The sequence below is a fragment of the Stegodyphus dumicola genome, chromosome 7 (genome assembly GCF_044657685.1).
Source record: "Stegodyphus dumicola isolate Sdum_Otavi_A_Nest chromosome 7, ASM4465768v1".
In the NCBI taxonomy this organism is placed as follows: Eukaryota; Metazoa; Arthropoda; class Arachnida; order Araneae; family Eresidae; genus Stegodyphus; species Stegodyphus dumicola.
The window spans coordinates 26,475,434-26,547,522 of NC_140774.1; the positions used below are offsets into that span (position 1 = coordinate 26,475,434).

The 72,089-nt window shown below is 34.7% G+C and overlaps 2 protein-coding genes across 3 annotated transcripts; both read right to left on the reverse strand.

Annotated features, from left to right (window-relative positions):
* Positions 1 to 2,913: 2,913 nt before the first annotated feature.
* Positions 2,914 to 5,192, reverse strand: LOC146996133 (heat shock cognate 71 kDa protein-like). The gene is made up of 2 exons (XM_085821367.1): positions 5,100 to 5,192; positions 2,914 to 3,663 (listed from the first exon to the last, which is right to left on the reverse strand). Exons 1-2 carry the CDS (start codon positions 5,190 to 5,192, stop codon positions 2,914 to 2,916), a joined length of 843 nt encoding a protein of 280 aa, XP_085677493.1.
* A 29,119-nt stretch (positions 5,193 to 34,311) lies between these two features.
* LOC118180535 (uncharacterized) lies at positions 34,312 to 53,706 on the reverse strand. Of its 2 annotated transcripts, none has more exons than XR_004756680.2 (2): positions 53,161 to 53,706; positions 34,312 to 34,661 (listed from the first exon to the last, which is right to left on the reverse strand). XR_004756680.2 is itself a non-coding variant. In XM_035349612.2 (2 exons), exon 1 carries the CDS (start codon positions 52,874 to 52,876, stop codon positions 51,485 to 51,487), a length of 1,392 nt encoding a protein of 463 aa, XP_035205503.1. In that variant the 5' UTR covers positions 52,877 to 53,676; the 3' UTR covers positions 34,312 to 34,661; positions 50,246 to 51,484. The 2 variants fall into 2 exon arrangements, 1 of the variants encoding a protein (XP_035205503.1); XM_035349612.2 differs by having other exon boundaries at positions 50,246 to 53,676.
* Between the last annotated feature and the right edge of the window lie 18,383 nt (positions 53,707 to 72,089).

Below are 72,089 nucleotides of genomic sequence, written 5' to 3' on the forward strand. Positions count from 1 at the left end.
GCCAGAGATCAGATCACATTTCTTGGCTATGAAATAAAAAATGGTAGAATAATTCCCGATAACCATAATATAGAAGTTATTAAGAAACTTAAAAAACCCCAGTAACACCAAAGAGTTACAAAGAGTTTTGGGAAGTGTGAATGTGTATCATAGATTCATTCCGAATTATGCAACTATTAGAGCTCCATTAAACAGACTCTTGAAAAAAGATGTCAAGTGGGAATGGGATGACTAATGTCAAAAAGCTTTTGACGAAATGAAAAGAATACTGATTTCCAAACCTGTTTTACAATTGTATGATTCCAGTAGGCCATGTCATATTTTTGTTGACGCTTCTCAAACTGCTGTTGGAGCTGTTTTGAAACAACCAGATGAAAATGATGTCCTTCACCCTGTATCATATCATTCCCGAACTTTAAGAAATTATGAGAAAAATTATACGATTACTGAGTTAGAATGTTTGGCCATCGTAGATGCCCTAGACAAATTCTATTACTATCTGCATGGACAAAAATTTGTTATACATACGGACCATGCGGCCCTCGTTTGGCTCAAAAATGTTAAAAATTTAAAAGGTAGACTCTTCCGTTGGTCACTCAAATGAATGTTCAATTATGAAGTAAAGTATCAGAAAGGCTCTACCAATATTGAAGCTGACATGCTTTCTAGACATCCTGTTTCACAGCACCTCCAACATTATGTACATTTACTTGATAGAAATGAAATAATCCAACAACAAAAAACTGATAATGTCTGCGGAAAAAAATTACCAAGAGATAAATGATATGATGGTAATTAAGAAAAAGAATTTTTATAAAATTGTAGTACCTAAATCTTTAAGATTAAAATTGTTGAATAAATCCCATGAAAATTTTGGTCACCCGGGAGTTCAAATTATGTTTAACTTAACCCCTCAATATTATTGGCCTCATATTAGCGAAGATATCGGAAATTTTGTTAAACATTATCATACTTGTCAACTTAATAAAAATTAAAAACAGAAAAAATTTGGTCTTATGCAAGACGTACCCCCAACCGACAAACCTTTCGATTGTCTCTCTATTGACACTGTGGGAGGATTTAATTATTATAATTCTACAAAAAAATATTTACATATAGTTATTGACCATGCAACAAGATATGTCTGGGCTTTTCCCTCGAAACGTGTAACTTCAGAAACCTATGCCAATTGTCTAAAACAAATATTTCAAATACAAGTCCCCCAAAAAATTCTGAGTGATAGGAATGCAGCCTTCACTTCCTCTAGATTCAAAAAATTTCCTTAAAAAGCATAATGTTAAACAACTTTTAACTTCATCTCACCATCCCCAGACAAATGGTAAAGTAGAAAGAGTAAATCAATCAATAGTAAGTCGACTAAAATGTAAAGTAAATTCTTCTTCTAAAAAAGTACCATGGACTAAAGTGCTAGAGCAAGTTGTTATCGAATATAACAACTCCCCTCATACGGTAACTAAGTTCACCCCAGCATACTTACTATTTGGTAACCTCCCTTTTGAATCTCCAATTGATCAAAATAAATACCCTTCCTTAAATGAAGCAAGGGCTTTAGCAAAGAAAAGAACTATCGAATACCACCGAAAGAATAAAACTAGATAAGACATCAGATTTGTAGAATCTAAATTTTAACCCGGAGATTTTGTCCTTTACGAGGAATTTGAATACCCAAATACTAGAGAATTGACTTCACCCTATTCAGGCCCTTATCGGATTATGAATAAATTATCTGAAGTTAATTATGAAATCGACAGGGAAAATTTTCACACGAAGAAACCAACTGAGATTGTACATGCGTCAAAATTAAGGTTCTATTATCCACCCGAGAACTTTAAATTACATCATGAATAAATCAAAATTTATAAATCAATAAACTATCCATAACCCTTCTTTTAGTTTTCATCCTGTTGTCCCCCTTAATAGTTGATTTATCTCTCAGTGTCTGAAAAGTTTGTCTGGCCTTTTCTTTTACTGGGCTCCTTCAAACATGAGTTTCAGGTTCAATACACTTTCCGTGTGGGAAACACTCAATTGAGGCTATACTACAAGTAGAGTACTATACCCTCACATTTCCTTGAGCTCATGTTTTCCTATGTTTGTGTTATAAATTGTAGCAACAGTTGAAAAAGTTAAATTTCAGTTGTTGAAATTTCTGAATTTCATTTTATGTTTCTGCAGCATCGTGTACAAAAAACTGGTATGGATGTTGGAAGTTAAATTTTGTTTTGTTATCATTAATAAGAGAAAAATAGAGTGACAAAATATGTTAAAAACCTAGCAAAATGTGTATTTTCAACAAGAGTATAAGAGCTCTAGTATCGTGACATAAAAACTCAAATGTTTTCAGTGCCAATGCTAATCCATAATTCTAGCGCTAATTAAATGATCCGGAGATCTCCAAAGACCAGTAAAAGAGTGAAGATGAGCCTGAATGACAACTCTAATGATTGTACGGACTCTAATGATTACACAAACTGTGAATGGCATGCCCTAAGATATAAACTTACAAATTCAGTTATATTACTATTTCCTATTGCCACGTAGCTAACCAGCAATATGTTATTAGTGCTTTATTTGTTCTGCACTTAGTTACTATATTATAATTTCATTAATCATTTATTATATTTTATATACTGTATTCATTATATTCAAATATTTTATGTCATATTTCATGTAAACATTTTGTGTGCCTTGAGATAAATCCAATCAGTTTTCCTACTAACTTAATTTCCTAATAACTAAATTTTCTGCTCTCACTATCTGGACTGACTTGGGTCGACGGCCGCGACTGCAAGCCTTTTCAGATGGGGGGATAATCTGTGATGATATTTTTAAATCAATCGATTAAATTAAATTCTATTAATATTGCTTAATAACGTGTTGGCGATTCTCTACCTAAATTGCATCGCTGTTCCTAAATTTTGGCGAAATCCTTTCTTTATCATTCGTAATAGTGATCTTGTTCTCTTTTCCAGTACTCTTATCTACAGCAGACACATTCAATATGCCATTGGCATCAATATCGAAGGTAACTTCAATCTGTGAGACACCTCTAGGTGCAGGAGGAATGCCAGTTAATTCAAACTTTCGAAGAAGATTATTGTCCTTGGTCATTACACGTTCACCCTCGTAAACTTGGATCAAGACACCTGGTTGATTATCAGAGTAATTTGTAAATGTTTGTGTCTGACGAGTTGGAATGGTTGTATTACGTTTGATGACAACAGTCATTACACCACCAGCAGTTTCAATTCCTAGAGACAGTGGGGTTACATCCAACAGCAACAGATCTTGCACTTGTTCAGATTTATCACCATTCAAAATTGCAGCTTGGACTGCAGCACCATATGCGACAGCTTCATCTGGATTAATACTTTTGTTAAGTTCTTTACCATTAAAGAAATCTTGCAGTAGCTTCTGAATTTTAGGAATACGAGTAGATCCACCTACCAGGACAATATCGTGGACTTGAGCTTTATCTAATTTTGCATCTCGCAAAGCCTTTTCAACAGGTTCCAATGTGCTTCTAAACAAATCAGCATTCAGTTCTTCAAAACGGGCTCTTGTTATGGTTGAATAGAAATCTACACCTTCAAAGAGAGAATCAATTTCGATGCTGGCTTGAGTACTTGAGGACAGGGTTCTCTTAGATATAGAAGACAGATAAATTTAAACACCTAAAACCAATATTAATTTGGAATCAAAGCAAGCCAATTCCTCAACAATATTAATAATCGGAACCTCGTGTAAGAGTTTTAACACAATTATAAAAAATAATCGAAATTAAAATAAGAATTAATAATTGAACAAACTCGAAAAGTAAAAATGCGAAAGGGAAAATATACAAATTGTTAATATGTAAGAATTAATCCCTTTTTAAAGAGCTCGGTTACCCAAAGAAAGTTTTCTCGGTTACATGAAATTCGAATTCATATTACAAGAATATATTAAATAAATAGTTCAGTATTTAAAATCATTCTCTGGGATTTGGATATACTTATGGATTACGAGGAAATGACGACGCCCTTATACTTATACTTATAGACTCCGCCCTAAGGGGGTCTGAAGTCTCGTAATTTTGCCTGAAAGGGCAATATTTTATGATTCATGCAGTGTCTCAAGAATAAGGCTTTGAATATTATAATGAATCATAAATAAATAATAATAAACGAAAGTCCTTAATACAAATAAGATGAAAAGATGAATGATTCAAATTTTATTGGAGAGCCAAAAGTGTTAATTTTACATTTAATTTTGAATAAAAGTCGAAACATTATAACGCGTTCGAAATTTTTTTTTGAAATAATAATAATAAATAAAATTGTAAGTAAAAATATAATCAAAAATTTTAAAGTAAGTAAATCAAGTTCAAAAATATAATAATAATAGTAATAAAATAAATAATATAAAAATTAATGGTAAGGAAAGTAAAATATTAAGAAGAAATAAATATAAAATGTAAAAAGTAACAATAAGAAAATACAAAAAACACAAAAGTAAATATTAATAAACAAATAAGTAAAAATAAATAGCATTAAAATTGAATATGATATAAAAATAGTAAAAAAATCCATTAATTGCAAAAATATACATAAAAAAGTTCTTAATCTTTAATTAAGGGCTTTAAGTTTGGCTAAAATGCACAGTTTAGTCGCATTCAAGCCGCATCCTTGGCTCCCCACTTAATGACTTTTTTATTAAATAAATATAATTCAGCTTATGAGCTCAATTTTTATCAGTCACAGGTCCGTCAAGGAGGTCCCCACTTAGTCACTCACTGGTCAATCAGCGTGCAATTTTTTAGCCAGCCACTGGTCAATCATCGAGATCGTCATGTAGTAAGTCTCTGGGGTGTCAATGAACAATTTTGGTCAGATTGATGTCATTTCGAACAAATTTATGACGAATATAAACTGAAAGTATGTCAACTTAGCTCAGATCTTGATAGGTTGCTTTAATTTGTTATGTTTATTTTTAATTTTCTTAGAGCAAAAATATTTGAGTAACGCTTTTCTTAGGTTTGAAAATGTGAAACGCCGGCTACGATGTGAGGAAGGAGGCTGAGTTTCCTCGTCATCAACGTAGATAACAGCGACAGTATCAACGACGATATCAATAAGGCGTTCTTGAAATTCTTGAATTGGTTTCACTTCTATTCTGTCTACATGATCCATTTTGCCTTTTATTTCTATTTCATTATTTGTGTTGATGAGATTACCGAAATCGATGTCCCCTTGTGCTCCAAGATCGTTATGCGATAGAAAGCATTCAGCATCCAATGGTTTAATAGAGGTATTCAAACTGAGTTCTTCCTGGTTAAAGGTGGTTGTAGCGGTATTCATGCCTGTTTGATTACCTGAGTTATAAGGTTTTGGAAAATCAAAATTCTTTTCTGTTTCTTGATGAAGGTAACTAAATTCATTTTCATCACTGAAAAGGTACACATCAGTGGGATTATTATCGAAATCATTTTGAAAAAGGTCGATGTAGTCAGTGGCACTATCAATATGCAAATTAAGATGGTTATTATCAAAAGCTACGTTAGAAACTTGGAGGAAATCGGTGTCATTGTCTATATCCACTTCAAAGGAATCGTCATTAAATTCATTAATATCAGCATGTGAATCAAGGAAATCTACATTATGTACCTTCTTTCCGGCATTAAGGTTGCGTTCATTACGGTTAATGGTGTTTTCATCATTACTTTTCCGAGTTTTCTCTTCTCTTCGAGGAAACAAGATGAAGGCAGTCGCAAAACAAATAAGTATGCCCAATAGGCTGTCGATAAACGGTGTTGGTATAAAAACGTAACACAGTAATGTCAACAAAAAGAAGCCCATTTTATAAATGGCCCCAATTCGATATTAGCAATAAAAATAATATATTTAAGCAAATAAGATCCACACGTAAGATTTTAGCACCACTAGATTTGATATCTCTAATGATTATGGTTTATAAGCATTGTTAAAAAAGTATTCATTAACTTTGTTGTAATTCAACAGAAGCTGAAAAACAATTATTGGTAACTTGATTGTTACAAATCTTATTAAAAGGATTCTTTGAATATGTAGCAATGAAAGATCTTCTGATATATAATTCATAATAAAAAGAAAGTTTCTTTGTGTGTCTTTCGTTCATGCTGCGTGTAAGCTAATAGACCCAGGGCTACGAATTTGGTACATAGGTGCATCTAGGCAAGAGCCAGTGTACCTCGAAGCGAGTATTTCAAAATTGGAATATGTTTTTTTATCGTATGTTTTTTCATGAAATCGCATCAAATCGATAATTCTCTCTCATTATATCAGCAATAATGCTATTGTATCACTATTGCCACTGTTTATTGTATCAGGACTGTTGCCATTCGGAAAGATTAAGGCGAAAATTAGCGTTTTAAGAGATTTTAATTAATATCTCTGATCTTTGCTATTTTTTTGGATAAAAGAGGAAGCGGAAAAGCGGACAAAAGAACGAACGCTAAACTACCGCTCCCATAAATATTCAAATAAATATTTTTGGGGGGTTTCTTGTGATACAAAACATAAACGTAATCCTCATATATATATAACCAAAGATTATTATTATTAAAACGAAAATTATGGGAAACATATATTTCAATTGAAAAAGTACTTTCAAAACTTGATGTTTTCCTGGTTTTATGAGTGCAAAGCGCAGAATATCATATTTACCGTAGACTCTCATGCAAATCGTTTCTTCTACCTTTGGTTAGGTGAAAATGAATTTAAATATAAACACAATATAAAATATATAAAAATGTTTTTAATTCTTTAATAGGCACCTATTTATGATAAAATCAACTGAATAGCATAAAATTAACTTATATTAGCGTTATATTCTTAGTGGGAAGGTATTCATGCCTAGGAAGGCCTTTAAATGATAAGCTCAACAATATGCTTCCATACAAAACCATCACAAGACACAACATCCTGACATCATACCAGGCTACGACAGTCATAACAAACATTCTGAACATGGTTAACCGAGTGAATAGAATATAACGTTTCAATTCTCTACATTCCTCAAAAATAAGATATAATAATTTGAGTCAACATGGAGTGTTCAGAACGCCTACATTACTAAGGGATTCAGCGAATGGATTTAAGTTCCCTCGTGCGATGGTCACTTTCTCGTCCAACAGATTATGACTAGAGAGTGGAAGGGAGAAAGGGACTTATATGTCATCTTCGGTGCACGAACAGAGCTAAATTATGCGCCTGCTTAAAGCTGTTAGGTGAATATCATTCTAACACTTACACACAAGCCTGAAAAAATTCATGAGACTTAAAATGGAAATCTTTATTATCTTTATACTACTTAGTGGGTCACAATCACAGAGTAAAGGGAAGTGGAAGTTTAATTAAACTTTTCTTTTGTCTCTCCTCTAAAATCTCAGAATATTATATTGGATATAAAAAGTCTCACATCGCTTTTCCTCCTACTGAAACCCTTTGATTCTTATTAATATAAATAATAATAATTGTTTTCCGTCACTACTTACCTGACATGAACCTACATGTAATTTAGGCACACGCACCCAAAAAATATCTGATTTCGATACCACACGACTTCCCTGTAAGGACTATTAATTTATAGACATTTCTGCTTCAATTGATTTGCCCCTGTGTCCTCGAATTTTAATTAGATATATATTTATATTTCAATTAATTCAGTTCTCACTTCGCGGCGTAGCAAAAATCAATGGAGATTCAAAACACCTTCATTGAAAACTGTAAAATATATAAAAATCTAAAACATTAAATGCAGTTAAAAACAACTTTTACAATTAAAATTAGAGTTTCTGCGTCCAAACAAGCAACTCAACCAACAGGTAGGCAGACCAAAATTTTTGGTGTACAGTTTTGAAAGTTAATGTTTAGTCTACCTTTGCAAAAAGACATGGAAGTTGGCGCACCAAATGATTTAATCAACAGTTCTAATAACAGTGTCTGGCCTCGTTACGCCTACTATCACTTTTACATTGCTCATAATTCGAGAGCTATCGCATACACGAAAGGTGTAAAATCCATAACCGAAATATAAGAACAACATAAATTGAACTTTTAAAGGGTTAAAAGGCAAAAATGCAAAATTTATTAATATATAAGAACAAAAATACAGAGCTAAACGAGCCGGTGTAAGAAGACAGGAATATATATATATATTTATACATGTTAAAGTGACCGATTGCAAGGAAAAAGCGAGGAGTACAACTAGATGTTATAGCACTCCCGTATACTAAAACATTCTACGGCTACTCATTCTCCAGTTATTCGAGATATGTATCTCACGAAACGAAAATACTTGAAAATACCGCTAATCTCTGTGCTGTATCTATTTTACAATCCGTTTTTATAAAAAAGTGCGCCATATATTTTATGTCCAGATACTATGCCAAAACAAGTCATTCCAATTGATTTAAAGCGGTAGAAATGAATACTTTTCTTAAAATCTGCTACCCTAAATTTTTCGCAACTATAGTTCTTCATTTAACTCGTACAGGGAACTAGAAGGTGACAGTTTTGTAATTTCAATTCGGCAGAGCCGATTAACGGAATTTAACTTGCATTTTTCATACCGGAAAAGCGCGTCTTAAGATGCATCTTATTAATCTGTAATGATATTTTTAAATCAATTGATTAAATTAAATTCTATTAATATTGCTTAATAACGTGTTGGCGATTCTCTACCTAAATTGCATCCCTGTTCCTAAATTTTGGCGAAATCCTTTTTTAGTATAAAATATATTAACCTGTTGGCGCCCGCCAAATCGCCAAACTCATAAATGTGTCATATTACATAAAGTCCTTAAGAACACTCCTGATGAGAAGATAGCGTCACCTCGTGATTTCAATTAATATCGCTGATTGGAGGAGCCTCGTGACGCACACATATGTATAAGTAGGGCTTCTGCTCAAGGTACGAGGAGAACGCTTGTGAGATGGATGCTAAAATAAACCTACCACTTTATATTCCAAAATTTGTCTCATTCCTGTTGCCCCGGCTGCACAAAACAAATAATGTATGAGAAATTACATTTCAGAAAGCCGGTAGGATACCACCTTCAAAGGGATTATCTAAAAAAGAAGATATCCCAAGGATTATACGGATAAAATGTTACGCACTTAAGATGAATTTGCCGCTGTGCGACTTCTATGTTTCTACATTTTTCTCTAGGCGTTCTTGCTTCAAGAGAATCATCCTTCTGGTATTCTGCAGATTATTTTACGTCCAGAGAAGCACCCTTCTGCCCCCTGTGATGCGTGATCTGTGTTTCCATCGAAAGTTCGTCGTTATTCAAATGTGCTCTTACCGTTGACCTACTTTTGAGGATGGAAATCTTTCCCTACGTCTACGGCGTTCTGTGTTGCTCTCGAGAGCTTTGTGCTTGTGTGGTGATTGATCGTGTTTTGCGAAAATCTAATTAAGAGTGCACAAAAATGTGTATTTTCGTGTCGATTTCATCACTCGTATTCTCGTCACAATAAGCCAAACAGAAGCAATTAGTAAAAAGATTGGCGATGCAAATGATATTATTACTATTGAATTATAATTACTGATTTAATAATAGTGTTTTTATTTTGAAAATTTTAAAAAGTATTATTTTGGTATAAATGTATTTTAAATTTGGTATTTAAAGGATGTATTTTGGTTTTAATATTGTTTTGGGAAAATTTCAAGAGTATTATTTTTGAGTTAGTTTTATTTATGAAAGTATTATTAGTTTTATTTATGAAAGTATTATTAAAAGAATAATGGCTAATGAAAACCTCTCTGATCCTGATGATTCATTAGGGGCAGCTAGCGCTGAACCTGAAACAAGCATAATTCCCTTTGACGCGCAGAATGATATGGATATAAATTCATGGCTTGAGTACTTTAACAAAACTCATTTAGATAAAGATGAAACGTGGAAGCTTAATAATGTAGCTCGATATCTAAAAGGTAATGCACTTAGCGTATATGTCAAAACCTGCCATAAAATTACTAAATATGTGGAATTAGTCGAAATTTTAAAAGAAAATTTTCTCGACTCCACTTTAACTACGTTTGGTGATTTTGCCAATTACAAGTACAATCATAAAGAGGACATAACGCAATATTTTTGCAAAAAATTAGATATTGGTAAAAAATTAAATCTAACTCATGAAACGATCTTGGAGGGTCTGACGGATGGCCTTCCTATAGAATTAAAATCCTTAATGACGGTCAACGCACCCTCTGACCCTATCTCTTGGCTTACTCATGTCCATAAGCTTATTAAGATTAGCGAAAATCAACAAATCAGAAGTGCACCTCCCAGATTTGTTATTCCGATCGGGAACAGTCCCCAAGATTACAATCGATTTAATAGAAGTAGAATTTCAGCTACTGTGAGACAAGATGCTCCTAGACCCAACAATTTCCAACGTTTTCAGAGACCAAGTAATTTTTATAATCGGTTCAGTGGTCCAGGATTTACAAGCCATCATAATTATAATTCCCAAAATAGATTGCCATTGCCACCCAGTCCCTGTAGACTTTGCACCCGGAACGGAATCCCAAATGCTTTTCACTGGTTTAAGGTTTGTCCTTTCAGAGGGGAGAGATCTGATACACCTAATGTTATGCCCCTTGCAATAGAACCAACCCCAGAAACCACTCACAGTAGTTGACTATTAAATGTGTCGGGATATTTGTCCAATAAGAAACGTCTAGAGTGTGTTGTAGACAGTGGTGCAACCATATCGATAATTTCTTCCAAAACGGCTAGACAATTACGTTTAAAAGTACAAACAATTACGTTTAAAAGTACAAAGAGTTAGTTCATTTTCAATAACCCAATCTAAAGGAAACATAATCTTTAATAAAATATGTTGTATACAAATGAAAATTGGACGGATTAGTAACCAAATTACCTTGTTTGTTCTTGATAATAATTTGAATTATGTAATTTTAGCACTTTACGAATGCAAATTATTTGAGTTGAGTATTGATTATAGTAATTTAAAAATTAAACAGAGAGCTATTGTACTTGACTGCCATTTTGACAGCCGACCCATATCTCCACACCTCCAACTTCAAGGTGGTACAACAAATGTTTATCCATGTGTTAATAATGATGATGATGTAAGAAATTTTCCAACCTGTAAATATCGAACTACAAATCCAAAGGAATTAGTTTCTCAGTCTAACATTTATGTGAAAAATGCTGTTTCTAATACTGTCGATAACAAAGAGTACAACTTAAAAAAATTGTTAAATGATTATTCATCTGTGTTTTCTAAAAATAAGTATGATGTAGGAAAAATTAATATTGAACCTCAACGAATTAATTTAAATTCTGATTTGCCTGTATCATTAAGACCTTATAGAACATCCCCTATGGAAGAAGAGGAAATTAAGACCCAAATTCATCAATTATTACAAGCAGGTATAATTAAAGAAAGTTGTAGCCCATATTCGTCCCCCGTGACTTTAGTGTTTAAACGTGAGGAAGGTAAGAAAACTAGATTGTGTATAGTTTATCGAAAATTGAATTCCCTGGCTAAAACAGATGCAAACCCTCTTCCTCGCATTGACACTTTGTTAGACAAATTAAGTAAAGCAAAAGTATTTTCTACAATTGATTTGAGATCTGGTTTCTGGCATATCCCGATTCACCCTGCAGATACTGAGAAATTAGCTTTTTGCACGAATTTTGGATTATTCGAATGGTTAAGACTCCCTTTTGGTTTCAAAAATGCACCTGCAATTTTTAACAGAACAATTAGACGAATATTAACAAAAAATAAAATTAATTTCGCTTGCAGTTACTTTGATGATATAATCGTTTACTCTTCCTCTGAGAAAGAACATTTAGAACATTTAAAAATTTTATTTGAGGTGTTTAAAGAGGAGTATATTAAATTGAATCGAAACAAGTGTGTGTTCGCCAGAGATCAGATCACATTTCTTGGCTATGAAATAAAAAATGGTAGAATAATTCCCGATAACCATAATATAGAAGTTATTAAGAAACTTAAAAAACCCCAGTAACACCAAAGAGTTACAAAGAGTTTTGGGAAGTGTGAATGTGTATCATAGATTCATTCCGAATTATGCAACTATTAGAGCTCCATTAAACAGACTCTTGAAAAAAGATGTCAAGTGGGAATGGGATGACTAATGTCAAAAAGCTTTTGACGAAATGAAAAGAATACTGATTTCCAAACCTGTTTTACAATTGTATGATTCCAGTAGGCCATGTCATATTTTTGTTGACGCTTCTCAAACTGCTGTTGGAGCTGTTTTGAAACAACCAGATGAAAATGATGTCCTTCACCCTGTATCATATCATTCCCGAACTTTAAGAAATTATGAGAAAAATTATACGATTACTGAGTTAGAATGTTTGGCCATCGTAGATGCCCTAGACAAATTCTATTACTATCTGCATGGACAAAAATTTGTTATACATACGGACCATGCGGCCCTCGTTTGGCTCAAAAATGTTAAAAATTTAAAAGGTAGACTCTTCCGTTGGTCACTCAAACTACGTATGTTCAATTATGAAGTAAAGTATCAGAAGGGCTCTACCAATATTGAAGCTGACATGCTTTCTAGACATCCTGTTTCACAGCACCTCCAACATTATGTACATTTACTTGATAGAAATGAAATAATCCAACAACAAAAAACTGATAATGTCTGCGGAAAAAAATTACCAAGAGATAAATGATATAATGGTAATTAAGAAAAAGAATTTTTATAAAATTGTAGTACCTAAATCTTTAAGATTAAAATTGTTGAATAAAACCCATGAAAATTTTGGTCACCCGGGAGTTCAAATTATGCTTAACTTAATCACCCCTCAATATTATTGGCCTCATATTAGCGAAGATATCGGAAATTTTGTTAAAGATTATCATACTTGTCAACTTAATAAAAAGAAAAAAAAATTGGTCTTATGCAAGACGTACCCCCAACCGACAAACCTTTCGAATGTCTCTCTATTGACACTGTGGGAGGATTTAATTATTATAATTCTACAAAAAAATATTTACATATAGTTATTGACCATGCAACAAGATATGTCTGGGCTTTTCCCTCGAAAAGTGTAACTTCAGAAACCTATGCCAATTGTCTAAAACAAATATTTCAAATACAAGTCCCCGAAAAAATTCTGAGTGACAGAAATGCAGCCTTCACTTCCTCTAGATTCAAAAAAATTCCTTAAAAAACATAATGTTAAACAACTTTTAACTTCATCTCACTATCCCCAGACAAATGGTAAAGTAGAAAGAGTAAATCAATCAATAGTAAGTCGACTAAAATGTAAAGTAAATTCTTCTTCTAAAAAAGTACCATGGACTAAAGTGCTAGAGCAAGTTGTTATCGAATATAACAACTCCCCTCATACTGTAACTAAGTTCACCCCAGCATACTTACTATTTGGTAACCTCCCTTTTGAATCTCCAATTGATCAAAATAAATACCCTTCCTTAAATGTAGTGCGTTCAAACAAATTAATGTTGAAAATAGGCTCATTATCGTCAAAAATAAAAAAATATGTGTGAATTGTCTAAAAACTCATTCCGGAGAATGCAATTCAAACTTTTCGTGCAGCCACTATTTCCGAAAACATCATTCCCTTCTACATATGGACAATGACCCTCAGAGACCAACGGCCACTCCTTGCTTTCTCCAAACCAGGGGAAAACAAACCCCTCCGAAGAAGCTTCGGGTGACATTATACAGCAAGCAGTACATAGTCTTGCATCTATTTCCGGTGCGGGAAACTCTGTCTTTTACTGAGTACGGTGGTTATTTATGTGACGAATGTGTTCGGGCAGCGCTGCAGAATAAGAGCCTTACTGGTGTGCGGTTCGCAAATGAGCCTCATCACCAAAGAATGCGCAGAATTTTTGGGTTTGAAAACTAAACCCATCCGAACGCACATTTCGGGAATAAGTGGTTCAGCTCATTTAGTCAAAGCGAAGATTTTAGCCCATATTTCGAACGAAACAGAGACTTTTTCTCACAATTTAGAATTATGTATTATTCCAAAAATAACAGATGTAATTCCTTCGACAAAACTGGATATTTCTAATTTAACGATACCGCATGACATTAAATTTGCAGATCCTAACTTCTATACACCTGGTAAAATCAATATATTGATAGGAAATGAACTATTCTTTCACATCTTGAGGGAAGGTAGAGTTCAAGCGCTGAATGGAAACATAATATTGCAAAACACAGAATTTGGTTATTTAATGACAGAGATTCTACCTACTGTTAATAATCAATCCTATTGTTATTTGATAAAGGAATCAAGTCTCGATAATGCAATTAAGAAGTTTTTCGAATTAGAATCCTTCCCGGGAGATGGTAAGGAAGTCGTAAAGAATGAAGAAGAAATATTTTGCGAAAGGCATTTTAATGAAACATACTCGCGTAATAAAACAGGTAGATACATAGTAAAATTACCTATGAAGGATGATGCTACTTCTATGCTGGGTTCATCTAAAGAAATTGCTATTAAGAGACTGAATACAATTTGGAATCGTCTTGATGCTAATAAGACTATGGCTAATTTGTATAAGGAATTTATGAACGAATATTTAAACTTAAATCACATGGAACCTGTTATGCCCGTGGATAACTGTGACACTTGTTACTACATTCCCCATCATGCAGTTTATCGCCCGGAGAAAACTTCAACTCGATTAAGAGTTGTTTTCGATGCATCGTGTAAATCATCCAGTGGCTATTCGCTAAATTCAATTCTACTGAACGGGGGCACAATTCAAGAAGATCTTTTTTCTATAGTTTCCAGGTTTAGAAACCATCGCCTTGCCTTTAGTGCCGATATTAAGCAGATGTATCAACAAATACATCCATCGCAAAGAAATTTACAGAGAATTGTTTGGAAGCCAAGCCGCGAGGCCCCAGTTCAAGTGTATAGGTTACGTACGGTTACATACGGGACTACTAGCGCGCCGTTCTTAGCCATGAGAACCTTAAAGGCATTGGCAGCTGACGAACAGGACTATTTTCCCAGGGCGGCTGCGGTCACATCTACGGAATTTTATATGGATGATATCCTGACAGGAGGAAATACTTTAGAAGAAGCAAAGGAGCTTCAGTCTGAATTAGTACAAATGCTTCGTCGTGGAGGTATGGAGCTACATAAATGGGTGTCCAATCATCCTGAGCTGCTGCATGATATTTCAACACAGGAATATTCCTTTGAATCTCAAGAAAGTGTAGTGAAGACGCTAGGAATGCTCTGGAAACCGAAGGATGATCACTTAACTTTCAAAACATCTGTGAACAATCAAGATAGCTTTACTAAACGTCAGGTGTTATCTGAAATAGCTAAGCTTTTTGATCCATTGGGTCTCATCGGAACCGTAGTAACGAGGGCAAAAATATTCATGCAGAGACTATGGCTGCTGAAACTGGACTGGAACGAGGAATTACCTTTCAAGGAGTTGTGTGAATGGAAAAAATTCCTTTCCCAGCTTCAGTTAATCGATCAATTGAATATTCCGAGATATGTTTTAACTGATCATTCCGTTAGAGCTGAGATCCATGGGTTCTCGGACGCTTCGGAAAAGGCTTATGGTGCAGCTATTTACATCCGTTGTATTACCACTGATGGAATGAATTATTCCAATCTCCTTTGTAGCAAATCCAGAGTTTCTCCTATAAAGCCTGTTACAATTCCACGTCTTGAATTGTGTGGAGCATTACTTCTGTGTAGGCTTGTGTCAAAGGTAATAACAGCTCTGCAGCTAAGTATCGATGGTGCTTATTTGAGGTGTGATTCTACTATTGTTCTAGCATGGATAAACACACCTGCGTACAAGCTCAACACTTTTGTGAGCAATCGAATTGCTGAAATTCAAAACTTGAGTCATCGATTCAAATGGGGTCATGTTGCCTCAAAGGAAAATCCAGCGGATATAATATCCCGAGGAGCAGACACTAGTGAACTTTTGGCTAATTCCTTGTGGTGGTGAGGTCCTAAATTCCTCAATCAGCAACTTCCATTTCCAGAGTGCATTTCTTATTCGTCAGACGAGGAGTATGAGAAAGAACTGAAACAATCATCAATTCCAGTTCTGACTTTCACAATGAATGAACATTTTATAGACTCTTTTTTAAAACTTTCCAATAATTTTCCTAAGCTAATCAGAATTCTCAGTTTTATTTTCAGGTTTATCTTAAATTGTAAATCCTAGGATAAGATGCAGGGATATTTAACTATAGATGAGATGAAAAAGGCTGAGGAGTTTCTTATACGGCATACCCAATTAACTGCCTTTAATTCGGGAATTACAGCTCTTCGACGAGGTAAACCTATTCCTGCACAAAGTAAGTTAAAAGGTCTTGACCCTTTTCTAGATGAGAATTCTCTTTTAAGAGTTGGAGGAAGATTAAAAAACTCAAATTTATTATTTGATTGTAAACACCAGTTAATTTTGCCTCCTACTCATAGAGTTACTGTATTGATTTTTGAATATTTTCATAAGCAGTACCTACATGTTGGAGCGCAGGGTTTACTTCATCAGGTGCGTTTGAAATATTGGCCCATTCACGGCAAGGTCTTGGCTCGTAAGATAGTTCATGCTTGTGTGATTTGTTTTAAAAACAAACCAATTGCAGCAAGTCAGGTCATGGGTAATCTTCCCACTGAGAGTATAACTCCGACTTCACCCTTTCTTAATTGTGGCGTTGACTTTTGCGGACCATTTCATGTGCAATTCAAGGGTCAACGTAAGGGCATTTTTCCTAAAATCTATGTTGCTGTATTTATATGTTTGTCCACAAAGGCAATCCATTTGGAGGTAGTGACAGACTTGACGTCTGAAGCCTTTATAGCAGCTCTTAAGCGATTTTGTGCGAGAAGAGAGAAAATCTCTTCCATCATTACAGATAATGCCACAAATTTGAAGGGGGCTCATACAGAGTTAAAGCGTTTACAGAAATTGATTAGAAAACCAGATGAGGCGTTATCCAGCTATTTCACCTCAGAATCTATAGTCTGGAAATTAATTCCCCCCTTAGATCACCGAATTTTGGTGGACTGTGGGAAGCGGGAGTGAAATCCTTTAAGTACCATCTTAGAAAAACTATGGGAAGTACTAAGGTTACTATGGAAGAATTTCTTATAATCATTACTCAGTTTGAAGGAATTTTAAATTCACGTCCGTTAATCCCTATGTCTAATGATATTAATGAATTTGACGTTTTAACGCCAGGACATTTTTTAGTCGGCCGTCCAATCACGTCTATACTAGAGCCTGAACTTATTGAAATCACTGATAATAGGTTATCAAGGTGGCAGCGGACAACAAAATTTGTTCAATTAATATGGAAGCGTTGGCAAACAGATTACCTCGTGGCAGCGGACAACAAAATTTGTTCAATTAATATGGAAGCGTTGGCAAACAGATTACCTCAATCACTTGCAACAGCGCAATAAATGGTAGTATCAGAAATCCAATGGAGAAACAGGTGCAATGGTTTTACTTAAGGATGAGAATTTGCCGCCTTGCCATTGGGCCTTAGGTAGAATTTTAGAGACAGTCCCTGGTACAGATGGTAAGGTACGTGTAGCTAAAGTTAAAACTGCTTCAGGAATCTGCACTAGATCTATATCAAAGATCTGTTTATTGCCAATGCGATTGCGATATTCAAATTTCTACTGTATATATATTTGTGGAATCAGTTTATACATTACAAGAATTTAATAATGATTATATGTTTAAAGGATTTGTATGGCTTATTTTAAAATGTATGTGTATTGTAACACTTTTTATGTCAACTTAGTATATATTGTTTGCATAATTACTATTTTCAATATTTAATGTTCTTAAACTCCATAATTCAGTTTTAGATCTGTAGTTAATCTGACAATTATTTATGTGATTATCAGTTTTGAAATATTGTGATTTGTCGCTAATTAATTAATTGAAATTTTTGTATCAAATTTCAATGCCGGGCGGAATGTTCCGTCTCGGTTAGAATATTTATGTCTATTTGTACTGGCTTAATGCTTGCAGCGCCACTTAATGTTAGTGGCGAGAGCCCAGTACTAATCAGTAAGCGATAGGGATGCACTCGGTCCACACCGAGTCTCCGCTCCTCTGCCCGAACAAAGCGGCAGGCAATTGTTAATTATTCCTTACTCACTCTTTGCCCGTTTAAGCTGCATTGAAAGAAAATAAATGTTGTTAAGTTTCTCAACTTGACTTTCATGAATTAATATACAGTCCACAACTACCAATTGCTATCAACAATCACTCTCCAATTCTCTGATACCCACATTCATTAAAATTCAATACTTTGAAAGGATTGAAAAACCTCAAACTATGTATCTGGAGTGCCAATGGCATTCTTTCCAAATTCCATGAGTTTAGAGACTATGTAGAAGAGAAGGACTTTGATATTATTTTTGTCCAAGAGACCAAACTCCAGCCAGGGAGAGCTCCCAAGCTTGCAAATTGTGCATTGTATAAAAATGACAGACAAGCTTCAAATACTCGTGATGTTTATCATGGTGGCACATGTGTCTATATAAAAAATTCAATACCACACAGAAGAATTGACACACCGAGTACGAGCAAACTCGAAGCAACAATTATCGAAATTTTCATTCAAAATTCGCCCTCCCTAGTGATGATCTCTGCCTATCTCCCACCAGGTGGAAATTTGCCTGTGGTAGATTTTAACACGCTGCTCAATTTATCCAATAATCTAATCATAGCTGGTGATTTAAATTGTCACCATCAGCATTGGCGTTGTCGCAGATCAAACTCTGCTAGTCGTGGCCTCCTAAAATAGGCTCAGTGCGCCCAAATTAAAATTATTGCGCCGGATTCCCCCACTAGATATGGTTCACGGGGTGCCCCTTCATTCATTGATTTGGCAATTTTTAGAAATATCCCTTTTGGATACAAAGTGACTGTTGAAAATTGTTTATCATCAGATCACAACCCCGTGATCATTGACCTTAGCTGTACTATTTTTAATCAAAATTTTCCGGCACTCGTCTCTACAAACTGGGAAAACTTTCGCTTTAAACTTAAAAGTAAACTTTTGCCCTCCCTTGAAATTAAATCCAGCCATGATATAGACACGGCAGTTGATCAGTTAACGACCATCTTAACAGATACTTATAATAAGGAAGTATCAAAACCCACCCTCAGACCCAATTTTCGAAAATTACCACAAGAGATTAAACTCAAAATTAAAGAAAAGAATAAAGTACGGAGACTTTGGCAAAGAAATAGGAATCCTGGCTTAAAAATTCAACTCCGTACTCTCTAAAATGAGATCAAGGCATCATGTGACCAATTCTTCCAATCACAATACACAAATTACATTCAGTCCTTAACGACCAGGCATAACAGTCTTTAACTAACCAGGCATAACAGTCCTTAACGACAGATAACAGTCTTTGGCGTGCATCTGCGCGAATACGCAAACACAAATCTCACATTCCGTTCTTAGCTACGGACGCAGTGGTGGCTCACACAGACGCTGAGAAATCCGAACTAATTGCGGATTATCTTCAAACACAATTCAAAATCCTTTCAAATCCTCAAAATTATAGACCTATCAGCCTCCTATCTTCGTTATCAAAGATATACGAATTTGTGTTACTTAAACGCCTGAATGATTTTCTCCGAAATCACAACGTTCTAATTGATGAACAATTTGGATTTCGAGTAAAACACTGCACTACGCACCAGCTGCTGAGGACAGTGGAGTTCATTCACGAAGGGTTTCGTAACAAAATGCTTACTGGCGCTTTATTTCTTGACATAGCCAAAGCAATTGATAGGACTTGGCATATAGGAATCATTATCAAGCTCATACGACTTGACATTTCGGCCCATTTAATTCACATAATTAACTCGTACCTCAGTAATAGATCTTTATCTGTACGAGTTAATTCTTTCATTTCGGCACCCCGTCCTATACTCAGCGGCGTCCCTCAAGGGTCACTTTTGGGCCCAACTTTGTTCAACATTTTCATCAATGACATACCAAAATCACCTAGTATCACTCTTGCACTTTATGCGGATGATACTAACTAACTAACTAACTAAGATTTATACCGCAGCTCGTAAACCCAATCACATTCTGGGAACGGGATAAATCCCGAAAGCGTCACCCACCGATGACTTGAAACACTCCTGCTGGGCCCAGGGTCCCACACCCCCGAGACACCAACAATTTTATGGTACCCTCTATTGATCGCTCAACGATCAAAAGCCCACCGCTAAACACGGGCCGGTCAAGACCACCGTCCCGGCCGGACCGAGACCACGGTGGGGTGGGAGATGGAAACTTAGGGTCGATGAACGGCCGTTAATTTGGGCTACCTGCCAGCACTACACGGGATGCCCCTCTCCTTAGGCTTTACATGGAATTCCAAGGACAACAGTGACCAGACGCTCAATGGCCCAGTTTGCTATTTGGCTACCAATACCCTAGTGGAAGGGTCTTACACCTCTCGGCCCATGAAGAGCAAGTATAGACTTACCCCATGGACGATCGGGAACCGCCAAGTTCATAAATTTTATACCCCCGTGGCCGAGACTGCCTAGGTACAGATTCTAGCCAGTAGCTTCGCAGAGTTCTCTACGTCAACCCCCGGGGGGATGCGGATGATACGGCCATCCTAGCTCAAAACAGACACCTTGAAAACTTGGTTCACATCATTCAGAGATATCTCTCCAGCCTTGAGCACTGGCTCATCACTTGGAAAATTAAAATTAATGTTGCAAAATGTGCTGCTATGATCTTCAAACGTAGCCCCCTTCCGTACCCTTCCATTAATTTAAAGTTTTCCGACGACTATGGTCCCTGGTCAAATTCTTACAAGTACCTAGGAGTTGTACTTGATTCTACTCGTAAATTACGCTGGCACCTTCACATTGAAAATATTCTCAATAAAGCAAAAGGTGCTAGAGCCCAACTTTACCCTTTATTAGCTCGAAAGAGCCATCTGTCAATTAAAAACAAAATTCTTCTCTATACATCAATAATAAGACCTGTCTTCATGTATGCATGTACAATCTGGGGTACTACAGCAAAAACTCATGTGAAGAAACTTCAATCTTTTCAGAGTAAGACCCTACGTATGGCCCTAAATGCAACCTGGTACGTCCGTACAGATGTGATTCATTCGGACCTTAACATTAAACCTGTTGATTATCTTATCAAAAAACTTAGTCAAAATTTATTCCTCAAAATTGAACAGATTGATAACCGAGCACTTCAACAGATGCCAGCATACGATCCATCTATTTGCAGCTCACAGAAGAGACCGAGAGCCGTGATTGGCCGAGAGTTCGGCATCTACCTACCATCGAAAAGGGCAAGACACGCCCTCTCAACATGAGCTTAGTATTATTCTGTTATTCTGCTTCGCTGGCTGCGTTGTTGCTCAGCACTTATCGCTGCTACTCTCGCATTCGAGCTTTGGAGTTACTGCGAGCTGGTCGCTTGGTGAAGTGTTCCTGATCGATCGTGCGCGTAAGTAGTTTTCGAGTTTGGTTTTTGATTTTTCCAAGTGTTTTTATGATGGACTTGCCTTTCCGTTAGGGACGGTAGGTTTTTTGGACTGTTGCAATGAATCCCAACTTAGAGTACATTCAGACTTTAAACTTAATTAATGATAAAAATGTTATTGAAAATCTTATTGAAAGTGGTTCAGAAGAGGAATTAGATGCTATATCTACCTATTTGCAAATCAAAAAAAATCTTATTGATAGTGGTCAAAAAATAGTTGATCCCGAAGTTGAAAAATTGTTTCAGGTTATGGTAGCCAAACTCTTCAGTAAACGGCAATTAAAAAATGTTAAATCTTCAAAGGAAATTGATGAGATTGTAGGAATTGGTCAGATTCTGATCCAACAAAACATGAATAATGTCAATGTGCAAGACAATAACTCTCTTAAGCAGGGCGAAACTTGGATTAAACCCAAAAAAACGCACAAGCGTACTTTAAGTGATAGCAGTAACTCATCTGTTACAACAATAAAAAAATAGATATTCTACCCTTAGAATAGATGACGGCATGGAAGTCAATCAAACGCCCAACACAAACCCTCAGGATATGGACCAATCAGAAGAAGGCGAATTCATAGCCCCTAGAAAAACTGAAAACCGTGTACCGCCGATTATAATATCTGATGTTACGTCTTGAAAGCCCCTTAGAGATGAAATTAAAAAATTTACCACAGCTATGGAGTGCGTACAGAAAGGTGGAGACATCCACATAAAAGTCAAATCTGACGATGACTATCGCTCAGTCACAAAATTTTTGGATAATAAGGAAATACCTTATCACACATTTCCCCTACCAAGGGATAAGCCCATTAGAGTAGTAATAAAGAAGCTTTCAGTGCATACTAAACCTGAAGAAATATTAGAAGAACTCCAACAATTAAAAATTCCAGTTAAAACGGTTAGACAGATAACCAAAAAGATTGACAATGAAATTGTCAAACTGCCAACTTTCCTTGTAGAAGTCCCACGGACTGTTGAAGGAAAAAAGATATTTCAGGTAACACATATCTTGGACCTTGTGGTCAAAATTAACTCTTTCCAACCAACCCCAGGACACAAACAGTGCCATAACTGTCAGAGATATGGACATAGTCGCTCCCACTGCAAACATAAACCAAGATGCTTAAAGTGCGGATTAAACCATATCACCACTAGCTGTACAAAAGATAGAAATCTTCCAGGAAAGTGTTGCCTTTGTGGGGGACCCCACGTCAGTTCCTACAGGGGTTGCGAAATGCACCCTGACAATATTAAACGTAAGATTGCTGAAAAAGAAAATCAAAGAGATGCCTGGAGAAAGGCAAGAACAAATCCTCCAGAAAACAACTTAGAGAACTTCCCCCCATTACCGAGTAGGAGAAACACTAACGAAAATGTTAATGAAGCCAGTCCCTCATCAGCCAACCAGAATGAAGCTCACGAAAGAGAACAATTAGGCTCCGCCCCGGATTTCCTGAAATGGATCAAAAATCTATTTACTCAAGGCAAAGCGCTATTTGAACGCTTTTTTAAAGCCAAGTCAATAACAGAAAAGCTCCAAATAGGGTGGGAAGCCTTTGAACTTTTAGCAAATTTAAATTATGAATGTTAATATTGTAAATAACTATGCAAGCATCCAACTTACTGCCTCCAGCAGTTTAAATTTCGCCTTCTTTAATGCCAACGGAGTTCGCGGCAAGAACACTGAGATCATAAACTTTCTTAATTGCCATGACATTGATATTTTCTTAATTAACGAGACACATCTTCGAGCTAGTGATAAATTTAACATCCAAGGTTATAGAACCTTTAGAAAAGACAGAGAAAATAACAGGGGCGGTGGCACCCTGATTCTCATCAGAAGACACTTGCAGGCCAACTACTTTAATCTCCCAAGTTCTAGTAATATTGAAACTACTGCCATCATAGCTCACTCTCGCACTAATGAACCTATTGTGATTATTTCTGCTTATAATCCCCCGGGACATAATATCAGCAACAGTGACATGAGCATCTTTAGCGGCATTATGCTTCCCACAATACTAGCCGGAGACTTAAACGCGAAGCATCACTCCTGGAACTCTCGACGTGCAAATGCAAACGGGAACTTCCTTCATAATTATGCCCTTTCAAATGATTTAAGTATCTTTGGACCAACGGATCCCACCAGATACAGCCATACTGGCAGTGCTGAAGTTCTTGATATTGTTATCACCAAAAATATTGCACAAATTCCCTTCCTACAAGTTTCACACTAGCTAACTTCCGATCATCTGCCTGTCAGATTTACTTATTACGGCTTTGAAAAAAATATTCCACTTAGAAAAATCACAACAATAAAAACTGGATAAATTCATTCATTCTCTGGAAAAACTACCAGCGCATCCTGCTTTAGCCGATATTACTGACATTGAGTATCAAATCACTAAGGTCAATAATTGTATAAAAAGTGCTCTTGACAAATCTACTAAATATGAAGAACATAAAAAAGAAAAACTTCCGGATAACATTATTGACAAAATTAAGGACAAAAATCGCACCGCTAAAATTTGGCGCCGTACTGCTGATCCTAATATCAAAAGAATTCTTAACAGAAAAAATAGGAATATTAAAAATCGTCTAAGTGAATACAGATCTGATAGTTGGAATAATTTATGACTCAATGGACTTCAACCCTGATACAGTGTGGCGTATTGGGAAAGCGCTCAGAAAAACTCATAGCGACAACATTGGACCGTTGCACACCGATACTGGAATCGCATATTCTGAAAAAGATATGGCAGAAGTTCTTGCAACACATCTTGAAAAAACCTTCACGACAAATAACTCACAAGATGAAGATACAGAAGAGGAAGTTTTTAATTTCATTATTCACCTTCCTGATAGAACAGATGGACAGCATATTGGTTACACCTCGCCCATTGAAATTCAAAACATTATAAAAAATCTGAAAAATAGAAAGGCCCCCGGCTACGACGGGATAACAAATAAAGTGCTCAAAATTCTCCCCAAGGGATATATTGTCCTAATTACCAACATAATTAATGCCTGCATAAGGCTTAACTATTTTCCGCAGCAGTGGAAAATGGCACATATTACTTTTGTTAAACCTGGCAAAGATCCAAAAAATGTTAACTCTTATCGCCCAATTAGCCTGCTTCCAAGTCTTAGCAAAGTTTTTGAGCGAGTTCTACAGAAAAGGCTGACCAGACACTTGGAAGATAGAGGGATAATTCAAAATGAACAGTTTGGTTTTCGCCCACAGCATAGCACAGTACATCAACTTCTCAATGTTACTGAATTTATTGCCGATTCCTTTTCCAAAAAGAATACTATTGCAAGCTGTTTCCTAGATTTAGAAAAGGCATTTGACAAGGTGTGGCATGAGGGACTCCTCTTTAAGCTACACCTTGCTCATCTGCCTATAAATTTTATCAAACTAATGCAAAGTTATCTAAAAAATCGCAATTTTCATGTCAAAATCAATAATACTTTATCCTCAAGAAAAAGAATCAAAAGCGGCGTCGCCCAGGGAAGTGTTTTGGGGCCAATTCTCTTTAATATCTTTACTAATGATATGCCAATCCCACTAAATTCAAAACTTGTGAAATATGCAGATGACACCACTATTTTTACAAAATCTTTAAAACCACAGTTTGCAGTAGACAAATTAGAAGAAGCCTATTAGCCTATTATTGAGCCTATTAATCGTAAAATCTTTCCTATCCGCTTTTTGCTTTAGTGTTTGTACTGTGTATATAAAATTATAAAAAACCAAAAAAAAGTATAAAATATAAAATACAAAAAAATTTTAAAAACCAAAAAACTTATAAAAAAAACTATGAAACTTAAGTTTTTATTTCTCATCTCTATCTCTAAACTCTCTCGAGCCTGTGGCTCCCTCTAGTGTGCATCAAGTAAATCACTTATGCCAAATTTTTCTTATTTCTGCTCGCTTTTATTAATTCTGATGTGGAGGTAGATGGTTTTGAACCATAGGAACTCCGAAATTTTTAAATCATTGGCATTAGAAGAAGCAGTTAACATTCATCGCCCATTACCTCAAATCTTGGAAACTTAAAGTCAATCCGACTAAATGTCAAATTCTGCTCTTTAGAAGGTATAGAAAATATACTCCAGTAAACGTAAATATAAAGATAGAAGATCAGCCACTGCCCGTCGTCAATAGTACTAAATACCTGGGTGTCATTTTCGATTCACAACTCTTCTTCAAGGAACAGACTGCATATGCCTTACGGAAAGCTACAGCCGCAAAAATGGCTCTGTACCCCCTCATCAAAAGAGACTCAAAATTAAAGAAAAGAGTTTCTTTAATTTTGAGTATTCAATTAAAGAAAAAATGATTGAAAAGTAATTCAATTAAAGAAAAGAGTTTACATGATGCTGATTAGACCGACACTACTTTATGCAATTCCCATATGGGCTACAGTGTTCAAAACGTACAGACACAAGTTACAAGTCTTTCAAAACAAGATTCTAAGAGAAATAGTTAATTCTCCTTGGCTCGTTAGAAATTTGCAAATACACAAAGAATTAAAAATCAGACCAATTGCTGACCAAATTATTTCAACCTGCCACAACTTTTATAGTAAAGTTGAACAGTCTCAATATGATCATATTAAGGAACTAATCAATTATGATCCAACACTTGAAAATGCTGCTAAGCGTCCTAGGAGCATTTTTCATAATCCAAGGTGGTGAAACTTGTAAATAGCTGTACATACTGTAAATATTTCCCCACTAGAGACTTTTGTGGTTTTTTTTTTTTTTTTTTTTTCCAACTTATTTAGGACTTAAAAAAGCTCAGTGGATTATTACTTTATATCATTATTTTCAAGAATTTTATATTTTATTAGTGTTCCTATAAAAAGACTTTGTTAGGGACACACAAACTGAATTAATTATGTGTGTTTCACCATCCCGCCTTCTAAACTGTGACTTATGCTGAAATATTGTGTCTTTTAAAATTATAAGTGTTTCTTAAAAAGTGTGTTTATTCCAGAACTTTGTACAGTGTGAACTGTTTGTGAATACTGTTAATTTATATGACTTTAACATTTCTCGTACGAGAACTCTTGAAATTCACCAGAAATATGTTACTGTTGACTTATTCCTCATTTGAGCCACTCCCACCAGAATTACGATCCATTTCATTCTGAACCTGTTTCAAAAGCATACTTAATTTAAATTACTTAATGTTTATTTTTTCAAATGCTTTATTAAGCATACTTTTCAGCTAGTTATATCTTTTGTCACAGCTCGAACAGCTCCCAGATGCTTTTTCACTCTACATACCTTTGTATTTGCTTCAGCTTCGCCTAGTAGGCGCGGCGTTACACGCCCATTTTTCAATTATATATACCAACGCCTAAGGGCATTTTTTTCAAAAGCGGTGGTTAAAGCAGCAGAGGCTGCTAATTGCCTCCTAACCATTCAAAAGACAAGACAAAAGACAACCTCTCAACATCATTTCCAGCTCCCGCGCCATGAAGGAAGGACGTCTCTTCGACGAGCTGCCATATAATTGCTTATTCTACATCCAGCACCGGCTAACAAGATCTTCAAGCAAAGTTATCAATCTGTTCGCTTAGAATCACATCTCCCGCAGGTTTTAATCTGCCTATGAATATTTTCACCGCGTTCTCTTATGTTATTTGCACTAACCAACACACGCCACATGCCAATGAGCCTATTAATCGTAAACTCTTTCCTATCTGCTTTTTGCTTTAGTGTTTTGTATCGTGTATAAAAATTATAAAAACCAAAAAAGTATAAAATATAAAAATACAAAAAAATTCAATGATGTTTAAGTTTTAAATTCTTATTCCTATTCCTAAACTTTCTCGAGCCTGTGGCTCCCTCTATTGAGCATCAAGTAAATTACTTATGCAAAATTTTTTCTATTTCTACTCACTTTTAGTAATTCTTATGTGGAGGTACATGGTTTTGAACCATAGGCACTCCGAAATTTGCAAATCATTGGCATTGACGAAGAATAAATGTTCTTTACTTAATATGTTTCACAAACAATAATCAATCAACAAATGGACTGTATTCCTTCACTTTTATTTCATTACACTAATTATAAATTAAATGTCAGCGATGCGAAATAATTGATACAAAATAAGCGAGCCATTCTACATGGCTGTCACAAACACAATTCTATCAATCAATTATCTTGTTGCCACACATAAAGTTCAAAACTAAAGGAAGAAAAACAAAAGAAATTTACGCTGATTGCAACAATAAAATGAAGCAAACGATACTCACATAAACAACTGGAAAGAGTGAAAATATCCAGTTTAAGTATATTTAGTGAAATGACAGAGAAATTTCGGTGGAAGTAAAGGATATGGATTTCTAAATAGATTGAAAATTAGTAGAATAAGAAAGTAATAAAAGTTGAATGAAAATACCTACGAAAGACTTATGAATATAATTGTAAATATTGCTTTAGTGCACTTAATTAAATAAATAAATATTCTTTAAAATTTGTTTAACTATTAACATTCAAAATAAATGTTGAATAAGTAAATTCCTATATCACATCTTACTGTTTTTATTAAATAGGTTAAATCAGGTAAAAGCACATTTCCTGTATAAATAATAATTTGGTTATTTCGAGCATATCTTCTGAGTATACATGTAATAAATAACCAAGACATGTACAAACTCCAGCCACAGTCATGTGTTTCTGTGCCCCAGGTGTGTATTTGCATATATCTGGATTTAAAAACTTTATACATAAGTCATATTCATGCTAAAATATATCTACCAGTCATAAAATTCTCGGTTATCAATTATCAATATCCCCAGTTTCAACTTTCAGAAGAATTGTTCATTTCTTGCATATTTACCGAGCTTACGTAACAACAAATAACCCACACATGTACACTGCGCAAACAAACAAACAAAAAAAAAAAAAAAAGGAGACAGTTCTATATCTCCTGTTCTACTGGGCCGATTGACGAAACTTAAATTCCGTTTTTCATGACTCGAAAGCGGGATTTACGATATGTATTAGATTTATATATAGCATTGTTCTAATATAGGTATTTTGACACAAAATCGGACTTTTTCTGAAATAACACGAATTTTTTTCCACATTTCAATTCTACGACTCAAATTATGCCAAATTAGCAAGTTTTGTAAAAATCGAACGAGTAGTTTTTAAAAAATTAGCTCCTCAAAGTTAATTCAGTTTGGTATATATTTATCAATCTTTCTTTTTTTATTAAACTTGTTTGATTCTTCCTTTCACATTTCGAAATACATTCGGTTCATTGCAAATAAAATTCATCCATTTTTTATGATTTATTTTGAAAATTTGCATTTTTAAATATTTTTTAGAAATTTTTCCAAAAAAAAATTAGAATTATAATCTATAAAATTTTTACCATTATCTTCAAATAGACGTATTTCTAAGCATACCTGCAAAAATTAGTTTTTTATTCATCATTTTCGAAGATATGCACGAATTTATATAATGGCGTGTTTTGAAATTTGGCATATTTGTTGAAAGCGATAAAACGTCAAATGTGATTTAGACACTTTGCTAAAATATCCATCAAGCGATGAAGTCGTACCTCCAGCCTCCCGGGTGATCACCCTATCCTGTGTGTAGCATGTCTAGGTTGTACAGAGCTTTTGATGAGCATAGCATAACGTACGGTAATAAAAGTTCATGATAATGTAGAAGGTAGCTATTTAGGCATAAGGATGACAAACAAAGTTAAATGAATAGATGAAGGTCTAGCGATGAAATTAAAGGTGAGATTTAATTGCAACTAGCTGCTGTGTATATAAAAGTGAATTCGGCATTCGAAGAGTTAATACTTGCAGAGCAAAATTAACCAGCAGCGGTTTGAAAGTAGGAACGAAGTGACTTTTTTTCCGCTCCGGCATAATGGGAGGAAAAGGAAAATTGGTTGCCATACATCAAGAAGTTTGCCAAGTGTATTATTCTTGGCGCAAACTGAAAACAATTGAGCCAAAAACAATTTTTGAATTTCTCCGTAAATTTCGCACCATATTTTACAAAATTTAATATCTAAGCGTAATTTGAGTTGTAGAATCAGAATATGGAAAACAATTGCCATGTTATTTCAGAAAAAGTCCGATTTTGTGTCAAAATACCTATATTAGAACAATGCTACATACAGGCCCGCGCCGACAATAGGTGCAGGATCTTGCGGCGCACGACGGCGCCGTGTCAAAAAGGCGCCGGGCGGTCATTAAAACAAGCAGAATATTTTGCTTTATGTCCTAACAGGAAAATTCTAGCCTCTCGCTGACCTAATCCGATAGAGGCCTCCTCGTGTTCACGCTAGTAGCCACATTCGCCTGGGCTATGTTCGGATGACCACCTCTGGGGTTCGAGTGGGACTGGCAATCCCAGTGTACTGGCTAGATCGTTATCTAGACAACTTCGACTTCTGAGTAAGTAAACTGCCTTCTCAGTGACTAAAACCATCGTTTATTCAGTGGTAGGTTCAGGCTCGGCAGGGAACGTACTGCTACTGTCCTGACTTCCTCTTGATTGTGAGGGCGTTACATGGTTAGATATCGAAGGTTGCGCTTTGGGGGATGGGGCTTCCCGTTGATCAAAGTTGGGTGATGGTCAATGTCTAACAATGACCATGTTCTATGTGAAACATTTAAGTTCCCCTGCGTAGATCCGGGCTATGGCGCCTCCTCAGATGGCCTCCATGGAGGTGCATCCCCACCGATCCCGCGATTTAACCGTGTAAAGGCTGCCAGGTCTGGATGCCCTTTCCTTCTAGTGCATTGTCTTATTTGAATGCCCCCGGGGTGTCGACTCAGGTAAAACCTGGGATGCTACTAGTTATAATCTGTACTCAGGTAGTCTCGGCCACAAGGGTATAAAATCGGTTTTCACGGACTAGAGTCATCGCTGGCGATGGCTAGTTCATGTTCGGCAGGGACCATGTGATATTGTCTTGTCCGTTCCGTTGTTTGTGATGGAGCTATATAGTCAGATATTCATGGTTGTCCAGTGGGAAACACCCCTGTCGGTGAAGGTGGAGAGTTCAGCGAGCCTTTACTGTTTGAGGTTTTCAGGGGGCGGCTAGAGCCTCAAAACTGCATATTTATATCCTTATCCTTGGTTCCCCCCTGGCGGCGCCTGGAACCGACGTCTGTATACCATGAGAGAGTGTTAGCAGGCCGGATTGGTGGCCCGGTACGCCTGATAGTGTTTAAGTGACTTTGTTCTGCTGTGCGGGGTTGGCGCTCCTGTTAATGGCAGATGTTTTTACCTTCCCTCCAGAACGGGCACGTGGAATCTGAGTTACTCAGTATTCTTGTCGATTTGGCTCGATCGATAGGCTAGTGGTTTTTGGATCTCCTCTAGGGGTTGGGGCGTTTAACTGCGTTAAAGTAGTCTCGAGCTTACCAGGTCTGGGTGCCCCTTCCTTCTAGCACACTGTCTTATTTGAACGAAAGTTATCACCAGGGCAGAAGTTCGTCTCTGGTGTTCTCTTATGCCTTAATGGACGTGAAAATACGCGATGTCGACGCGTATGTAAGGGTAGACGCTGGCATCGTAGAGGCGTTGAATAAATTGCTTAATCCTTATTTCGTGTCTACTGTTGCAATCCTAGTAATTTATACAGCATTTATCTTTTTTGTGATTTTCTTTTGCTGATTGCTTGTTGTTATGGTTATCTTACATAACAAAAGGTAAGCACTGTTACAAATTATAATAAATTTTAATTCAGAAAAGTAACGATTTGAGCATAATTACTCGAAAAATGTTTACCTCTCATTTTTCAGCCATTGTCATATCCTTGGCCGCGTAAATTACTAACATCTAAACCATTTTTCTCTGAAGTCTAAAATAAGAACGTTGTTAGTCCTTCAATCTGTAGTTTCTGTTGCAAGACAAAATACTAAAAACGTTTCTTCAAAAATCACGTCTGTATTTTCTAAATTAAGATACCTCATAGAAACTGATATCTCCTCTTGATGGCTGGCATCAGGAGCACATTAAAGTAAAATAGAAAAATACTGGGTCTGTTTGATCTTATTTAAAATAGCTTGTTTTATGTTATCCCATAATATGCTAGTTGTATCATTTTGAATTTTATCTCCAAGTTAATGAGGCATATGTTTTTAAATTTCGTTAATATTAGCACATGATACAGGCAAGTTTTGCGATCATTTCCATACACTTTAAAAAAAAATTATTATTTCTTTCAAATTATTTGTTACTGAAACCACGAAAGGGTAAGTTTTGCTTGACTAAAAACTGAATGGTATAGATAATTCTTTCAATAGTATCGCGTTAATGCTTAGTTCCTTTTAATAAATTTTGATATTCCGAATCAACAACTTTATTCTTTCGCAATCATTCTAAGAAATCGGACAAAAGATATAGATTCCTAAAACGCATTTTACTGTTTTCATGAGGTTTTAAGTGCTCACTTAAGTGGTTCCAGTCATCAAATCCAGAGCTACTCAATTTTACGCTACTGAAAAATGCAAATTTTGCAACAAAAACAATACACAGAATTTTTTCCCTCAGAACTTAGCAACCAATCCCTTTTAAAGTTTCCATTATTTGGCAAGATTCGACAAAAAGTACATTTCAAGCATCTATATGCGTATCATTACGTCCAAATGCGTATCTATTGCAGAAACTGTAGATTTCACAATTATTTCTTATGTTATTTCGACCGGCTGCATTGAAGTTAAAGGTAATTTGCGGCTGAAAACAATTTCTAACCCTTTCTGGTTATTATGTTTTTTTGGTAATTTTAATGGCTGAGACGTTGATGGATAACTCGTGCTGATAGCGTCAGCTTGGGTATTATTATCTGGGTTTTGGATAAACTAAGTAAATTTAAAGTCTTCCTCACGTTTTCTTTTCTTCATTAAATTCTGATGCCCAGACAGCTTTTCCTATTTTTCTTCCGACATCTGGGAAAAAATGAAAACAGAAATAAAAGTAGAAAATAACTATTATAAGAAAAACCGCGAGAAACATTTCTTATTCAAAACACTCGGAAAGTCACTGTTTGAAATATTTTACATTCCTTCTGAAAAACTGAGTTAAAACTTAAACCATTGCTGGTAAAAAATATGAACTATTAGATCAATACCAAATAATTCAAGGAGGTAGTGGTACACTTTGTTTATCAAAATAAATAAATCAAATTTAAAGTATGTATTTAAGATGTAATGAAATAACGATCAAGTTTCCGTCGGTTTTCCGTACAGCTAAAAATGAGAAAATGGCCAATTTGTAATTTCAGAGCACCTTGTATATTTTTACTTCACTTCAAATCTCATATAGTTATATTATAAATTCAATTTTATTCCCTAATATGTCAATCCTTTTTCTCGAAAGCTAATAGTTTAAAATTTAATAAACAAATAGTTCATATAAAAAAAAATTTCGAGTAATTATACTCAAATCGTCGCTTTTCTGAATTAAAAATGTAACCTAATTCATAATAAGTAACTACACTTAACTTTTTTATGTATAATAACAATAACAATAAGCAATCACCAAAACAATAATTGTTACATTGCAACAGTAGACACAAAATAAGGATTAAGCAATTTGTGGAACGTGTCTACCCTTACATACGCATCGGCATTTCTGTTCTGTTTAGTACAAGATCAACTCAGCAAAAACTGCAAAAAGCATTAACTAATAAAAATGAAAGCGCGATAAATAGTGCAATCTTGTGAATGAACTGTAGTTTTTGCAAACTTTTGGAAAATATATAGCATCGCCGGTTGAAACTCTATATCGTTGTCAACAACATAGAGGTGGTCAGAAAAGAATTGTGAACATCAATCCTAGAGTATTTTTTGTGCCCTGTTGTAATCACAGTTCGAACCTTGTCGTAAACGACGCTGCGAACAACAATTTATTCGGTGCAAAGTTATTAGATATGTAAATTAATTTGTTTTTAATTTCAAGAAAATAAGTAGTGTTAAGCAGTATATTTGTTATCCAATGCGTTTAGTATATTATTTCCAATATTATTTTTTATAATGTATAATTCTTCAATAAATGTTTGAGTGTGGGTTTTAAGAAAGCAAAAAATGTTTGCACATATAAAATAATTAAAACATAAAATGTAATTTTTTGAGTTTATTTTTAATGTTATCTTAATAATACTTCACTTTAAGTGTTAACCATAAGCAGTTTCTCTTTAATATCGTCACTGCATAAAGGCGCTAGCTAGACATTTGCACGACGGCACCGATTAGGTTTGGCGCGAGACTGGCTACATATAAATCTAATATATATCCTACGTCGCGGTTACGAGACGTGAAAAACGCGATTTTTTGTGAACAGTGTACATACCACCGGTGTGTTTGTGTTGATGAAGATTAACATTCCTTATGCTTAACAATCATATCTGCAATAAAGCATATCTACCAGTTGTAAAAACGAAAATAATATAGTTTTCCACTTTTCCTGCTAAAGTTTCTTCCTTTCTTTAAAAAATACTTCTTTTTAATATTGTGTATAAAAAGTACAATACCTATAAGCCATAAAGAGAGCCAAACAAAAATATTTTCCCGATTCACAAAGTTAATTAATTATTTAGTGACTTTTTCTGGAATTGCGGATAATCAGAAAGGATCTGATATTGAAAGGGACATAATTGCTGACACTCAGAGATAAATTTACATAATATCTTTTCGACTTTAGCAGCAAATTACTAATCACAAGGAACACTATTTTAGCTTTGAGAACATTTTTATTTTTCATTTTATAAAGAAAGATGATTTGCAACATTTAAATTATTGATAAAATTATTTATTGCAACTGACATTTGCACAATGTTGCTCAGCATGCAGCATCAACAAATTGCCTCTTGATAACTTCCATATCTTTGACTGGTCAAACTTTTCATCTCACATATTCAGAATTCAAGCATTTTATTTCCCAAGTTTATATCAGATTAATCAAATTCCGATTCAAAAGCAATCATCAATTTCATATGTATTTCTCTGATTCAGAATTTTATAATGCAAACGAGCCTTCAGAATAATTTTAGGATAAGCTTAATCCTGCCATTAGAAGAACGCTGAAAAAAAAATCATTATAAGTATATAAAATTATATGTATATATAAAAGATAAAGTGTATAACTTAGATTAGAATAAACTGACAGACACCAAACAGTTTTCTACAGAAACACAAATGTGAAAATATTGGCTAATGGCCACTGGTAAAATTAAATCTGCTTTTCTTATCATGTATAATTTTGTTTTCAAAGTGAATTGCATGAATAAAAATTCGTAATGTCTCTCACTTCGTTTTCTTCTCTGTGGGCTGGATTTATTAAACTACATTTCGGGAAGTTTTTAACAAACAAAATGAGCTGATGATGAAAGTATTTTTCCCCCTCCACTGGAAGTATCAGTTTCACTAATGTATTGTTCCAAAGGAAAATGTTGGTTATCATAGTGTGGAATTTGTTATTAACCAGCTACGTCTAATTAACTAGCAATTCTGCATATGTGTAGGTTTCTAATTCTCTTGTATATGTTATATTTTCACCTAGTGTAATATTTAAGATAAATAAAAAGTCTGCCTGAAAGCATTTCTTCATATATACCAGTAGTGTAGGGATCCAGGACACTTAACCGACAGGACATTTAGCCGACACGGACACTTAGCCGACATGGACATTTAGCCGACACGGACACTCAGCGGACAGGACATTTAGCCGACACGGACAGTTAGCCGACAAGGACACTTAACCAACACGAACAGTGAGCCGACAGGACATTTAGCCGACACAAAGAGTTACCTTCAGGACATTTAGCTACGGGACACTTAACTGTCAAGACATTTACTCAACAGGACACTAAACTAACAGTAACGTTTAGCTGACACGTACCCAATAATTATTTAAACTTACTATCAATTACAAAATTTCTCGACTTAGACATAAGTTCAATATTTAAGTTTTTTTTTTTTTTTTTTTACCTATCAGTAAAATTCCTTTTTCGATTCTTAAAGGGCTCATATGTGCTTAGTAATTTAGCATTGTTTGATATGTATCGTTCTGTTTGGTGTATATTGGCCAAATTGAAAAAGCGCTGAAATTTCTCGTCAGGGAATATGAATCAAATTTCGAAAGGAAAAAAGAAATATTTTTAGCTAAGTACGACGGTCACTTAGTTACATTTTAATATGATCTTAAAAAATTATTCGTAAAGTTTCTTCATTTAATCAATTGGGTTCTTTTGAACACCTTTACATCATTAATAATTTTTCTTGTTTACTTAAAGGCATTAAGTTTCCAATCTCACTCTTCCAAATGCTTTCAAATTTCTAATACCTTTACGTTTCATTAGTATTTTACTCATTACATCATGTTACATTCTTTCCCTTACAAAAGTGTTTGGCTCCTCCCACTAATGAAATTTCCTTTCCCTGACATGAAAAATCTGAATAATGTGATAAAAATTATTGTTATTCTTGAATTATACTTTTTTATAGAAAAATATGGTGGTAAAGGTTAGTTTAGCAAATATATTTTATTTTGTTATTAAAAACAATTAAAAAAAAGCAAATTTTTAAGACAAGCAAGGGTATAAATTTTTTGTGATCTCTATAATTTACTGTTCATGCCACCATTCTTGAGATAGAAATTCTGTAACATTTTATTGACCACGCATCTCGCTTAAAATACTTACTTAGGTTAATGTTTACAGCCCTAAATTCGTGCATAATGTTTAATTTAGAAATATTCTTTAAGGTTTTGTTTTATTCATTACTGAAGCTGCAGAAGGAGGGGGCCATAAACCAAGTACGCGGACCAAAGCATCACATCCTGAAAAGACGGGCGGCTAAAACCCACCAGGAACTGGAGAAATTCAACCAATCAGAGACGACCGTTGCGCCAGGAACTTTTGGCATCATTTTCCGATCACCAAGCTTCTTGTATACCATTTTTGCGTTATTTTTGTGCAAAAATGGTATACAAGAAAGCAGTTGTTAATGTTCTGGTAACTTGTTTGTACATCTTGGGTAGAAGTTCATTTGTTTGGGTTATTTTGTGCTACCCTGATATATCTTAATATTTAATTTACTGTAGGGGCGATTAGTGAAGTATGTAAATCTCAATTTCGAAAACAAATAGAACTTTATATTCTACTCAATTTGCTAACTCAATACCGAATAACTTTTTACTCTTTTTAAAGAAAGGGTGAAAATAATTATTGATAAAAATTACTGTATTGTGAAATTTCTGGGCTCTTTTGTGTACTTGAATATGCTTGGTGATATCTAGGTTCATACTATTTCATGTACTCTAAACATCGTAAAATTCAATAAAGAAGAATATTTTAAGAATGTGTCTTTTTTTTTTATTTAAACTACTTTTAAATCTTTTAGAAATCTCTCTTTTTTATATTTTTCCGTAGGCAATATCATATTAACAAAAGCTCTTACTGAAATATACAAAATACAATGATTATTCAGAGAATCTATATATTAAAATGCTGATGTGGGATAACTCATAAAATAAGCCAGTGACCAATAATCAGGTAACCCAGTAACTCCCAAAAGAAAAAAATAATTGAAAAAATTAACATGAAACTTGTTTATGCATTATTCTCCATCTAAATAATTATATTTCACTTCATTGTGTTATGTAAAAATAAAGACGAAATTTTTAAAGTCTTGCAACATTAGCACAATCAAGTAAGTTTAAATAATTATTGGGTACATGTCAGCTAAATGTCACTCTCGGCTTAGTGTCCTGTGGACTAAATGTCTTGGCAGTTAAGTGTCCCATAGCTAAATGTCTTGACAGTAACTCTGTGTGTCGGCTAAATGTCCGTGTGGGCTAATTGTCCTTACAGGTAAGTGTCTTTTCGGTTAAGTGTCCTTTTCAGTTTAATCCTGTCGGCTGTATGTGCCTTCGGCTAAGTGTCCGCGACCCGGTAGTGTAGTTAGGAGGGGAATTTGTTTCCAGACGTGGCATAAAGAGGGTGCTACACTGATGCTAGAAAGTTTCAGAATTAAATGTTTTCAGTTTTTGGCAAACATCAGGGGGTGTGAAATCTTTAGTTGTCCCCAGGTGCTGAAAACCCTAGCTACGGCTCTGGCATATACATCATGGCAACAAATACCTTGAGGTCTGTAAGTATTCATATTAAAATTAAATTACACATAGTCCAAAGTATTTTAAAAATAATGTACTATACAGTCGCAAAAACATCCACACGACCACTTCATTTGCTACTATTTGTGTCTAAATTGAATTACCAATGCTCAGCAAGCCATTGGTTGGCAAAATCTGTTAAGAATAAACCTTCTTCAGAATTACTAAGGAATGACTAACATATCTAATTTTCACTCCTGACAACTGTGCAATAATAGGAAAAATCAAAGCAAAGTATGTTGCAGGGCAGGACCTCTCATCTGTTTAACAGGAAGTTCAAATATGCTGTCTTCTTATTCATAACTAGAAGCAATAATGTTTGAGAAAAAATATATTGTCAGTTTTTGGAAATACTATTGCAATATTTAAGTTCTTGTGGTAATAATTGAGTAAGGAGTTGCTATAAGACATACAATCTGAGCATGTATGTTGAGTTCAAGCATTCGGATATCTGGGAAAGAACCAATGCCAGCATCATCAGAGATTACACTGTTGTAAAGAGCATATTTGTGGTGGTCAACAAGAACAAGTCATATTCTCTGACAAACTCTACTCACCCAACAACAGTGAGTCAGGATACTGGGTATTTTGTAAAGGGAAGGAAACTCATAACCATCATTCAAATGTCCAGAAATTCATAGCTGTGATAACTGATGGTAATGTATCATGTGCTCATCAGAATTCCTTTTTGTATCTTTGATGGAGGTACAGTGACATCACAGTAGTATTGCACTGAAATGCTCCTGGATCATGTCTAGTTATCCAAGGTAATTTGATTTTCTGCTTAATAAGATTTTCTGTTTATGAAAGATAAAACTCACCTCCACAGGTCAAATGAAGTGTCTGACAAAGTAGCAAGGGAAGATATTGATTATGACCCTAATCTGATGCAACATGGCTGGGATGCACTGCACAGATACACTGGTCAAAAATAAAACCTTCCTAGAATCATACTAGAACTCAAATTTGTCCTGACACACAAATGAGACAATACACCAAGCTGTTCTCAAATTGGACAGTATACATAATGGACGCCAAATATTAATCGGTGTTCAGTGAACTAGGAAGTCACTCGAAACTGACGAATTCTTACCTGTCCTTAATTCGACCAGAATAAGCATTTTTCATATTTACTGAAAACAGTTTTAAGGAACACCTGATTTTCTTCTTTTGTTTATTAAATTTCACTATGTGGTGACAACTGTAAATTTCACGTGACAATTTAAGATCTCTGTCAAATATATCCCAGGCGTCATTTTGTTAAAGACATCTGTTATTAGTTATGATAAAAAAATAACTATTTCTTAGCAATGGTCAAACTGCATATAAACATAATTATGTGTTGATTTTTAGAATACAGTCTACAACATAATCACTTGGAAAACAATGCAATAATGTCACTTAACGCAGTGAACTAGGAAGTTGCTCGAAACTGACGAATTCTTACCTGTCCTTAATTCGACCAGAATAAGCATTTTTCATATTTACTGAAAACAGTTTTAAGGAACATCTGACTTTCTTCTTTTGTTTATTAAATTTCACGTGATAATTTAAGATCTCTGTCAAATATATCCCAGGCGTCATTTTGTTAAAGACATCTGTTATTAGTTATGATAAAAAAATAACTATTTCTTAGCAATGGTCAAACTGCATATAAACATAATTATGTGTTGATTTTTAGAATACAGTCTACAACATAATCACTTGGAAAACAATGCAATAATGTCACTTAACGCAGTGAACTAGGAAGTTACTCGAAACTGACGAATTCTTACCTGTCCTTAATTCGACCAGAATAAGCATTTTTCATATATACTGAAAACAGTTTTAAGGAACACCTGACTTTCTTCTTTTGTTTATTAAATTTCACTATGTGGTGACAACTGTAAATTTCACGTGATAATTTAAGATCTCTGTCAAATATATCCCAGGCGTCATTTTGTTAAAGACATCTGTTATTAGTTATGATAAAAAAATAACTATTTCTTAGCAATGGTCAAACTGCATATAAACATAATTATGTGTTGATTTTTAGAATACAGTCTACAACATAATCACTTGGAAAACAATGCAATAATGTCACTTAACGCAGTGAACTAGGAAGTCACTCGAAACTGACGAATTCTTACCTGTCCTTAATTCGACCAGAGTAAGCATTTTTCATATTTACTGAAAACAGTTTTAAGGAACACCTGACTTTCTTCTTTTGTTTATTAAATTTCACTATGTGGTGACAACTGTACATTTCACGTGATAATTTAAGATCTCTGTCAAATATATCCCAGGCATCATTTTGTTACAGACATCTGTTATTAGTTATGATAAAAAAATAACTATTTCTTAGCAATGGTCAAACTGCATATAAACATAATTATGTGTTGATTTTTAGAATACAGTCTACAACATAATCACTTGGAAAACAATGCAATAATGTCACTTAACGCAGTGAACTAGGAAGTCACTCGAAACTGACGAATTCTTACCTGTCCTTAATTCGACCAGAGTAAGCATTTTTCATATTTACTGAAAACAGTTTTAAGGAACATCTGACTTTTTTCTTTTGTTTATTAAATTTTACTATGCGGTGACAACTGTAAATTTCACATGATAATTTAAGATCTCTGTCAAATACATCCCAAGTGTCATTTTGTTAAAGGACATCTGTTATTAGTTATGATAAAAAAATAACTATTTCTTAGCAATGGTCAAACCGCATATAAACATAATTATGTGTTGATTTTTAGAATACAGTCTACAACATAATCACTTGGAAAACAATGCAATAATGTCACTTAACGCAGTGAACTAGGAAGTTACTCGAAACTGACGAATTCTTACCTGTCCTTAATTCGACCAGAATAAGCATTTTTCATATATACTGAAAACAGTTTTAAGGAACACCTGACTTTCTTCTTTTGTTTATTAAATTTCACGTGATAATTTAAGATCTCTGTCAAATATATCCCAGGCGTCATTTTGTTAAAGACATCTGTTATTAGTTATGATAAAAAAATAACTATTTCTTAGCAATGGTCAAACTGCATATAAACATAATTATGTGTTGATTTTTAGAATACAGTCTACAACATAATCACTTGGAAAACAATGCAATAATGTCACTTAACGCAGTGAACTAGGAAGTCACTCGAAACTGACGAATTCTTACCTGTCCTTAATTCGACCAGAGTAAGCATTTTTCATATTTACTGAAAACAGTTTTAAGGAACACCTGACTTTCTTCTTTTGTTTATTAAATTTCACTATGTGGTGACAACTGTACATTTCACGTGATAATTTAAGATCTCTGTCAAATATATCCCAGGCGTCATTTTGTTAAAGACATCTGTTATTAGTTATGATAAAAAAATAACTATTTCTTAGCAATGGTCAAACTGCATATAAACATAATTATGTGTTGATTTTTAGAATACAGTCTACAACATAATCACTTGGAAAACAATGCAATAATGTCACTTAACGCAGTGAACTAGGAAGTCACTCAAAACTGACGAATTCTTACCTGTCCTTAATTCGACCAGAGTAAGCATTTTTCATATTTACTGAAAACAGTTTTAAGGAACATCTGACTTTTTTCTTTTGTTTATTAAATTTCACTATGCGGTGACAACTGTAAATTTCACATGATAATTTAAGATCTCTGTCAAATATATACCAAGTGTCATTTTGTTAAAGGACATCTGTTATTAGTTATGATAAAAAAATAACTATTTCTTAGCAATGGTCAAACCGCATATAAACATAATTATGTGTTGATTTTTAGAATACAGTCTACAACATAATCACTTGGAAAACAATGCAATAATGTCACTTAACGCAGTGAACTAGGAAGTCACTCGAAACTGACAAATTCTTACCTGTCCTTAATTCGACCAGAATAAGCATTTTTCATATTTACTGAAAACAGTTTTAAGGAACACCTGACTTTCTTCTTTTGTTTATTAAATTTCACTATGTGGTGACAACTGTAAATTTCACATGATAATTTAAGATCTCTGTCAAATATATCCCAGGTGTCATTTTGTTAAAGACATCTGTTATTAGTTATGATAAAAAAATAACTATTTCTTAGCAATGGTCAAACCGCATATAAACATAATTATGTGTTGATTTTTAGAATATAGTCTACAACATAATCACTTGGAAAACAGTGCAATAATGTCACTTAACACACATTTTCTCTGTTAGGTAAACAAAAAAATATCTAACAAAAAATTTAAAGGTGCTTGCAAATAATACAGTGGTATAGTATATATATGTACCATTTTATCATATGTTTCTTCTTTGTATTTAATGCATACCAATATCCATTTATGAATTTAACAATTAGGCATGATAAATAAATAATTTATAACATAATGATTAACTTTGTCTCATATTACAATATTATAAGAACATGCTAATGTAAATATTTGCATGCATCTCTTTCTTTCTATTTAGCTATTTAGAAATGTTACTCACATATCTTAAAATAAACAATTGTTCAAAGCTTTGTATGCATTGGTAAATGCATACCTGCCAACCTCTAAAGATAAAAATTCAGAAGATTTCTCCAAAATTCAGAAGAACACGAAGAATTACTATCATGCTTTGATATTAAAAAAATAACAATTTATACAAATAGAAAAAAGAAAATTGTACTTACATTAGTAAATCTCAATTAAGTAGTAACTACGAGTAAAAAATTTATTAGGAAACATAAAACAAGAACTTAATGTTACTGCAATGAATTTAGAGAGCATTTTTTGGCTTTAGCCAAAAATTCTTTGGAAAATTTCCTGTCATAACAATTAGTTTCTTCATAACATTTAGCAATTAAAATGTTTTCTAGAGTTTTTGGTGAAATTGAAGAACGAAACATAGTTTTGTTTTTCTTCACAACACTGAAGACTCTCTCGCACTCAGCATTACTGTGTGGAATTACGAGAATAGCACATAAAACTCTTGCTAGTCTATCACATTTTGGTGTTCCATCAGCTCTTTTTATTTTTTTTAAGGTACCAACGAGGACATCAAGTCTATCTTCTCTAGAACTGGCAAAGTCTTCAAACTGTGCAGCAAAAATTGGTTCTGTAGTTCATTTAAAGCATCATTATGGCATTCATTTTCTTTAATTGTTAACAAAAATGGAAATTTATCAATAAAAAAACGAATCTTTTCAAAAGATGAATTTTCAATTTGTTTCAAATTTGCCACTTCAGCATTTAAAAGAACTTCATTTTGCAAAGGAAACTTCCTTACAATGTAATCACAGGCTGAGGAAAAGTACTTTCTAACACATTGAAAAAATTCTTTTTTCTCATGATCTTTCAAAGAATTTACAAGTTCCTTGATTTGATTTCCAATTATAAGATCATTGTTATCCTTTTGATTTGCCAAACTATTATAGGCAACACGAATCAACACACTGTTTTTCACAACGGATGGTTATACAAACTTAGTATAAAGTTCTTTCAAAAGATCATTAAGAATTTGGATAAGCAGGGGAGATTTTGGCGAAGCTGATTGTAGAAGGGTATTTACACTTTCAAAAATCTTAATGGTACTTAACACAAAACTACAATATGCTTTGTTCAAATCCGAAGAAAGAAGATAGAAAATCCGTTCCTCCCGGCTAATAGAAGACTGTTTCTTCTTCCCTTCAACTTCTTTAACAAAGTTGACCTTTGAGGAGTCTTCTAAGCATGACTGAGTAATTCCCTTGCTGTTGAAGCGAACACGAAAAAAATAATCTGGCGCCCACAAAGAAAAGAGTGGGAGAAACAAGTTCAGCGCATTGGATTGGCTGGTTAAGTGGCGCTGGAGAAATGCAGGTTACTGGATTCGAAGTAGTTGGTAGTTGGCGGTAAAACACGATGCAATTGGCAAAAATCGCTAAATTGGCGAAAAATTCTAAAATTTCTACAAAAATCACTAAAAACACTTGAAAAAGGAAAAAAATCGGAAAAAATGGATTACGATCGTAAAATCGTAAAGACAAACGCATTTTCGTAAAAATTACGAAAAATTCGTAAAAGTTGGCAGGTATGTAAATGTATTATGTAGTGTAATCAGTTACTCTAGAAATGCATACCTAAGTCACAGTTTACTCCTATTTTTTCTAGTACAGTCAAAAGTCGTTAATTCGGACACCCATAATCCGGAATGATCTATAATCCGGACCTCAAAGCTACAAACTTTCTGCGCATGCGTCGCGTTCACGCATGCGCACAGGCGTTTACTAGAGCGCGTAAGACACTTACGGCTGCGAATATGTTTGTGCGCATGCGCGTTTAATGTGTAACGGAGTTATACGCTAAGCTAAAGTTATCTAATTCAGTTAATGTTGCAGATTGCGTTGTTCCTTAATCTTCGAATTGGATCCGGCTTATTATTTTTTGCAGACTGTTAGATCAATTTTATAAAAGTAAGCTTGAACTTTCGATTATGTCAAATAGAATTTCCGATATATATTTACTACAAAGCGAAAGTATGTTTTGAAATCCGAAATCTGTTTATCAATTTCACGCTGCTCTGCGGCAGAGGGGGGGGGGCAGAAACGTCATTATTAGATTATGATAGATTAGAAAGATTATGTCAAATAGAATTTCCGATATATATTTACTAATATGTAATTTGTATCTACAAAGCGAAAGTATGTTTTGAAATCCGAAATCTGTTTATCAATTTCACGCTGCAGCACTATCCTTATCTTCAAGGCAGATGTTTTTATTTTATTTGGTTTATAATTCTGTACTAAGTGTAGTATTTCATCTCGTCTTTGATATGATTTAAATCAAGTTCCCCCTTCGGATAGTGAGAAAGTGACCCAGAGGTTATTGAAAACGAAAACATTTCGATTGACATATTAGTCCGTATTCTCAACACAGCAATTATAGGACTAGAACAGCGGAACTTTGTAACTAAACAAGAAATTATGTCTGTTTAATAGAATTAAAGAGAAAGTATTATCACATGAAACGAAGCAACTTACATTGAAGGAAATGTTTAATAAAGTAAACAAATAAATATTAAGCTTTTTCTTTTTGTAAATTTTGATACCCTTTAGATCATAATTGTTCTTTATTTCATAAATTAAGGTTTCATATTTTTAATTTTGTAATTTCTGCATGCCATCTTACCAGATTTAAACTGATGATCTATAATCCGGAAAAATCGATAATCCGGAATCGCCAAAGTCCCGACGAGTCCGGATTAACGACTTTTGACTGTAATATCTATCCTCACATTTCCACTGAAATTATTTTCTGCATGTCATTTGAGACAACAATTCAAGTCACTTTCCATCCACTCACATTTACTGCTAGCAGTAAAACTGTAATATCCCATATTAGGTTTCCCCAATTAAGGCTTTTTAAAGGTGGCAACAAAAAATGTGCATTTGCAGGTATTCCCCCCCCTTTCTGAACATGGAGGTAGGAAAGGAAGGAGGGGCCAATTGGCACTAGAAGTGAAGCACTGCTTTGAAGCTTGGGTCACCAGATGGGGTGTTCTTTGTTTACATTCAGAAGCTCGCTTGACAGGCTTCTGATAGTATTTCGACACACAACAGTTCCATACAAATCGAAAAAGGGACACTTTCGCATGAAAGAAACATTCATAGTATGATGGATAATAGCAATTTGTATAGTTTAGTGACATTTATGCAAAAATCCCATCTTGGTTATTTTTTTATAACTAACAACAGTGATTTTGATTATGAATTTGTTTTATAAAATTCTAAGCTGTTGAACTACAAAAATATAGATTTTAAGAAAAATGTTATGCTTAAAGAATGAAAAATACCTTATGGTACATTTAAAATTGTATACGTCTTTCGATACCCTTGATAGAGTATTCACTACTTTTATTTTATTTTCCAATTGCCAAAATGTTTTAAATAAAACAAATTTTTTTTCACATCCATATATTATTTAACATGTGCCTTTTAAAATTTTTTAGAGGATAGGCTTTACTGCTGCTCATTTTAAACTCATCGTTTTAATTTTATATATCTGAAAAATAATCACTTTGGGCTTACACATTTTACTTATTTGGGTTAATTAAAAATAAAATTACCATCCAATGCTGCAATCCTCATCAAAATTAATAAATATACACACAAATATGCCAATAAGTTAGCTTTCCCTTGATTTGGAACCACACATTTGTGTAAAATTATGTACAGTTTTACACAAATGTGTGGAACAGAAGAGGGATACATTTGCGAATTTGGCGGAAGTACCATGTGCGGTCAAGATGATGTGACCATGTGAACGTGCTACACCATCAAGATAGCTTATTAAGAATTTGAAAATAGGGTAATCGACGGAGATGAAAACATTTGTATATCCTGCCAAAGGAGGTCCGATCATGAATGGTCCTCTTATTGATTCCAGATTGTTAAATGTTTCCCACGCAAGTCTTTTTTTCTCAGAAATTCCAGTTTATGCTGGCTTCTTAACGTACACAGGTCATTGAATTATTTATAAATGTATTTGAAATGAAGAATTTGTTCACTTATAAACAATTGTGAAAGTACTGTGAAGAAATCTAATTATTAAATGTATCTAATTTATAATGATTATAAATGTTATCTAAATATATAACCTTAATATTGAATTGTAAACATAAACTGAAATCCTGTTGACAAATACGTTATAAAACTATTTAAGCAAGAATTGTTTGTATTGGAAAGCAATCTGTTAAAAGGTATTGTAAAGCAAATGCTATGAGATGCGCACTTAAGAACGTAATGAAGAGTTTTGGAATATGTATTGTTGAAATGAAGGGTAAAAAAAAATGATAAGTATAATTAAAAGAATTATTCCCCTTACATTTTATAATAACTCAGTTACAAGTTTTAAATAATACTTAAAAAAAAAAAAAAAAAAAAACTTATTTTATTCCCTTTCAGAAATGTTCAGAGAAAGTCAAGTACTATTTAAAGTATTTCGCTAATTCCTAATAATTCTCTAATTTAAAATGAACTGAATAGAGCATTAATTACAAAATTGACTTACATTTTTCGATTTAAAAGATGCCTCAGAAGCCAAAAAATCATGTCATATTTAAGAAAGTATTTTAGGAAGAAGCTCTATAAATAGAAAAGAAATAATGCATAATTTTAATATTAATAATACAATAAACTTTGATCTTAATTTTTTTTGTACCTTAACCGAATAAAATCGAATTACCTTAATTTTTTTTTCTAATGTAATTAACGAAAACTTGTGAAAATATTTCATTCAAATTAAACCATTCTGAGAAAACTGTCCTGTGAAAAGTATAGCATTTAATTCCGTTCAGAATGAAATGTTGTTTAAAAATATGTTGTTTTCATATACTTAGGACTCTGAAGTGTTGTAGAAAAATAAAATATATACATTTATATGTATATTTATGACATAATTACAAAATATTTACATCCGAATGCGTCAAATCCCATTGAACTCAATGGTAAATGACCCAATGTTTTGGTCACCGCGTAGGGATCGCCGGTGCTTCAGAGCAGGGTACGGGAGAAACTTGTTTAGGGCTACTCCATCTTACTTCCTACCTCCATGTTTCTGAAGGTGCTCTGACTGAGAAAATTAAAAATCATAACATTTCAGTCTTTCCTTTCTTAAATTTTCATTACAGTTGGTAGTAAGATAATCGAAAAGGAAGAGCAGGTATTCAAAAAAGTAGGCTGACTAAATAAAGCAAGTGAAAAAAAAACATATCCTTTGTTTTAATATACAGTAGCATATAGAAACTCTATCTATTCGGCAAATCATTGTAAAAGATCCATTTTTAAAGGTCTGTAATATAATAAATTTATTTTATTAAAAACTGTGATATTAGTACCACTCATATACAGATTTAATCCTCAAAAGTTTTATTTTTTTGTTTCAATGTCATTTTCTAATTTTAATGATTCAATTTGCAAGATTCTGTTGCAAAAAATAATAATACCACATTGAAATAAAATTTTAAAAGCACCTTGCTTTGTGTATTAGGTAGAGCCACTTATGTTGCTAATGTTTTATTTAAACAGAGTCTGAAGTCTAAAGGGTGATATACACACCTCACAGTCATGTGACCTCAGATCATGTTCTCAGATTTTGCATTGACCCTAAATGAAAAGGCTGAAATGGCAATTGTTCTTACCCACCCCATCAAGAGAGACTGAAATTTTTTAATTTGCCTGAAATTGTAGATAACTATAAAAAACAGTAGGGAAACACATATTCATAGACTGGCACCTAATCAAAGGCAGATACTCCGATAGTTACGAAAAAAGCCCAAGAAGGAGTTAAGCTTCCCTTAGGATACCTATTTTGAAGAACAGAGAGCAGTATAAATATTATATCATGTATAATCATTGCAATTAATTTTATATGCACACAAAAGTACATAACTAAATGCTAAATTAATAATTGCATATATGTCTTTGTCAAACATTAGTATTTAGATTTACAATTCTGCACACAAACATATTACACTACTAAATTTTTATTTCATTCTATTTCAAGTTTAGCCCAAATTTCTGCATATAAAGAGTAGTAATAAATTACATAACCAATATAAGGCCTATCAATAATTATCATAACACATTATTAGAAGTCACCAGTTTTTCAGAATGTGGGGAACTCTAGCAATCATGTGCATAAACATTCTTCAGATAACTATGCTCATAACAATCCTTCAGTTAGGCAATGCTGGCATTTTTGTATGCAGCCTTTTCTTGTACACCACGTTCCAATGTGTTTTATGAACAAATTACGATCCTTTTTTGCTTTTGTTTTAAAATATAGCTCATGAAACTTGCCAGCGATGGAAGAAACTATGATAAAATGTGAGTAAGAATACAATATCTTGCCATAAAACTTCTGAAGTTAAGAATGACAAGATGAATTTTGTAGACAGCCTGTGTGTAATGCTAAGTTCGAGCATTTCTCTGATGCTATTTTAAGTGAAAATAATTTGCATCATATATGAGGAAAAGAATAGCACTAAAAAATTAGAAGAGAACTCATGAAAAATAAACTTATAAGTATAAAAGGTAGGATTATCTCTTCAGAAAAACTTATCATATAATAAAACATAATACAGTGAATGACAAAGAAATTTCACTGAATATTTATGAAAAATGGCAGATAGGACATTTTAAATAAACTATATTTGTGTTTTAATCAAGTAAAGAAAAGTATTTTGATACTAACAATGCTAAGATATTAGTGTTATTTCAGTTAATTTTTCAGATAGCCTGTTTCCCCTGTTATCGGAGGAATGGGTCCAGAAATGTATGTACACATATATCATGTATATACATATATCATGTTCATGTATATACATATACACATACACTTCTGAATCCAGTCCTGAAAACACATGAATAATTTTTTTTAATCTAAACAGTTGTACTTTAATTTAGAAACAAAGTTAAACACCATGCTGAATTAGTCTGAAGTCACACATCTCTTTTAGATTTAGTTCATAAAAATATTATGAAATATGCAATTTGTGTGAATATTGACAAATATGTGCATGGATTTTAAAAGTTACCAAGTAAACATTCAAATATGTACCCTTGATATACTAAACATTACAAAACATATCTGAAGTTCTTTAATATCAATTTCCTTCATTAACTTTCCTTGCATGGTATTTGCAAACTTCATCTCATAATGTACTTTTTACATATGTAGCTCCTAACCATATATCATCTGAATGAAAGTACCATTTATGGTTATTTTTAACAATTAAGATTTATTAAATAAACAAATTAAAATATAGCAATGTTACTTCAATGAATGCCATGAAATGAAATTTTAAAATAATTCAGTTAATTCTATGATAGATCCATTTTAAAAAATTGATTAAGGCTAATCCTAGAACATGGTACTGAACATGGTTGAATTAAAACCACAAAAAATTAGTTTCTACTTAACTCCAGAGTTAATCAATCAAAATGATCTGGGGAAAAATTTCGGTAATTTTCTGTTATGATGCTAGATTCAGAGATGTATGTATGGATGAATTTATATGTTCAATGTATACATACATATGTAAGCACAAATGCAAATGCATGTATGCATGAACACATACATTTTTTAATCTGGTTCCAATAACAGAACATGTAAATAAACTATGTAAATGTGAGTGTGTATGCACACATTCTAATGTACGTACATACACACATGCATATATACACGCATGCATACATATTTACATTTCTGAATCTGGTCCCTATAACAGAAAATTACCAAACTTTCTAGGCTTCTTAAAATGACAATTTGTACCAATGTTTGAAAACCAAGTACTATTAAGTTTCAAGTTCAAACTAAGACTTTTTTTTTCTTTGGGGAAAAGGGCACACACCTCATGCTCATAATGAAATTGTGCATCCTTGCACAGTTAAAAATGTGCAGTAAAATTAAGTTTCACTACTAAATGAAAGAAACAGAGAATACTTTTTGAATAAATATCTAGTATGCATGAATTTCTCACCTGCATCGAAATGATTTTTTCCGAATTTCTTGTGTAACAGATGGGGTTGTTCTACTTAGTATGTCCAAAATCTGACTTGAAATATTTGAGAAAAACCTAATTTCTCATTCCCAACACAATACGTGGTAACCATCTATTAGTTTTTTATAACATAATACACTGGCACATTTGATGCTGGAGCAGGACAGACTTGATTTTCAGGTTTTGTTTACCATCAATGGAAGTACTTAACACATTATTTCATAACATGCATAAGAAAGACATTTATATCATTAATAACAAAGCTGTGCTTGGTATCTGTATTAAATTCAGAAAAAGTCAAGAGTTTAATTCAAAGCCCACAGAAGTTTAGAATAACTTAAAAAATTTATCTTCATAAATGATATGCTTTCTCTTGTGAAAACATATATATATATATATATATTTTCATTTTGATCAAACAATCATTTACATATCTAACACAGCCTCAGTGGTAGGTTTTATATCTCCCAGCATTAAAATCTACAAATCTTAACAATGAATATATTTAAAAAAACTAAGATATTCAGCAATCTGGTGGAACTGATCTCAGTCTTGAGATAAGATAATCAGGTTTTATTGCACAGACATGCCTTAATTCATTCGCAGGTATAGCATGTTACTAATTTAGCATATGCTAAAAAAACAGGTTCTCTACTATGTAGATCAGAGGTTCTCAACGGTGGTACGCGAGAGAAAAATAGGTGGTATGTAAAGAAGAAAAATATTTTTAACTGTTAAATTCAAAAATTAAAGCCCCAACATCCTGATTGAGTTTTCTCTCAGAAATTTATGCGATCTGAGCTTTGTTCACGGTGGTAGTAGTACTTTGTTGTAGTGGTGGTACTAAAGGTTTTCAATTTTTGTTTAGATGGTACGCGTTAGTCAAAAGGTTGAGAACCGCTGGTATAGATCAATATGCTTATTCAGGTTCATCTCTCCAAATCAGTTGTTATATACCTAAATCTCAAAATTTCTTTCACATATAGTTGTGCCCTATGTAGATTTAAATCAATCTTCAGTATAAATGACATTTTACATTGCATATCTCTCTGCAGCGAGAATATTTATATGCTTGTTTAAACTACCTTTTCCAATGACTGACTGCTTACATACTTAAGACACACAGAGTTTTTATCCTGTGTGAATAAGCCTATACTCCTTGAAAACTTCACACACATGAGGTTTTTCTCCAATGTTAATGAGCATATGCACATTTCACTAAACAGCTTCATACAGATGATGTTTCTCTCCAGTATGACCGATTATATGTTTGTTTAAAGTATCCTTTCTACTAAATGACTTTTTACATATTTCACAAATATGATTTTTTTCTCGAGTGTGAACAACCATATGCTTGGTTAAAGTATCCTTTCGACTAAATGATTTCTTACATACTTGACAGATATGAGGTTTTGCTCCTGTGTGAATTAACATATGCATGTCCAAACCTCCCTTCCGAGTGAACAACTTGTTACATACTTCACACATATGAGGTTTCACTCCTGTGTGAATAAGCATATGCATGTATAAACCTCCCTTCTGACTAAACAACTTCTTACATACTTCACACATATGACGTTTACCTCCAGTGTGGATGAGCATATGCTCATTCAAATTTTCCTTTCGACGAAATGACTTTTCACATACTTCACATACATGAGGTTTCTCTCCTGTGTGAATAAGAACATGCTTCTTTAAATTACCCTTTTCACTAAATGACTTTTTACATACTTCACACACATGACGTTTTTCTCCTCTGTGAATGAGCATATGCATGTTTAAATCAGCCTTTTCACTAAACAACTTCTTGCATACTTCACATATATGAGATTTCTCTCCAGTGTGAATAAGCATATGATTGTTTAAACTATCTGTTTTACTAAATGCAATCATACATACTTCACATACATGAGGCTTCTCTCCAGTGTGAATAAACATGTGCTCATTTAAACTGCTCTTTTGACTAAATGACATTTTACATACTTCACATATATGATGTATTTCTCCCATGTGAATAACCATATGTTTGTTTAAACTATGCTTTTGCCTAAATGACTTCTTACATAGTTCACATGTATGAGGTTTTTCTCCTGTGTGAATAAGCATATGTTTCTTTAAACTACTCTCTTGACTAAACAACTTCTTACATACTTCACACATATAAAGTTTTTCTCTAGTGTGAATAAGCATATGGTCGTGCAAATTACGCTTTCGACTAAATGACTTTTCACATACTTCACATACATGAGGTTTTTCACCTGTATGAATAAGCATATGCTTCTTTAAATTACCCTTTAGACTAAACAGCTTCTTACATACTACACACACATGAGATTTCTCTCCTGTGTGAATAAGCATATGCTCCTTTAAATGAGTTTTTTGACTAAACAACATCTTACATACTTCACACATATGAGGTTTTTCTCTCGTGTGTATACGCATATGCATGTATAAACCTCCTTTTTGACTAAACAATTTCTTACATACTTCACACATATGAGGTTTTTCTCCAGTATGAATAAGCATATGCTTGTTCAAATTGCTCTTTCGACTAAATGACTTCTTACATTCTTCACACACATAGGGTTTCTCATCTGTATTGCTATCCATAAGATCTTCTAAAACATCGTTTCTTCCATCGTATGGTTACATTCCGCTAGACCTGATGTTTGTCCGCTACACAGAGAACTATAAGCTTTGTTATAATACAACTTAGATGATATATATGCTCAGCACAAATGGAAATTCGGTTGGTTAATTGAAAATTTACGCAATGTACTTCTTTGAAACTACATAAAATACATTCATCTACATAACTTTCATTATCTTGCACATATACATGAGTGAATATTTTGAAAAAATATTAATACATATTGTGCGTGTGACCTACCTACCTAATGTGCTACATAAGCAAGGCTTGATTTCTGGAAACAGTTTAATAAAAATCCACTTGTTACGTTTCATAGAAATATGCTTGGTAAAAGTTTGCAATTGGGTGCCCCTTGTTTACATGATGTTTCGATTATTTAGATTTGTTAGCCACTTTAGATTAATTATATGTTAGCTAGTTTTAGATTATTTAGATTTATTAACATAATTCCCAGATTTCACGGTACACAGATGGCGAAGAATTTTGCTGCTGGTACTTCTTTTAACTTGTCTCAAATACTGCTCACTTATCATTTCTGTATCTGTATCAATCTTGCTTTTTAAGCAAGAAGAAAAGAGATGTGGACTTTGGCGAAAGCCGTTTCTTCCAGTCCGTCAAGGTTAAAGTTATAATTAACAACAAGCGTTTTATTAAACATTTACAAACATCCATTCCTATTTATCATTCCAATACAGAAAAGTTGACAAATGTATTGTTTCGCACCCACTCAGTCTTTCTGCCCACAGGAGCCATAGCCCAGGATGCAGGAAATAGGAACTAGGACAGCATGGAGGGTAAACAAGCTCAAAAGTGTGATGACCACGAAATAGTCATACGGTTTTCTTTGGCTATACAAAATTCAACCCTTTACCGTTCACAAACTTTCGATTTCTGCATATAATTCCTGATCTAAGACTACTGTAAAGAGAGGGAGGTCTATTTTAAAGCGCGTCAAGGCGAAATAGGTTTCTTCAAGATCCAAATTGTTGTCCGAACAATATCCCAAAATTGCACCCTACACACGACGATATCAAATTCGCTCATTTTCCTAGTCCGTGGAAGCAAGCTATAATAATAGTTTTTGCTAAATCGCAACAAAATCCTTCCTTCCCTCAGAACTATCGCCATATCAGTTTACTGAGCCATCTTTCTAAAGTTACAGAGAAAATTCTACTATTTTGCATTCAGAGAATCCAGAAATTTTCTCCCAGAAGAACAATTCTGATTTCGTGATCATCATAGTACTTGTCGCCAACTTCTAAGAGTTATCAACATTATCACTGAAGGCTACAAATGCAAGCTTCCGACCGCGGTGCTATATTCCTCGATATCGCGAAAGCTTTTCACAGGGTATGGCATAGAGGCCTTATTTACAAACTTATCACTCTCAATTTTCCAGATCATTTTATTCGCTTAATAGCCTCTTTTCTCAGCAACAGAACATTCAGACTCAAAATCGGTACTGCTTACTCAAGCACAAGAGTAATCAATGCTGGTGTCCCACAGGGGTCGGCACTTTAGACGTATCTTTTTAATATTTATACGTAAGGTATCCTTAAAGACCCTTATGTGCATCTTGCACTCTTTCCCGATGACACCGCCATACTTACTAAAGCCTGCACAGTTATCGCCGTAAGAATTCCGTGCTATATTCCTCGATATCGCGAAAGCTTTTGACCGAGTATGGCATCGCGGCCTCATTTGCAAATTAATCACACTCAATTTTCCAGATCATTTTATTCACTCAATTTCCTCTTTTCTCAGCAACAGAACATTCAGAATAAAAATTTGAACTGCTTTTTCAACTACCAGAGTAATCAAAGCTGGTGTCCCACAGGGATCGGCACTTTAGACGTATCTTTTTAATATTTATACGTAAGGTATCCTTAAAGACCTTTCTGTGCATCTTGCAATTTTTGCCGATGACACCGCCATACTTACTGAAGCTTGCAAAACAATCGCCGTAAGAACCAACTCCAAAACTGTCTCATAAAACTGGAAAAATTTCTCACCCTTTGAATGCTTAAAATTAACACCGATGACACCGCCATACTTACTGAAGCTTGCAAAACAATCGCCGTAAGAACCAACTCCAAAACTGTCTCATAAAACTGGAAAAATTTCTCACCCTTTGAATGCTTAAAATTAACACTGATAAAACCAAGGAAATGATTTTCCGTAAAGAAAACATGAACTAGTACCCTCCACCTCCTAAAATTCCTGACAAAGAAATAGACTGAACTAATGAAACCAAATACCTTGGAGTCACCCTGGATCAAAAACTTACCTTCAGAATCCACTTCCGCTCAGTAACACAAAAATTTTAAATCACCTCTGCTACTATGCGACCTCTTCATGGTAGAAGAAGCAACAAATTAATTTTATTTCGCTCCATACTTCGTCCAGCCCTCCTTCATACATCTCCGATCTAGCGACATGCAAGTACAACCAATATAAAACAATTGCGATTACTACAAAATAAAATCTTACGAGAAATTATCAACGCTCCTTGGTATATTCCAAACACTTAAATTCACAGGGATCTACAAATAGAACCTACACAAGACTACATTAAATGTTTAGCTCTTAACTTCTTTCACTCAGTGCAATCGCACAGTAATAGCCTTATTAGCACTCTAAGACACTCTCCGCACACCAGAGAAAAACATCGATATTCCTGTGACATTCTATAACAATTACAACCAAAATTCATCCATTCATGCTTAATTGACTCTACGGTTTACGCTCCATCTTGTAAAGTCACTGACCTCATCCCCCATTCGCCGCCGCACTAGCGCGGACAAGATCCTCTTCTCACCCCCTCCCAAACATCCTACTACACTGTACTTCTTTCTTTCACACCTGATTGCTTATCAGAAGCCGAGTAAGAAGGTGTTTCTACATCTTGACATTTGAGAATAAAATACGATCTTCGTCATCGTCGTATTATATTCTCGAGTGTCATTTGCATCAGAGCATCGAATCCATCGATTGTCATGGATTAGAACAATAGTCATGGTGAAGCATCTGCAGAAAAAGGCTTACTGGGTAGTTCGATCCCCTTGAAAAGGGTTTTGATACCAAGACTTCAAAAGGCACATTTCGCCAAGAAATAGAGTGACCAAATAGAGTGTGATAACTTAATACGTTACAGCAGAGTTCATAATCTTTGGTACGCTTACTCCTGGGAGTAAATGACGGCTAGTCAGGGTTATGTAAAAGTTTATAGTAATGGCGGGAAATAACAAAGTGTTATATTAAATGCTGATAAAAATGAAAGTATTTAGAACTTTTTAATTTGGCATTAATTAGAAAGAAAATACATTTGACTGATGCCGATATCAGTATCATTTTCCGAAACGAATATTTTCGGAGTCTGTTGGCAGTAGGTGTTGTAACTTACTTAGTGGAAGAACTTTCAGAGGAAGACAAAAATAAGTTTTATTCCCATGTTAGAAGTTATTTCTACCAAGTATTGTTAAATAGACGATATTGTTCGAAGAACAGCCTTAACGCCAAAAAGGGGAGAAACAACTTTTTATGGTAGACCAGCTTATGGTTGTTATCCGATGACGTACTTCCTCTAGGAGGACAGCGTGCTACTTTTCCCCTGCTAAGGGATTATCCGTAGTAGCAGATCGGGATACGTATTCGGAAAATATCGTTACGTTTGCTGTTTGCTTATCAAACAAAGAGTATTAAATTAGAAATAGCAAATAATTGATAAAATATAAAATATTGATAATATATGTAAAAATAAGTGTCTTGCACCTGTAAATATTTATTTAATGCTTTATTTTCGGTTTTCTTTTGCTTTGTTATGCTTCCCTGTACTCATCGATGTTCAAACATGGTTTATTCTATAGTTTTTAGCATTTGTGTTATGTGCATTGATTGCAAGTAATCTATAAACATTTTCTTGTACTTTCTTTCTTGCAATGTGTGCTTTCATATCGTTGTGCAATAAAATAAGTCAATGTGTGCTTTCATATTATATTCATAGTTAATTACAATAATCTGAATTGAGAGGAACTTTAGATTTGACTATAGTGTGGCAGGTTTACTTCGCAGTTGCTAGAAATATCTGGCTTAAACAAGCTTAAATTCTCAGACTAAATATATTTGCAGTATATTTGTTCTGGGACATTTGTAGCCTCAGTCTGATATTTAGTTTACAGCACATTTAATATTTTTAGTTTTTATTGCACGAATTAAAAATATTAATAAATTTTTAGAAAATATGTATGCGATAACGTCGTTAATTGACTGGTATAATTTACAGGACCTGTCATACGCAGTTACTACTTTCTGTAGTAGAGGAAAATACATCGCCTCGCGTACCCTACGCACCGTTTTCATTACCCAGAGGTGGCAGCGGTAGGGATGTCATGCAATTCTTGCAAAATGCTTAGCCGTAGTGCAGCTGGGATGAGTGGCCTATATTCGAAGTTTTCATTCGTAGACCTAGTATAAAACAATAAATTATCTATTATTAGACAGTTATCAATAATAACTGTCTCATATTCACATCACGCGTGAAGAAAAGCGGGAAAACGTCTTTATTTAATTGAATGAGACGAAGCATTTAAGAAGAATGATGTATTCATGGAAATTTTCTAGAGGAAACTGGTTTGTATTCATGTTACACACAAGGAAATGCACGGAGATGTCTAAACATTTAAATTGTTTGCCGGAATTCGAAGTCGATTTGAACTAACACTATTCAAATGACGTCTGATTTACTCGATTACTGCTAAGCCAAAAATATAATTGTTTTTGCAGTAATATTGTAATTCGAATGTTCATTGCATTACAACTGCAATTACTACTGCATTAGTTCTAGTTTTAACGATAAATTAACATCAATGAATTAACAGCTTTTCTCAGTCAATAACAGATAGCTTAAATTTTAAAGATAAACTAAAGATCTTATAATTTCTCGAATGACAATATGAGAAAGCGCATTCGCCAAGGATTTTCGAAATTTAATTAGAATCTTATTTTTTCGCACACTGGCAATACTTCCAAAGGCTGCTCGAAGGTTATGTCCTAGACATGATCGTGCCTACAGATTTTGTTTTCCAAGGAAAGTATTTTATACCATACATAAATATAGTGCGTCTCGTTCAAGGTGCAGTAAACAGCGAGTACTGATAAATTTAATTGGAATTACACTATAATTCTAGTTAATAGGGATACTGTAATGTCTGATACCTCCGTCCCCCTGGTATTCGAGGGAAAAAGTTGTACAACTCCCTCTGGCGATTGATTGCCGCAGGGAAGAGACAGTTAGGGTTTGGACAGCGTCGGAGGTGACTTCACGATTATCGCAGGCGTGTACTCACCGTATGTCTTAATAGGACTACACGATAATATGCAGGCGTGTACTCTCCAATTGACTTTAATTTATGTTAATCTTATGTAAATATTTTGTAATCTACTTAATACCACTTATATATATAAAAAAATAAAATAATGTGTGAGAAGAAAGAAGTCCCATTATTGGATTAACACCACGGATGACAGGAAACTAAAGAACCTTTCAAAAACAAACCATCACATTGGTGTCAGGAGTGGGGTCACTTTGTCGTCGTGGTGAGCGTCATCAAGAAGATAAGAGGTAGGCAATAATTTTATCTGACTTTTTATTTCTTCTCTTATTGCATGAAAATAAGATAAAATGTTTGCTGTAAAAGGAATAAGAAAAGGAGATTTAATATTTGTCGCGGAAGAATTAGGTCAGGCTGTTCCTCCTAACTCAACAGTAGCTGATCTAAAAAAGCTTATTTTACAAAGTTTAGAATATGACAATGATCCGGAATTCGTTACAGAAATTCTAAGGAGCACGGTCTCAGATAGGCTTAAGCGTGAGGATCGAGCTCTGGAACTAGAGAAATTAAAATTAGTGCGTGATAATCAATTAGAACTGGCCCGTATCCAAAGTAATACAAGTAGGACCTCCGATGTAGAAAGAACATTAACATTAGAAGATATGATTAAAAGTGTTCGAGCATTGACAATTCCCGTACCGCAACGTGCAGAAACCTGGAATTTATTCTTCACCTCATTATAAAAAGCTCTTGAAATTGGCAGCGGTAGGGTAGTCATGCAATTCTTGCAAAATGCTTAGCCGTAGTGCAGCTGTGATGAGTGGCCTATATTCGAAGTTTTCATTCGTAGACCTAGTATAAAACAATAAATTATCTATTATTAGACAGTTATCAATAATAACTGTCTCATATTCACATCACGCGTGAGGAAAAGCAGAAAAACGTCTTTATTTAATTGAATGAGACGAAGCATTTAAGAAGAATGATGTATTCATGGAAAATTTTCTAGAGGAAACTGGTTTGTATTCATGTTACACACAAGGAAATGCACGGAGATGTCTAAACATTTAAATTGTTTGCCGGAATTCGAAGTCGATTTGAACTAACACTATTCAAATGACGTCTGATTTACTCGATTACTGCTAAGCCAAAAATATAATTGTTTTTGCAGTAATATTGTAATTTGAATGTTCATTGCATTACAACTGCAATTACTGCTGCATTAGTTCTAGTTTTAACGATTAATTAACATCAATGAATTAACAGCTTTTCTCAGTCAAAAACAGATAGCTTAAATTTTAAAGATAAACTAAAGATCTTATAATTTCTCGAATGACAATATGAGAAAGCGCATTCGCCAAGGATTTTCGAAATTTAATTAGAATCTTATTTTTTCGCACACTGGCAATACTTCCAAAGGCTGCTCGAAGGTTATGTCCTAGACATGATCGTGCCTACAGATTTTGTTTTCCAAGGAAAGTATTTTATACCATACATAAATATAGTGCGTCTCGTTCAAGGTGCAGTAAACAGCGAGTACTGATAAATTTAATTGGAATTACACTATAATTCTAGTTAATAGGGATACTGTAATGTCTGATACCTCCCTCCCCCTGGTATTCGAGGGAAAAAGTTGTACAACTCCCTCTGGCGTTTGATTGCCGCAGGGAAGAGACAGTTAGGGTTTGGACAGCGTCGGAGGTGACTTCACGATTATCGCAGGCGTGTACTCACCGTATGTCTTAATAGGACTACACGATAATATGCAGGCGTGTACTCTCCAATTGACTTTAATTTATGTTAATCTTATGTAAATATTTTGTAATCTACTTAATACCACTTATATATATAAAAAAATAAAATAACGTGTGAGAAGAAAGAAGTCCCATTATTGGATTAACACCACGGATGACAGGAAACTAAAGAACCTTTCAAAAACAAACCATCACATTGGTGTCAGGAGTGGGGTCACTTTGTCGTCGTGGTGAGCGTCATCAAGAAGATAAGAGGTAGGCAATAATTTTATCTGACTTTTTGATTTCTTCTCTTATTGCATGAAAATAAGATAAAATGTTTGCTGTAAAAGGAATAAGAAAAGAAGATCTAATATTTGTCGCGGAAGAATTAGGTCAGGCTGTTCCTCCTAACTCAACAGTAGCTGATCTAAGAAAGCTTATTTTACAAAGTTCAGAATGCGAGAATGATCCGGAGTTCGTTACAGAAATTCTAAGGAGCACGGTCTCAGATAGGCTTAAGCGTGAGAATCGAGCTCTGGAACTAGACAAATTAAAATTAGTGCACGATAATCAATTAGAACTGGCCCGTATCCAAAGTAATACAAGTAGGAACTCCGATGTATAGAAAGAACATTAACATTAGAAGATATGATTAAAAGTGTTCGAGCATTGACAATTCCCGTACCGCAACGTGCAGAAACCTGGAATTTATTCTTCACCTCTTTAGAAAAAGCTTTTGAAATTAAGAACATCCCTACCGAAATGAAAGTAGAAATATTTTTTCATATATTGGGAGAAAAAGCAATGAATCTATTAACCTATTTTAAAAGCGAAGAAATGCGTAATTACGAACGGGTGAAATCAATCGTTCTAAGGGAATTTGAACCAACAGCAGATGCATGCTTAGACAATTTTAGAAAAGCTAAACGGTTCCGAAATGAAATCCATATACAGTTTACCTCAAGATTAAGAGCGACATGGGATTACTATTGCAAATTAAGAAAAGTTGAAGATTTCGAAACTTTAAATGAATTAATTGTAGCAGACAAATTGATGGAATCACTAGATAGCGAAACAGCAGCCCATATAAAACTACGTCAAGGGAATAAGTGGTTCACTCCAATAGATTTAGCTAAAGAAAGTGATCTCTATTTTACTTCGAAATGAAAAACGCTTACGCAGACAGTAATGAGCGATGCAGCTGCGTTTCCTGGTCAACAGTTTCCAATTACCAGCGCAGAGAGAATAATTCAAACCCAGGGGGTAAGACCCCATAACCACGTCCAAACTAGAAGCAGTTGGAAAGGGAAAACTTTCTCTGATAAGCCACGAGGCCTTCGTATAAAGCAGTGCTATATTTGTGGCGACCAAACGCACTTAGCGCAGAACTGTCCGCAGAAAGCTAACCAAACAGAAAAGAATGTTTCGACCCAACGGGAGAACAATGACGGGGTAATTGCGAAGGTGATTTCGCGCAACTTCGAGAGTCGTCGTAAACAAGTAAACGCATCGGAAGTTATTCAGCCCCTGAGATTTATTACGGTAAACGTGAATGGAAGAAAGATTGAATGTATTGAAGATAGCGAAACCCAGATTACCATCTTAAGACCAGAAAATGTCCCTAATGTAAATGACGATTATGGAGTCATCACCCTGAGTTCAGCTTTCGGGGAAGAAATAAGAGCCAAATTAAGACTTTTATGTCGATAAATAAGGGTAAAAGCGGTACATTAACAACACCTATAGAAGTCGTTGTAGCGGTCACAGATAAACTGAAAGGGCCAGGGTTAATTCCTACTAATGTATTAAAAATGATGGAGAAGGGATATGAAAACTTCTTTACACCGTTAACATTTAGAGATTCAGAAAAATCAGACAAAGGGATAGTAGTCGAAAAGATCCTAGATTCCGAGACAACAGATGATGGAAGTCAGCTACAGAATTTAAATGTAATGGGAACACCATCGTTAGAAAGTGAAAACAACAGACTTATATCGGCTAATATTAAGGTAAATAATGAAGAAATTAAAGAACCAACGTTACAGGCTGAGAAATCGGAAAGGGAAAAATTGAAAGAAGAACAGAGCGAATGTGACGATTTAGAGACTGTCAGGTCAAATTTAAAGAAGGGGAAAGGAAATTTTCTTTTAATTGACGGTTTGATATATCATAATGACTAAGTTTCGGGTGAAAATGTATCTCAACTGGTATTACCCGCGAAAAGACGCTCGAAAGTTCTTCAATTAGCACACGAATGTCTTCGGTGCACACTTAGGAATTAAGAAGACCAAAGAGCGGATTCGATATAACTTTTATTGGCCTTCCATGGTTAAGGACATTGCGGAGTACTGTAAATCTTGTGAAAATTGTCAGCTGAGAAATCCGGAAAGAGTACATGAGAGGGCACCCATAACTTCAATGAGCAGACCGGATTTGCCATCCGAGGTCGTGAACATGGATATCATTGGTCCTATCGATCCACCATCGGGTCGAGGACATAAATATGTGTTATGTGTGATGGATCAGCATACACGATGGCCAGAAGCTATACTATAACTTCTTTGAGTGCTAAGTCTATGTGTGAAGCACTATTGCAAATATTTTCTAGGACAGAAGTACCAAATATAGTAGCAAGCGATCAGGGAATTAATTTTACTTCGGCATTGACCCAGAAGAGGCTGGGGCATCCCCGAGATTGAAGAACTGGGGCATCCCCGAGATTTTCATGTCCAGGTCATGCAGCTAGCAATGGTTTAATAGAACGATGGAATAGAGCCCTTAAGAATATGTTACATCATGTAATACGAGAAGAACCCAGAGAATGGGACAAACAAATTCCATTTCTATTATTTGCTAATAGAGAGGTTCCAAACTGCACTACAGGACTGATGTGCAGTAGTCTTCCTGATTATAGGTGCCATTATTGTGTGAACTCTGTGTGACTTTAAGTGACATTAATGGTGAACTAAGTGATTCACATCCGACTAAGTGGACACTTTATGTGTGTCTATGTGATTTGAACTCTGACAAAAACACATACCCCTTATTGCTATATTTGTTATACTAAATAACCATATCTATCTTTTATATTTTGCAGGTTCAGTGGAGATAAGAATTCTCATATGGTTATTGCGTTAAGTATATTTTAATCGAATTTTTAATATTTCATGCTTTGCTATTTATGTTTAGATATGTTATGTTATGATATGTTAGTTGTATGATATATTATTTGCTATGATTTCTATGAATTATTAGAACATTTTTTTATGTATTTTATATAGATAATAGTGATTAATCTATTATTGACAATTGTAATGATCAAGGTAGAAATTTGTATTGTATGAAAAATTATTCATGAAATTTATGCGAATTGATGATAGAAATATTTCAATGTATCAGACGGTTATCAGATATATGATCTTGGGTTTGCACTCCAATCACAATCTTAGGTGGGGGTGTAATGTCTGATACCTCCCTCCCCCTGGTATTCGAGGGAAAAAGTTGTACAACTCTCTCTGGCGATTGATTGCCGCAGGGAAGAGTCAGTTAGGGTTTGGACAGCGTCGGAAGTGACTGCACGATTATCGCAGGCGTGTACTCACCGTATGTCTTAATAGGACTACACGATAATATGCAGGCGTGTACTCTCCAATTGACTTTAATTAATGTTAATCTTATGTAAATATTTTGTAATCTACTTAATACCTCTTATATATATATATATAAATGAAATAATGTGTGAGAAGAAAGAAGTCCCATTATTGGATTAACACCAGGGATGACAGCAAACTAAAGAACCTTTCAAAAACAACCGTCACAGATATAAAGTTTTTAACGGTCACTAATTCAGTAACACTGAATCCCTAATTCAGTCCCACATAGCACAAAAACATCCTTGGGATATCCCGAGGATGTTGCTCGCGGGATATGCGCACATCCTCAGGACATCCCGGAATATCCCGTGAACCTCCTAAACACCTCCTCCTGAGTGCTTAATGTCACATCCCAGGATATCCTCAGGACATCCTAACTAAGTCCCATTGACAGCGTGCGGGATGTTATTAGGATATGAACTCCTACTTACTACATCCTCAGGACATCCCGGGATATCCCACTAACCTCCTAAACACAGCCCATTATATCCTAAAAACATCCTATCTATATCCCATCGACAGCGTATGGGATGTTATTAGGATTTAAAGTCCTACTTACTACATCCTCAGGACATCCCGTAATAACCCAGTTTCCTCCTAAACTCATCCTCCCGAGTGCTTAATGTCAGTATATCCTTAGGCCATCCTATCTAGGTCCCACCGACAGCGTATGGGATGTTATCAGGATTTGAAATACTAGTTACAATATCCCTTTAACCTCTTAAATACATACTCTCAACTGCTTAATGTTACATCCCAGTATATCCCCAGAAATCTTCTTTATATTCCAGTGAAAGTGTGTGAAGGTGCTGTGATAACCTGAAACTTTCTTATTTTCCACAGACAGTCTCAGGTCCTCCATCTGTGGTTACTATGGGAAAATAAGAAATTTTAAGAATATTTATACAATTTATTTTCTTATTTGAATTTCAATTTATTTAATAATTTGTAAATATATCTAAAACTGAGCAAGAGACTTGAAATGAATTATTAATACAAAATATTATAAGAGAAAATTTTGCTTTAAAATATTAAAAATCTTTCGATCATTTTTAACCATTCAATAGCCCAAAACTGAATTCTTCGATATATTCATAATTAAATTATTCTACAAATTCAGTTAATTTGTATTCAAAATTCAATAATAAAATTAAGCATTTAATAACCTTTAAGTAGGGGACCAGATGTGTGTAAATTTTGAAATTCTGAACTTAAGTCGGTTACGTTGATTGAATCATTATTCATGGCTACAGTATGATTAAACAGTTCATGAGTTCGTCTTGCTATTTGCTGTAATGGAGCGGAAGATTTTCTAATCAATTTTTTTATAGAAGATATATAGCTTTCAAATTTAAATGCACTGTAATTATCTAACGGCCCAAACATTTTTACATCTTCGCAAATATGCAGTAGGCCGTGAACATTATGAGCAATATACTGTTTTTCATAATAAAGCCCAAAATTTACTACGAAGAGTTTTAAAAGAGACTGTGCGTATTCATCAATTGCCGTCTGATTCTGTATTTTGCATAAGAGTCTAATCGAAATATGAAGTAGTAAAAAATGATCATGTAGCTTTTTGTTAAATTAAAAAAAATAATAATAAATAAGTACAGTAAAAATTGACGGTATTCTGTAGCTTTCCAATGTTTCAATTCTTTTAGAGTTGGTTCCTTGGTTTTCTTGCAAATTCAATTGGTACATAAGGCTTTAAAAACTGGTCATTTAAAAAAAAAAAAAAAAAAAAAAAAATTAGTTCAACATTTTTATGTGGTAATCGTGCTTGTAAGGTGCCTCCGCCTATCCTAATAGTAATCATTTTTTGTACTACTCCTAAGCACACAAGGGACATAAAGTCTAACGGAATATTTATTAGTCCTATATTTGGAATATTCCTTAAAATGGGATAATCGTTTTGGTAATCGTCATCAGTCAGTTTTTCTTGAGACATAAAAGTTCATATTTCGAATCACAGTTTGAAATGGAACTTAAAGAATATTTGGTAGCGCGAAAATTCGACACAGTCCTTTTTCATAATTAAATACTACTTCATCTTCTGACGAATCCGATAATATACGTTGATTTATTCTGCTGTAAATCCGTCTTTTAGATATCTGAGATAATTCTTTTTAGTTCTGATCATTTTTGTAGAATAAAGGAAACATTTAGAAACTTACTTTTCACACTCTGTCAATGTAACGCTTGCAAGCGTCAGCAAGTCAATTCGTAACTGAAAGAGAATTTGGAACGACGGCTATTAACGTTTAGCAGAATAGCTGAATTCTGGAAATCTGAAAGTAAGTACGTGTACTTTCCACTTTGTGGGGTTCTTCAAGGATATCACCATTACGGAGCAATTAAAACCGTTGGGGGTGTTCTGCGTACTTTGTTGTGAAGGGATATTTCCCTTGTAGGGGGATACAAAAGAAGGGAAGGTTTGACACATAAATCTGCCACGTTAACAAAAGAGAAATCTTCTTGAGGCATCGGCTACAGAAAAAGTGCTCAGAGGTGTTACATTCTGAGCGGAGCTCGGTTTCTCAAAAGCAAAGAAAATTTGAGAAGCAGTTTTACGGACCATGATAATGATGGAAACGAAACTTTAAGATTTTCAACTTCAATTGTTATTTATAGTATAAAATAAAGTAATAAAAGTGCTGAGTTTAAAGAACGCGTTTAATTTAAAAATTAAATCATTTTAATTTAAAGTTTGAACATCTATTTAATCCGTTATCTAATTTTGAGTTTTCATAACAACATTTAGCTTTGTGTTATATACCTTGAAGAAACGTGTTTACTGCATTTTCTGGATGTCACAAATAAATTAATAAAACAGCAATTATTGTTAAATTATGAGGAGTCATGTAGCATTGTCGGCATAACGTATAACACTGCAGAGCGCTGGATATATTTTTTTCGCGCTTTATTTAGCAAAGACCGAATATTTGTATGGTTAAAGAGGTAGCAAAGTGAGGTTTGAGGAGAGTAAGAACTTAATGTTAGTTCTTCCCATTCTCACACCTTATTTTCCTATTACAGAGAGGTAAAAAATAAGTTACTTCCTACCTCAGTCGCTTTAAAAGACTAATTCTCATTATTAAAGAACTTACCAGAAAATGAACGAAGAAACTGCAATGAATTTTTTAGCCCAATAAAATTATTCTTCTGTTTATAAATTCAAATTAAAGGAGGTTAAACCTCGTACAGACTAGTTTTTAACTGCGTCTGTAAACTAAAATTTCGTTTGTTCAAAAAAAATATTTTTACTTATTACTGCACAGCACTAAACATCATTCATTACTGATATAATAGTGTAACAGATCAAAAAGTATTTTTTTCTTTTGCAGTTTCAAAGTATGGTTATTTCTATGCTAAGAACTATCGATGAATTTAATAGAATACTTTTCTAACTTGATATTTCTGATTAGTGCCTCAGAGACGGGTAAGTGATTATAGTGACTGATTGCCGTACAGAAGGGCTCAAGTTCGAATGCCATATAAGGCATGGATGCACATCATGCCCATCTGTTCATAGGACAAATGTCTTTGTAAAAGATTTTCTGAGTTAACCTGTAACGTAAATAATATTTGTGTTCAAAGATATTAGAAAAGTATCTAAAATAATGTTTACAAAATATATTATGTAGCAATTAGAATTTAATCGTAAACACACTTTCAATATGAAACTCAAAACGGATGAAAACACGTGCCTATAATTTGTAAGAAAGTACTCTGATCAATAGGCACTGTGAAACAACAACAAAAATTTGAAAATATTATTAGTTAATACTTACAGCCAAAATATACGAAAACCAGTGTAAGCATAACAATTAAATTTTCATATGCAGAATAGGTAATCTATAGAGTAAGATTTCGATTCTTATAACATGACTTGTGTGTGGTACAAGGTTACTTTAATATTTTCAGATATGAGCTTCCATAAAAAGTAAGTACCGAAGATATCTGAGAAACAACATCCTCAGGAGATCTCCATATATCCCGGGACATTACGACTTGAACAGGACATCCTTAAGATGTTAATTTACGAACTCCTCAGGATATCTGAAAATCAACATCCTGAGGAGATCTTCATATATCCCGGGACATTGAGACTTGAATAGGATATCCTCAGGATGTTGACTTAAGAAGTCCTCAGGATATCTGAGAATCAACATCCTTAGGATATCCTAACTGCTTCCCGGGACATTGCGACTTAAATAGGATATCCTGAGGATGTCTTGTGTTATGGGGGTAGCACTCCTATGCTACTGAATTAGGGATACCTAACTACTAACGAATTAGGGATACCTAAGTAATAACGAATTGGGCCTCCTCTGGTCTTGATAATGGCTGCCACACGACAAGGCATAGTTTCAACAAGTTTCTGGAAACGTTCCACTGGGAATGACTTGCCAAATATTGGCTAGAGCTGTCCCTAATTCAGTAAGATTCGTTGGTGCTGTGTGATGGCCTTTCACGCCTTGTTCCAAAACATCCCAAAGATGCTCAATAGAACTTAAGTCTGGGCTTCTTAGGTAGCCAATTTTTGACAGAAAAGTCAGAGGAATGCTCATCCAACAAGCCAGTAGCCAACCGAGCATTGTGAGAGGTACAGTTGTCTTGCTGGAAAACTCCATTGCCATGCGGAAAACAGAACAGCATAAACGGATGGAGGTGATCATCTAGAAACTCTACGTACCGAATTGCATTGTATGAGGTTAGTACACGCACCAAACAAACCAAACAGTGCCACGAAAAAACATTCCAGACCATGATTGAGCCACCATGCCCTTGTACAATTCCAACCTGGAATGCAGGATCCATGGCTTCATGAGCCTGATGCCATATTCTCAGTCTCCGGTCGGCGTTAAGTAATCGGAATCGAGACTCATCGCTCCAATGTTACTCCTTTCCAGTCCTCTACACTCCAGTCTCTGGAAGGACGGCCCGGGCAAGACGTGCAGCCCGATGGCGAGCATTGAGCAATGGTACTCTCGTGGGTCGAAGGAACCCGAAACCCATACTGTGAAGCGAGCGTTGCACAGTCCGTTTACTGACTGTACGCCTTGCACCATCATTCAACTGGGTGGTAATTTGAGCTAATGTTTGGCTTCGCTGGCTACGTACAATACGCCTGAGCCGTCTCTCACCACGCACTGTCAAGACTAATTGTCCTCTGCAGTTTGCCCGATCGCTAGTTTTTGTCCACCAACCATGTATTCTTGTTATACTCTTGACAATGTCGACCTTGAAAATTCTAGCTGTCTGACGACTTCGGAAATTGAATGGCCCATGCGTCGCGCGCCTAAGATTTGTCAGCGATCGAAGGCGTCTCAACAGGCAGTTTACCCACACTGGCAATTCCAATAACTAATTCAGAACAACCACAGTACGCGCTATATATGCAGTTAACCACAGCGCCTTCACTTGCGCATATATAATGCGTAGCGCTACATAATTTGCATAGCCCTTGCTATCTCTAATTCAGTGGCACTTCAGTGTATATTATCATTGTATTTGCAAAAATGTCAAATGAGTTCCATCGATCAGCATACTTGTATTTATCGAAGCCCAAAACTGAACACTTTAATATCTTCTGACTGGAAAGATGTTTCACTACTCTCTGAAAATTTATTTTAATCAATAATATTTTTACGAAATGTACAGGCGCGGTAAGATGGCTTCCCCGCAAAGCAGTTTAGGTTTGCCATATTTTCCAAGAAATCGCCCATTTGGCGACAAAATTGGCGATATGCCTTGGACGGATGGAAAACCTTCTGGAACGAATTCTTACCGGTTTAGCTCAGAATGTTCTCGAACACAAGCCAAAAGCTATATAAACCCTGCTTGGTCCGCAGTCAGTTAGTGTGTGCCTCGTCTAGCGAGCTGATAGTTCAGTCATTGAGCGAGTGTCTCGAAGTCTAGCGCCGAGTGCATCGAGAGCGTCTTTTAGTGTATCGTGAGTTAGTGCATCGTCGAGTTTTGTCTTAGACTGTGTATCGTCGAGTGCAGAGGTGCAGATACCCTTGCAGAGGACCATCCATTATTTTTAATTTTACGTCAGTTCTTTCACGAGCTCTTGAACAGGAAACATAAAGTTGACCGTGTCCAAATGCAGGCTCAGGTAAAAAAATGCCAACACGCTTGACTTATTGATGGTCATAGCAAAGGCAAGTTTTTACAGAAAATTGTCTACGTCTCAATTGAAACGGCAACTCTGTGCCGTGGCAACTTCACCCCATTGGCTAGTACAGTTACGCAAGCAACCAACAAACTATCGTCGACAAACAGATACTTAAACCACATATAATAAAGATATTTATTTATTTCATTTTATTTGTTTTTTCATCGTTGTCGGTTTTTGCCGGTTGCATATTTCCTAATTCTATTATATATAGATGTTAAATTTATTTATTAAATGTTAAATGCACGTGCTCTTGTACTTTTAATTTTTCCGGCTTAGCTTTTTCATAATATTCGTCACGCGCTGCACTGCACGGGGAATAAAAAATTTACAGTTACGCTAACAACCAATAAAGCCCACCAGCGGCCGAGCGGTAAAGTCGCTGAACACTGGTAGTTCGGTCCGAGGTTCGAATCCCGCGAACGGGCTGGCTGCATGGGCATTTTCGTGGTTTTCCCCATGTGTAACGTGTATACGAGCCAGTTTCCCTTAGAAAGTCCTCCACGAAAGGCATCCCTCCCCTTAGGCAGATAGCCCTAGTGTGCTTTGCCGTATTCTCAATACACACAACAACCAATAAACTATCGGCGACAAACACTTAAGCCGCATATATATAAGATGTTAGAATAAATCTTAACTGTCCATTAGCAATTACATCAACAATACAAATATCGCCTGCTTCTGAATCCTGTTGTTGCGAATTTTGTATTTAGACAGCTAATGTTAGTAGATAATAATTAAAATTGTTTTATTTCCCCGTGCAATGCAGCGAGAGACGAGTTTTAAGAGAAAGCTAAGCCGAAAAATTAAACAAATAAAGGAACACGTACATTTGACATTGCATAAAAGTTTATCTCGGTAATTTATACTTTATTTGTATGTGTGTGTGTGTGTGTGTATTTATTTATGGCAAAGCACACTAGGGCTATCTGCCTAAGAGGAGGGATGCCTTTCGTGGAGGACTTTCTAAGGGAAACTGGCTCGTATACACGTTACACATGGGGAAAACCACGAAAACGCCCATGCAGCCAGCCCGTTCGCGGGATTCGAACCTCGGACCGAACTACCAGTGTTCAGCGACTTTATTTGAATAAGTGTAATTGACTACTATGTTAACGGTAACTGTAATTCTACTATTTAGCTTTCCAGAAATCTTGAGGAGCAAAGAAACTACTAGAACTCTCTCGTGAACTATTAACAAGCTTTAAAAAGCCGTAGAGAGACATCTCAGCTCAGTTGTGAAAGTATTTTTAAAGGATTTAATTGAATAACTAAAGACAATCGTTCTTTGCTTTTTGTGTAATGAACGCCGAAAATGATGGATGTTCGCTCACGAGCTCTGAGCTCGCCAGCGCTATTTATGTAAACCCAAATGTGCCTCCGCCAACAAGCAATATCTTAGCTATGACGAATAACTCTCAAGCCTTTGAACCTCTGACCGTTAATACCTGCACTGAGATGAATACCTCTGCTCTTCCAAAGCTCACTGAAGATGAACTTGCTCATAATTCTCTTCAAATCTACGCTCTCAAAAATCGATACACCGAAACTCAACTGGAACTTATCTGTTTAGAAAAATAGAACCAGGATAACCCTGACAAGGACCAGATTACGAAATCAGTTTCGCGACGAGGGTGAGAAAATCTTACTTTCCTTAAATCTTCTCAGCACCAGATTAAGAGTTAACGTTTTTTCTTTTCCTGCCACCGAAGCAGAATTTATGAACAAAATGTTTAAACGTACTGATGAAAAAAAAAAAAAAAAAAAAAAAAAAAACTGAAAAACCACAGTAAAATACCCATGTTCCTTTACTTAGCCCAGCTAATAATATTAGCAGCGAAACCGAAAGTAAAAAACTCTTCAGATCAGTTGATTCTGAAGGATTCATGTTACCCCCCAAAACATTTAGTTGCTAAGAAGGCACCAAGTTCACACCTAGTCAGAATGTGCCTTCAAATTCTTCAAATCAATTTCAGAACTTAGTAAATATCCCTGAATCCAACGCGAATTCTATCCAGCAGCCGCCCGATAATCAGCAGCCTAAAATTCAGCCACCGTCCCCAGTTTTCATTAAGCCTCGCTCTGATTAGTTCTTTTTACTTGAAAATCTAAGACGTCAAGCCCCCAGAATCCAATCGAGGGAAGACATTGACTTTCTAAGACTCACAACTAATTCTGAAAATGACTATCGTACTTTAGTACGCTTTTTAGTTGAAAATCAAAGAGAGTTTAAATCACATACTCTAAAATCGGAAAGACCACATAAAATA

Coding starts and splice junctions, on each gene's coding strand:
- LOC118180535 (XM_035349612.2), bottom strand. CDS start 52,876: ATGGATAGCAATACAGATGAGAAACCCTATGTGTGTGAAGAATGTAAG.
- LOC146996133 (XM_085821367.1), bottom strand. CDS start 5,192: ATGGATCATGTAGACAGAATAGAAGTGAAACCAATTCAAGAATTTCAA. Junction 3,664..5,099: donor ATACTGTCGCTGTTATCTAC/GTTGATGACGAG, acceptor TCTATATCTAAG/AGAACCCTGTCCTCAAGTAC.